General features: G+C 35.6%; 6 protein-coding genes and 1 long non-coding RNA gene across 7 annotated transcripts in view; 5 read left to right on the top strand and 2 right to left on the bottom strand.

Moving 5' to 3' along the window:
• LOC109727474 (benzyl alcohol O-benzoyltransferase-like) overlaps window positions 1-1098 on the top strand; it is a 2032-nt gene extending 934 nt beyond the window's left edge. The window contains exon 2 of the mRNA XM_020257610.1: window positions 77-1098. Coding sequence (XP_020113199.1) covers window positions 77-967 — 891 coding nt within the window. The 3' untranslated portion in view covers window positions 968-1098. The remainder of the gene's footprint in view (window positions 1-76) is intronic.
• On the top strand, window positions 10606-12470 carry LOC109727482 (benzyl alcohol O-benzoyltransferase-like). Its single transcript, XM_020257621.1, has 3 exons — window positions 10606-11106; window positions 11393-11888; window positions 11977-12470. Exons 1-3 carry the CDS (start codon window positions 10651-10653, stop codon window positions 12411-12413), a joined length of 1389 nt encoding a protein of 462 aa, XP_020113210.1. The 5' UTR covers window positions 10606-10650; the 3' UTR covers window positions 12414-12470.
• LOC109726945 (benzyl alcohol O-benzoyltransferase-like) lies at window positions 29483-31325 on the top strand. Its single transcript, XM_020256772.1, has 2 exons — window positions 29483-30084; window positions 30374-31325. Exons 1-2 carry the CDS (start codon window positions 29638-29640, stop codon window positions 31310-31312), a joined length of 1386 nt encoding a protein of 461 aa, XP_020112361.1. The 5' UTR covers window positions 29483-29637; the 3' UTR covers window positions 31313-31325.
• LOC109727296 lies at window positions 38889-40632 on the bottom strand. The gene is made up of 2 exons (XR_002220750.1): window positions 39730-40632; window positions 38889-39603 (listed from the first exon to the last, which is right to left on the bottom strand). It is a non-coding gene; the product is annotated as an uncharacterized LOC109727296 (long non-coding RNA).
• Window positions 47000-52929, bottom strand: LOC109727640 (syntaxin-22-like). The gene is made up of 7 exons (XM_020257800.1): window positions 52519-52929; window positions 50712-50805; window positions 49483-49622; window positions 48827-48901; window positions 47660-47817; window positions 47482-47582; window positions 47000-47380 (listed from the first exon to the last, which is right to left on the bottom strand). The coding sequence occupies exons 1-7, from the start codon at window positions 52695-52697 to the stop codon at window positions 47315-47317; spliced, it is 813 nt and encodes a 270-aa protein (XP_020113389.1). The 5' UTR covers window positions 52698-52929; the 3' UTR covers window positions 47000-47314.
• On the top strand, window positions 54521-58295 carry LOC109727213 (UPF0114 protein in repA1-repA2 intergenic region-like). Its single transcript, XM_020257216.1, has 5 exons — window positions 54521-55004; window positions 55132-55209; window positions 56185-56266; window positions 57392-57519; window positions 57613-58295. Exons 1-5 carry the CDS (start codon window positions 54648-54650, stop codon window positions 57814-57816), a joined length of 849 nt encoding a protein of 282 aa, XP_020112805.1. The 5' UTR covers window positions 54521-54647; the 3' UTR covers window positions 57817-58295.
• LOC109727638 (long-chain-alcohol oxidase FAO4A) overlaps window positions 70671-72089 on the top strand; it is a 4479-nt gene continuing 3060 nt past the window's right edge. The window contains exons 1-2 of the mRNA XM_020257797.1: window positions 70671-70986; window positions 71078-71347. Coding sequence (XP_020113386.1) covers window positions 70774-70986; window positions 71078-71347 — 483 coding nt within the window. The 5' untranslated portion in view covers window positions 70671-70773. The remainder of the gene's footprint in view (window positions 70987-71077; window positions 71348-72089) is intronic.

The raw sequence follows: 72089 nt of genomic DNA, 5'->3' as shown, positions 1-72089 counted from the left end.
CGTATATGTTCTTTTGACTGTAGTTTGTTTCTGGACGGTGTTTAAATATTTTTATATTGGACGGTATTGATCGCAGGTGACGCGGCTGCGGTGCGGGGGGTTCGTCTTCGCGCTGCAGATCTGCCACAACATGGCGGACGCCGCGGGGGTGATGCAGTTCGTGCAAGCGCTCGGCGAGCTCGCCCGCGGCACGCCCGGCGCCCCGACCGTGCCGCCCGTGTGGGCGCGGGAGCTGCTCCTCGCCCGCTCCCCGCCGCGCGTCACGCACGCCCACTTGGAGTACCGCTGCCCGGAGCAGCCGAGCGCCGCCGTGGTCCGCCCCGACGACGCTACTCTCGAGCGCCGCGCCTTCTTCTTCGGCCCCCGCGAGCTCTCCGCGCTGCGGATGCCGCAGGTGCGGTGCTCGCGTTTCGAGACGGTGGCGGCGTTCGTGTGGCGGTGCCGCGCGGCGGCGCTCGGGTGCGGCGGGGAGGCGGACGAGGCGCGCATACAGTTCGTGGTCAACTCGCGGGGGCTCCGCGACTCGCCGCTGCCGCGGGGGTTCTACGGGAACGCGTTCGCGTTCGCTGTGGCGGCGGCGACGGTGGGGGAGCTGAGAGATGGCGGGTTCGCGTTCGCGCTGCAGAAGGTGGCGGCGGCGAAGGCGGAGGTCACGATGGAATGCATCCGGTCCGTCGCGGACTTCAACATGGTATCAGAGCGGAGGCCGAATTTCGGCGCGTCGGCCGCGCGGTCGTATATGGTGTCGGACGTGACCCGCGCCGGGTTCGAGAACGTCGACTTCGGGTGGGGGGTGAACGTCTACGGCGGGCCGGCGACCGCCAACCTGGCGACCTTCCATCTGAAGGGCAGAAATCAGAGCGGGGAGGAAGGGATCATCGTGCCAATGTGCCTGCCGGCACAGGCCATGGAGCGGTTCGTCAAGGAGGTCGAAATCGGGCTAGGTTTCGATAATAATTATTATTGAAATAGCACCAGATAATCTTATCATCCACCACGGATCACTCTTGTAATAAAATCTCAGCTTTGTATGGCCCGTGAGTTAATTAGATGTATTATTTATTTATTTATTCACTTATTTGTTCTCTTTTTATCGTAGAAGCGTATATATATATATATATATTATATACGAGTTGGACTGAACTACTATTAATAGCAAAATTCCATTATTGCTATCAGTTTTTTAGCCTTTGGATTAACTTTTTTCGTTATTTCTAACCATTGGATTAAATACTATAACCCAGTGGGGACAATTCAACCCTAGGGGGACAACTCAACTCTAACCGACTAATATCATTTCGACCCTACAATTTTTCATCCAAGGGTTAAAAACTTAATAGCAAAAAGCGCGTTTTAATATTAATAGTATTCCAGCCTAATTTATTATAGAGAAAACTTCAAAAAACTCCCATATGGTTTCGTAGTTTCTCACTTTGCCCCCTTGTGGTTTAAAATGTCTCAATTTGCTCCCATGTGGTTTCTTTTTTCTCTTTTTCTTATCAATTTTATTATTATTTTTTTTCTTAAATCAGTGATAAAGTTAAAATTAAAGCGTACTAAAGTAAATATTTGATAAATCTAGATGGGCATCTGAAGTTTTTTATATATAATTTAATGAAATATTAACAAAAAAGCTACCGAAAAAATAAAAATGAAACCACAAGGGGGTAATTTGATACATTTTAAATCACAGGGGGGCAAAATGAGAAACTACGAAACCACATAGGGGTTTTTGAAGTTTTCCCTTTATTATATACATTATACATGCTCGATGTATACGTGCTTAACTAGTTTAAGGTAGATGTGGTTAATTAATTAATGCCTAATAAATGAATCCGTGTGATGGACGTGGACGTGTGTGGATTGTTTTCTGTTGAGGAATAATTATGGAAAGCAATCATTTAAAAAAAAAAATTTAAATTATTAAAAAATAAAATTTATTTAGTATTTTATATTTAATAATCTTTTATATTTGGATTTGAACATTTTTGAGATATTTAGAATGCTGACTTAAATTAAATGAGAAAAAAATAAATAACACTAAAATTATGGCGAAACTCGAATTTTCAGAATCTTTTATTTTTTGTCACGCTAAATTATATAAATTATTTAAATTATAAAAAAGTAATATTTTTAATATTTATATTCAACCGTTTCTATAGAAAAAGAAGAGTATAATACTAAATGGTGCAGAAAACAAGTGAACCAAATCAGGACAACGGTCCTCAAAAGTTGAGATTGTTTCATTCAGAGTTTCAACAATTTTGAGGTTCATGCTATTTACTTAATAGACAGTGTATGAAGCAGTTTTTCGTTAGAAATCACTTTATAACTGTTTGGTTCGAAGTAAAATTTTTTTTGCTAAAAACTACTTTTACATATACGGGAAAAACATCCATTTTCGTTTTCGTCGAGTGGTGGAGCCGCAATAACAGAAAAGGGCAGAGATAAAAAATAGCGTGCATAGTTTTGCCCTGTGATTAGTGCGGTCCGAGCGGACCTCGTGAGAGCGGAGGTCCACGTTTCAGGTGTATTATTTTATATATAAATTTTATTTAATAAATAGTCTATTTATTTATTATAGTATAATAAAGTTATTTTCTCTGCCCCTTTTATCTTCAGTTTTATATATATATATATATATTATATCTATATTATATAGTATATATATATAATATATATATATATACTATATATTAATTCGACTTTTTAGGCTTCTTGGATCAGAATTGTGCTGCTTTGGATGGATTATGGTTTCTTCCTAGGGTGAATTGAGTATATCCATAGACTGAGGTTAGTGAGTACAAAAATAATAGTATTATCAAAGATTAGAAATAATTCAAGGGTTGATTTAAGGCGCCAAAAAATCAAAGCACAATATCCCCTATGTATCCGAAAGCCTATAGTAGTCTACATTATATATATATATATAGTATATATAATATATATATATATATATTATATATATATTATATATTATATATATATATAATAGTGTTTTATTATATATTTATTTATTCTTATTTATAGGATTAATATTATTTAAATTATAATTTAAATATATAATATATAAAAGTAATATATTTATGAAATATAAAAATATTACAATATTTATAAATATAAATTTATATATAAATTTCTATATAAATAAATACCTTATCTATATATATAAATAAATATATATTTATAAATAAATTAATTATATATATATATTATATTAATATATATATATATATATATGAAATGCGTGGACCTCCCTCTCACACGGTCCGCCTCGTGGACCCCACTATCAAGCAGCCATGCGACACTATTTTTTTCTCCGCTTTTTTCGTTTTTCGCGGCTCTCATACGGAAAACGAAAAGGGATGTTTCTCCCGTATATGTAAAAGTAGTTTTGAGGAAAAAAAAAATTTTACTTCAAACCAAACAGTTGCAAAGTGATTTCTAACGAAAAACTGTTTCATATACTGTCTATTAAGTAAATAGCATGAACCTCAAAATTGTTGAAACTGTGAATGAAACAATCTCAACTTGAGGATCGTTGTCCTGGTTTGGTTTGCCTGTTTACTGCACCAACTGATATTATACCCGTCTTTTAGTATTGAAACAGTTGAATATAAATATTAAAAATATCGTTCTTTCATAATTTAAATAATTTGTATAATTTAACGTGACATAAAAATAAAAGATTGTGAAAAATAAAAAAATATATTGAATAAGTTTTTATTTTTTTTTCTTTTAACGAAATAATCATAATAAAAAACTTCTTTTTTTTTCCTTCTAACCAAACACTAAACGACGTAAAAAAAATTTTCCACCAAAAATTATTTTTTATTGAAATTTTTTTTTTCCACAGTTTTACGTGGAACCAAACATACCCTTAACTCATTAACCTTATGGATAAAGCGAGTTGGACACTATCTCATTCTCAAAAAAAAGAAAAAAAAAGAAAAAAAGAAAAAGAAATCAACAGGAAAAGTTACTCGAGGAGGTTGCCTTTTCCATCACTTATAATTACAACTTCTCACCTTTCAAATTTTGGCCTAATTATGTTTAGAATATATAATTATAATTCCACAAAGTTGAAAAATAACGATATGAACTTCCAATTTGTTTCAATCAGCCACTTAATTGGTACTCTATTTTTTTTTTGTGAAACATTTGTAAGTATTTAAAGTTCGTAATTATCATTTGACCCCTAACAATTCTTGTTCATCTGTTTTGCTTTTGAGATTACTTGAGTTTTATATAACTGCCAATTATTAAGAAAAAGTAACGAAATTTGAGATCGAGAAGTTGACTTGACCTAATTGTGGATCGGATGATCACTAGCTCTTCCAAGCCCAAAGCTTATTCCGCAAACTTAGGCTTGGCTTTTTAAGGGCTAGAGTGTGGCCGAGGTGTTTGTGTGTAGATGCTCGTTCGAAGTTCTATTTCCTTCGTGGAAGGTTTTGAGTTTGAATCTCACAACTTGGCAGCCTCTAAAGAGCTGCAGTTGTGCCTATCATGATCTTCAGTTTCCTAGTTCGAGTTCGGGGGTAATTAAAATGAATTATAAGTTCGCATAGTTTTCAAAAAAAATGCGGCATAGTTTTCAAATATTTAACCTCTTTTTCTTTTTCTTTTGTTTAAAATTTTCTTTTGCTTTTGCATTGTACAAACTCTTTATGAGTTTGTACTGGATTGTCATAGAACTTGGGCCTATAAAAAAAAAAAAAAACCCCATCTAAGCAAAGAGTCTCACACTCTCACTAGCATATGTAGCCTACTTAAGATTAGCAGGTCCAAATAGACCATTATTGGGCCTTGATCACTATTCGCAATAGGCCGAGAGCCCAAAGCAAAATACCTTATAATGAGCCCTTCGCCTCCTCTCTAGTCAGTCCTATAACGAGCATGTCTCAAATGAAGGGTGCACTAACAAATAAATATTGAAGTTCAACTCAACCATTTATCGATCCTCTTTTCATCTTGCATTTGGTTTTTTATTATGCTACGCTATTGATGGCATCATTTACTATTCCTTTTTACTTAAGGAGTGTGAATGGTTAAAATTGACCCTTCAATTAGATTTTCATTTTTGCGAGATCGAATCCAATGGTGCTTCCTTTTTGAGCTACACCAAATTGAATACGAGGGACCCAAGTTCGAGCCAATTTTGTATCGAATACGAGCTGGTTCGCAAACAACAAAGCTATGTAAACTGCCCTAATTGAATTGATCTAAGTTAGAGAGAGAGAGAGATAGTTTACTATTATTTTGATATGTAATATTGTTTGTAAGTTCTAGCTCTTTGTTAGCATAACTTTAAAAGGCTATCAACTAATTAATAATACTAAGACAAAAAAAACAAGCATCAACAATTACAAATTAACACCAATTTGTAATTGAGAATGAACACGAATCGACTTGAACTTTTTTTAAGCCGATCTCGTAGTGACCTTGATTTGCTCGTGTTCAGTTTGTTTATAAATTACAAAAGGATAAATTGAAGCTTGCGCCCCAGATCCACATCCTCTAAAGTTTGAAGGATAATTTTGTTGTTCTCACAATTAATTAAATTATTGGTCTAAGTAGTTGATTATTTTTAAAGGGTAGTTTAATTAGGGTGGTGTTACAAAAATGTATCCCCACTTTTTGTTTGTTAAGCTGTGTCAATTTCCAATCCACATTCTTTCTAGCAATGACTTTGACTACTTCAAATAGCTTTTTATCCTTTTTTTTTTTTTTTTAAACCTAGCTTAATGGAGTAGCTTTCATTATCCTTTTTAATTACCACATATTTCCTTTTAGTGGAGAAATATTAATTCAGTTAGAATAAACTATGATTTGATTGCACCATTGATTTCCAACTTTTATCTAGCTTTTCATTTGACTAATCAGATCAATTAAATCTCATCCATTAAGAATACTATTAACTTCAACCAAAATTGTCACCTGGTTAAAAAAAAAATGTGAGACTTAATTAAAGCAGGCTGAGAGTGGGATTATAAATAAACAAAAAATCACTTAAGAGCAACACATCAAATCACTAGTGATTTACTAAAAAAACTATCTCGGGAATATATATTAACACTCTCGTTCACGTGTATGATAGATATAAAAGACATATGAGATCGATAGGTAAGGTAAAAGATATAAATTTAATGTGTTAAATATTGAAGGTGAGAATTGAATCCGCAATAGTCCCACATCGGAAATAGTTCTATATCGGATGAGATACTGATTCTGATAAGTTTATATGAGGTCTACACGCTAGTAATAATAACTGGGCTTAAATATATTGGGCCGGTGGTTTGGGTCTAACGAGTTATTGTTGTTGGCGGGCTGGGTCGTTGCAATTGGTATCTGAGCCGAATACCAGCCGAAAGTGTGAGAGTTAGGTGCTATGCCGAACAAAGTGCTACACTAACGAATTTAGTGAGAGCCACCTCTTGAATCCGTAGAAGCCGCATCTTGAATCTCACATCTCCTGGCAATTTTGGTTCTAATCTATCTGCCTGTGGTCTGATTTGGACTGGTTTGGGCCCTATGAAGACATCAGGGGAGTTTGCAACGCTCCAAAAGTCCCACATCGGATGGGATACTGATTCCAATTAGCTTATATGATGTCTACACGCTAGTAATAATAACTGGACTTAAATATATTTGGTCAGTGATTTGGGCCTAACGAGTTATTGTTGCTGGCGAATCGGATCGTTGCAATCTCATAGAACGATATTAACAAAAATGGCCGCTAGCGAATTTTCAAGTGATTAATGATATTTATTACCTCCAATTTTAATTTAAAGGAAAGACACATATATATTTATATTTTATTCATCTAAAAACTTATGAGCATAAAACTATCTGTTTTGTGTTTTTTTTTTAAGAAACTTACTAATAAATATGGAATAATTAGACTTCGAACTTGAAATCTTGGGTACCAAATCATCAAGTCGTTAGCCAACTGCACTAAATACAGTCAGTCTTATTATTATTATTGTAACTAAAAGCCTGAAAGAGTTAGTGTGAACCCCCAATTGCAAAAGATTGAAGATTTATTTATATCTATAGAGTTAAGCTGGAATATTATTTATAGTATTTGGATCTTTTTGCTATCTAATTTTTAGATGTTAGATCTACTCCTTTGATACTAAACCCTAATAAAAGAATCTCGACTCAACTCTAAAGAATACTACTATCATCCCAACTCTATAATTTTCCATCCGAAGATTAAAAACTAGGTAGTAAAAAAATTTAAATATCATTAATATTATTTCGGCCCAACTCTATATCTATATACAGATGTATATATAAGATTTTTTATATATTGTTGATATTCAAGATCTCAAGTTGGATACGTATTTATTTTATATTTTTAATATAGTTCTCATACTGACACAACGCATCTTTGTTTAGTAACTAAACTAACTATTTTTTGTCTCATATGCATAGACCAGTGGATCATAATAAACTAACCATTTATGTGTCACATTCATGGACCAGTTGATTGTAATATTCATGGTCTCAAAAACACGCCGTTTGAATAAAGAAAATAATTCATGACCAAAGAAATCTTCCTCCACTAGTGAAAGCACCCGCCGTAATACGGCGAATCGATTCCGAAAAAATAAATAAATAAAATAAAATAAAATAAAAAAATAGTAAATAAAAAATGAAGAATTAAAAAAATAAAAAAAGCAACTGAAAAAGAAGTAAGTGCTATTGCAATAAAAATATAAGAAAGACTAAAAAATATACAAAATCATAAGAATATATAATACATTATATTTATAGTGCAGCAGTAAATGTTGAGAACTAAAATATTATATGCCTCGTATTTCAAGTCATAAATTATAATTAATTAAAATTTGAAGATAAAAATGTTACATGCCTCATAATTAAACCATAACACATTAAAGTTTAAGAACTAAATTATCACTCGTCTTATAGTTTTAAGGACGAATCTTTTATTTTTATTCCAGACGAAGGCAGAGTTGAGAATGAATCGGTTTATTTCAATTAATAATTTTATTTGAATTTTTTTTTGTTAAACTATATAATAAATTTATTTTATAATACCTAATTGTTAAAATTAAAAGCAAACAAATTATATTTTGGATATTAAGAAGATTTTAAATGTAAAGTTAACCGCCAATTAAACTATAAATATATTATTAAAGTGTGCAATTCTTGCAACCAAATTGATTAAAATAAATAATTAACTTAAACGTCATCAATCTTTTTTTTATTGTACAATTTATATCTAAGTGATTAATATTATGAAACCAAAATTTATATTTAATATGCATATAATCTAAATTATTAAAAAAATTATACATAAAATATTATATGTTTTTAAATTTTTATAATGAGAGAGAGCAAAAATAGATTGGCTTATAAAAGAGAATCAATTTTTTGTATCAAAATTAGTGAAGAGAGAAGAAAAAAAAAAACAAAGCAAAATAAAAAAATTAAAAAAAAAGCCCAACCCACCCCCAACGCAAGCCCCTCGCTCTTTCCCTTCCGCCACCTACGTACGAACTAGAAAATCACCGACCGTCCCTTGAGCAACTGGCAAAAGGTTTGATAGTTGATATCCGAGATCTCAAGTTTGAATCTTAATTGATTTATATTTTCAACTAAGTTTATTTTTAAATGAAATAAACGAAGCGAGTAGTGTACTATCTATTTTTTTCTAAAAAAAAAAAGAATTGGAAAATCATATATATAGATAGATATAGATAGATTATTTTATTTTTTTTCAATTCCCGCCTTGAATAAGTCATCCCAAAGCAAAAGGAATTAAAAAACATATATAGTTTAACTAAAATACGAAAAGAAATTAGTAATTTGATAAATGCGTATAAGGTATATGGATCGCTGCAACAAATTTTAATTCTCTAACATATTATACTACTGTATAAGAAGACTATTTTATTTTTATGAGTACGAATATTTTCGTATTTATAAGTCATTTTCGATGATAGAGTTTTGAATTGTCGATCCATAGTTAAGCATAATCTAAAATATTTAAAACTTCTGAAAAATAAATATTTTAATTTTTTTGAAATTGTAATAAAGTTCATTGGAATCGAACAGGCTCTTAGAAATAGAAAATCAAAAATTTCAAATATATATATATACATATTAGTAGGGCTACTATACTCTTATGAGTATTGGGCCCTTCGTACTCATAAGTTGTTTTCGATGATGGAGCTTTCGAATCGACGATCCACTTCGTTAAATATGATCTAGAGTATTTAAAACTTCTCGAGAATAAATTTCGTAGTTTTTTGAAATCATAATAAAATTCATCAAGCAGGCATAAAATAAACGGTCAAAATCAAACGACGTCCTAAAAATGGATGATCGGATCCTTTAATTTAAGATTGGAGTTATTGATCTTTATATAGGTAGTGAATAAAATTTTCTATCAAAAATTCAATCTATTCCGATTCTTTTCCACCGTTAAACTAGCAAGTATTCTATACCGGCCGTTAAAAATTATCAATTTTGTGAGCTTTTGATCGTAAGTAAATGATGTCGAAAAATTATAAAATTTAATTTTTAAAAATTTTAAATATTCTAGAAAATATTTAACGGTGTGGATCATCAATTCGAAAACTCTATTATCGAAAATAACTTATGAGTACAAAGACAATCGTACTCATAAGAGTATAGTAGCCGGACTCATATATATATATATATATATATATATATAGAGAGAGAGTTGGACTGGGCTACTATTAGTAACAAAATCTCATTATTGCTACCAGTTTTTTAGCCTTTGGATAAACTCTTTTTATTATTTCTAACCATTGGAGTAAATACTATAACCCAGTGGGGACCACTCAACCCTAGGGGGACCACTCAACTCTAACCGACTAATATCATCCCGACCCTACAATTTTTCATCCAAGGGTTAAAAACTTGATAGCAAAAAGAGTGTTTTACTATTAATAGTATTCCAGCCTAATTCTATATATATATATATAATTTACCTAATATACTATTAATAGTATATAAATAGTATTTACTATTAATTTTTTCACTCTCGTATTTATATAGATCTATATTAAGCCAGTATAGTCAGTCGTTAATCACATATAATAAATGAATCTTAATAGGCCATTCGTTACACTATAAAAAATTTTTATTCGAATCTTAATAACGTATTAAACAACAGATTTTAAAAAGACCTAATTATAAGCCAGAATTAATGAGGAGCTCTTTATTTTTATTATTGTTATTCTTTTTTCCCACAAATTAAGTAATGCTATGTACGTAGATGACATTCATTGAACAAATCAATCCCGTGATTTCGAATCCCTGCACATGTAATCTAATCTACTCCTCTCGAGTCAAAAAAATCGGACAAAAAAAAAGGGAAAAAAAAAAAAGAGAAGAAAAAAGTGATCTTTTGAGGTCACGCTTATTACTAAATAAATGGAATCGGGTCTCATAAGCAAACTCAGCGTATCCTTTGATCAATTTCTCCCCCGTCTATGCCTCAATTTCTCCTCCGTTTATGCCCCGGCGTTGCCCAAGTACTATCTATTAGCTCTATATATGTACCGCAATTTGAAACTGAAATATCGACAAAATAATATAAGAATAATAACGTACAATAAATTACAGTGTGTGTTATAGTGTTGGATCATTCTGATGGCTTCTGGATCTTTGGCTTTCGTGGCGCGGCGAAGCGAGCCGGAGCTCGTCGCGCCGTCGAAGCCGACGCCCCGCGAGCGGAAGCCGCTCTCCGACATCGACGACCAGGAGAGCCTCCGGTTCTACCGATCCGTCATATACTTCTTCCGCCGCGGTCCTGCCGGCGCCGATAGTAGTAGTTCTAAGGACCCCGTCGGCGTTTTGAAGCGTGCTCTCGCCGATGTGCTGGTGTTTTACTACCCGATCGCGGGCCGGATTCGCGAGGAGGCCGGGCGGAAGCTCGTGGTGGATTGCACCGGCGAGGGGGTCGTGTTCGTCGGGGCCGACGCCGACGTCCGGCTCGATGATTTCGGTTCCACATTGACCCCGCCTATCCCGTGCACCGGCGAGCTTCTTTGCCTGCCGGAGAGCTCCTCGGCCACCGTAGTTGACCGGCCGTTGCTCTATATTCAGGTGTCGTAATGATCGATAATTGTTTGTCTCCAAAAACTTTAGCTATCGCGACAAAATAATAAATATCGTAATATTTTATAAATGATCCATGACGAGTACAGTGAAATTCGAATTCAGAATCTCTAGTCCTTAAACCAAAAATCAACACAATGTCTAACTTTACCCACTAATATTGTAATTTGTACAACTAAGTTGTATCAATTTTCAAGACATTTAGTTTTTAAATTCAAAAATGTAAAGTTATAAGAGAACGGTATTTTAATATTTTATACTGAATATATATCAGGTGACGCGGCTGGCGTGCGGAGGATTCGTCTTCGGCCTCCAGATCTGCCACTGCCTGGCCGACGCGCCGGGCGTGGGGCAGTTCATGACGGCCGTCGGCGAGCTGGTGCGCGGCGCGGCCGCCCCTTCCGTGCGGCCCGTGTGGGCCAGGGAGCTCCTCGCCGCACGGTCCCCGCTGCGCCCCGCCTACGAGCACCCGGAGTACGAGGCGGTGGCCGACCCTGGCAAGGACCGCATATTCCCCGGCGACGTAATGCTGCACCGCCCCTTCTTCTTCTGCCCTGCGGCTATCGCCGCCTTGCGAAAGGCGGCCCCGCCGCAACTACGGAACAGATGCTCGCGCTTCGAGCTGGTTGCCGCGTTCGTGTGGCGGTGCCGCACCGCGGCACTGGTGTACGACCCCTCCGACGAGGTCCGGTTCCTGTGCGTTGTGAACGCACGCGGGAAGCTACGTCCCCCGCTCCCCGAGGGGTTCTACGGCAACGCACTAACTTTCGGTACCGTTAGATAATACGAAACAATCATTCATTTATTTTTAAATACTTAAGCTATCAGAGAATAATATTTACTTTTTATATGGAGCAGGCACTGCAGTGACCACAGCCGGGGAGCTTTGCGAGAGGCCGTACGGGCACGCGCTAGAGCTGGTTCGAAAGGCAAAGGAGAGGGTGATGACTGACGACTACCTGCAGTCTGCGGCGGACGTGCTGGTGGCGAAGGGCAGGCCGCGGTTCACGACCGCGCGGACGTACCTGGTGACCGACCTGACCAAGGCGCGGCTGCACGACATCGACCTCGGGTGGGGGACGGCGGTCTACGGCGCACCGGCCACCACGACACTGGCCACGTTTCACATGCCGACGACGAACGCCGAGGGCGAGGAAGGGATCACCGTGCCTATCTGCTTGCCGGTGCAAGCCATGGAGAGGTTCATTACAGAAATGGAGTGGCTCGAAAAGACTACTTTCAGTGGAGGAGTGTCGGAGCGGAGCTTGGGATTAGGGATAAGCTCAAGATTATAAAATTAACAACAACATAAATAAACTGGACACATTAATTAATTAATAATAAAGAATAAAGAGGGGAATTATTATGTATCTATTAGGCTGAGAAATTAACTATACTGAGAGTGAGAGAGGCTTATAATTTTTCTTATGTACTGTTGTAACACTTGTTGGGAACCGGATGGATCGTCCGTCATGTGCTACAAACAAAGATGCACGAAAAAATAGAGAAAATCGACCGAACGGTAAAAAAAATAAATGCAGAAAGAAAAAGACAAGATTTACGTGGTTCGGCAATTGCCTACGTCCACGGGAAGAGCGAGAGAGATGTATTCCACTATATGAAGGAATAGAAGTACAAGCTTACACCTTATGTCTTCTCCCGATAAAAAACCAAGAACCTTATGGTGAATCCCACCTTTCTTGTTCCAACGAAAACTCTAAGAAAATATCGAAAAAGCTTTTCGTAAAACCGAGAAGACCAAATTTGAGAAGTATAGAAACTCTAACCAAATTCCTTTATGCCGTTGCTTCGAAGAATACGAACCGCTCAGGCAATTGGTCGAGAACCGCCGCTCCGCCGCCAACGTCAATCCGTCGCATGCGTGCTACCGCGCATCTCCTTCTCTTGCTACCGTACCGCTATACATGAAGAGAACCGGCCACCTTAATTAATTAGCTTCGCCGCATGCTAATTAATTAAGCCTCCATGCACCCCAAAAACCGCATGGTCCATATGGCCGGGGTGCTAATTAATTAAGCCTCTGAACCCCCTCAAGAACCGTACGGTCACAAGGCCGGGTGCCTAATTAATTAAGCTTGGCCTCTCTTCCGTCCGTATGGCCACCGGAGGTGCCGTGCATTAATTAGCCGGACCGTAAATGCTAATTAATTTATCCACACGCCTCACCCAGCTATACATGCATATGCATGTATATATAGAGAGGGATTTGGCTCAATCCTACTCTAATTCAATTGAATATAGAGTCATATATGGAAAACCAATCCTAGTCTATCTAGAATTCCAATTTAAATTAGGATCCACCAAAAATAAATCCTTATGAGATCCTTTTTATTTTTTCATAAACCAATAAAAAAGAAGGCATATCTTTAACAACACATACTGTTACCTTATTAGTAATTAACTAATTGATTTGTTGCAAAATTGTGGCATTTTTTTTCATTGTTTTTTGATAATAAATCCTCCATTGTCGCAGTCCCCGTAGGCTGTTAGATATCCTGGCGACCAAACGCGAAAAAAAAAGTACCAACACAAAATATCGAAGCCAAAATGTTTTTGTTTGGCACCTACTGTATCTAGTATAGTTAGCTTAAGACTTGATGATTGATTTTCGAGGTGTTGGATCAAATAGGTCCAATGTTCTGCTCAGTAACGGAAGTTGGATTGATCTGAATAATTGTCGGGCCTGTGGTCACTGTGCATCTATACATTTTTAATGTGACGGATGCCCTTTTTTTTTCTTTTTTTTTTTTCTGTTAGGTCCCCCTTTCAAAATTGCTGTTTTATGCTTAGGTGGGTAAAATGGTACCTCTCTCCAAAAAAGAAAAAAAAATCCTTTGTTTGGCCAGCAAAATATCACGGACTTAAGCTAAATCGCTCGCTTAGCTTGTGCGGCGTCCGCTTTCCTCCGCGAAGTGAGCAAGTCTACCTTTCTATTTATTAAGTTAGAACCTACTCGTCCTAAACTAAGGATGAGAGAGAAAGAGAGAGAGAGAAGAAAACTCTTCTATTACTCTTGAAGTGGAGAGTTACAAATGAGAATTCTGCGTTGAGGGGTAGAGGCCACAACAATTTAAAGGCCACTCGCCGCTCATAGAGTAAACAGAAAGATGCCAAGTGGCATGAAACTACAAGCCAAAAGGGAAGGTTACGTGCTCTCAAGAGTCCTAATAAATATATCTTTTAGAAACATAAAAACTCTAAAAGACTTTTCGATTTTCGCTCTATCAGTCCTGAGATCCGCAAAGATGCTTCTAGAGGATCGAGGCAAAACCTCCGACAGATATCCGCTTTGGAGTTTGGGTGATTGCAAAGAGAAATCTTGAAGAAAATTTCTAAGCCCTGATAGAAGGCCCTCTTTTAATTTTTGATAAAAGTAACTAATTTTGTATAGAATGTTAATGGGCTCCTTGACTCTTGGGCTGATGGGATGGCCTGGGCCATTATTGGGCCAACAGCCAATTTGGGCCCCATATTTATAGGTGTTATAAATCCGAAAACATGACAGACCGAGAAGTCATAAGCAAGGCCCACTAAGCCCAGCAAATTTTCGGTCCGGATTGGTGTCCACTTCTGCACACCACTCTTGAAGCAGGGGTTCGAAGCCAATGACATGTTGTTTGGGAAAGAAGGTGCAGGCCAACCGGGCTATCAGTTGGTGGTAATTCTGGGCGAGACTTTTCTGGGATTCCCAGATGTTACATGATATGCATTTAACCTACGCACAAGTGCTTTTGAAACCAATGACTTGTAGTGTAGAACGAGAAAGAAGATTCAGACAGGCAAATCAGGCTACTAGTTAGTGGTAACTCTGGACGTCCGCATGACTAATGCCCAACAGGAATGCCCAAATCAGGCTGGACCTTCTTCTGGCTACTGTTTGGCCTCTGAAAACTCTTTTCGAGCTATGATTTGTTAGGCTTTTCCGACGATTGCAGAGAGATTGCATTATATGCAATAAAAAAAATTATGATAAAAATACTATTTTATTTATTCTCATATGTAATACTACCCTGAGCATATCATAATAAGTCGATTATAATATATCTTTTACGGTCTCGTCGAAAATGGAGAATTATATTTCTATATGCTTTCGTGCCTACTCCGTTTTATCTGATAAACCAACCATTAATCAATTAAAATTCTCGTACAGCAGCATATATATATAATATTATAATGAGTTAAACATTAGTTAATGACAACTACAATGTACTAACTACTAATCTTGATGATGCATGCTTAATTACTCTAACTGCTACACTTGTATAGTTTATAATGTGATGGATAATCGGCAAAGTGACAAACAGAATAATTGACCTAAGTCGTCGGGCTCGCTTTGGTCTGATCTACCGAACCACTTACTATTTGGATCGACCTTTTTAGATGACAATAAAATGATTAAACCATTTCTATCTCACCACAAATATGCAACAAATGAAGATTAAAAATAATTAATTTTCATTAATAAGGGTAAACTTCAAATACCACTACTGTGGTTTCGTGTTCTCTTACTTCAGTACCCTATGTTTTCATTTTTATCTTTCTGTAAGCAATTTTGTTAACTCTCTATTAAATTATATATAGAAAACTTCAGATACTCCACCTATGGTTTATCGCATATTCACTTTAGCACCCTATAGTTTACTAGGACCATGTGATTAATGAAAAAATTAACGGATCGGGGATAGCGAAAAAAAATAAAAATAAAATCACATGGTGCTAAACTGATAAATTTTCAATCACGAAATACTAAAATGAGAAAATGCGAAACCGGATATTTAAAGTTTTTTTTTAATAATTACACCCATGAACTAATAGGCTAAGTTGGCACACATCAAAGCATGATTCATGACAAGGTGGCAATTTGGTAGCATAGTTAGTTAATTCGCGAATTATTCGCGAATTATTCGCGAATTTTTGATATTCCGAATAAAACGTCCGTTTTCGAACTTTTGGGAAAAATTCGGAAAAAATCGCGTTTTATTGAGTAAAAGTAATTATTCGCGAATTAAACGGATTCGCGAATAATTCGGATCAAAAAAACGTCGCCGTTGCTGCGACTGCGATGCGGTCGCGGGCTTCGTGCATGGCCCAAAACAGAAAAGAGTTCGCCTCTCAAAAACAAAAAAAAAAAAAAAAAAAAAAACCTTCTCTGAAATCGCCCTCTCCCAATCTCCCAAACTCCCACCCCCACCCCCATCCCCACCCCTCCCAAAAAAGGGTTTGCCCTAAGTTCTCACCCCTGCGGCGGTGCGGCCCTGCCACCGACCCGTGCGGCGGTCGCGGTCCCTTCCCCTCCCCCTCTTCCCTTCCGGCTGCTCGCCGAACGCAATCGGAAGCCCCCTCTTCAGAAATCGAAGATCGAGTTCTTCACTCTTCAGAAATCGAAACCCTCCCCGTCGCCTCTTCCTCTTCCGCTTCCGCTATCCAACGTTATGTAGATCAGTAATAAGGTGGTTCTTTACAAACCAAGTACGATTTGAGTTTTCATTTTTTAAAGCAAAAGTTGGAAGCTTTTAGTCCATCTGATGGATACTTTTTTATACACAAATGGCTCGAGTGCTTAAATTGAATGTGTCCATTCTCTGTTGTGCACCTTAAATTGTTAAGAACTTAAGACCCAAACATAGAGCTAAATAATGTTAATTAACCTAGGGACCATGCCTACTTTAGACTTTAGAATTTATGAACTCTTGTATTTTACATTTAAATATGGACTATCTTGATCTCTTATTTGCTTAATTATTTATTCTTTTTTAGGCATAATATAGTTTATTATTTTTTTATTTAATTTTGTAGTTCTTTATTCTTATATTCTTAAAAAATATGAATATTTATGCTAATAGTATAAATTTTGAGAGGAAAAAATTTAATTTAATAGCCGAATTTTTGATCCCGAATTTTTAATTGGTGAACGTATAATATCCGTATAAATCACGTATCCGAATAATTAACTAATCCGTTTTTTAGCCGATTTTTTCAACGAATTTAAAAATTAGAAGACGAATTTTATCCGAATTATACCCGTACCGAACTTTTGCCGAATCCGAATTAACTAACTATGTTTGGTAGTAGCTTTTTGATTGGAAGTGATGAGTGGGTCCCATTAGTGGCCGACCAATGGTTTCTTGTTGTGCCAGCAGATATCGCAACCTAATCTTGGCTTTAGTGATGACCCATTCATGGATGGGAATATTTTTCAGCATATTAAAATACCGGCACGACCAAACCAACTTAGCTTAGATGAAAATACATCTAATCATAAAGTTATATGCTCATTTCTAGCAGAATTCATGAAAACAAGTTATGAAAATATAAAAATAATAGTTTGTGAACCTGTTTGACTTGGCGGTATAGCATGCTCGCACAGCTTTTGAGAAAACTCAAAAGTTGAAGCTTTTTTAAAAAGGCCGCTTTTTTGCGATTGCGTATTGCAAACATGTGCACGACCGTGCGTCCAAGCAGACGCAATATCTAATAGCTTAATAGAGCAAGGTTATACGTTAGAACAAAATTAATGGCATAGGTGGGCACATCAACTAGAATGCTTAATTGGAAAACCATGAATTGAGATTTAATTCGTTTAATCTCATTTGAAAAGAGGAGATTATAAGATATTTACATATGAAATCGTAGTGTGATAAAGAATAATCATTAAAAAAAGAAGGGGTTGATGACTACATGCTAACTAATTATTAATGAAAATTATGGCCTTAAACTTAATTAGTTATAGTTAAGATTCCTCCTTGCACTTTACTCCAAGCCTCAATTGTTAACCTGCATAAATTTTGCTTCAGTTGAACCTTGAATTAATTCACTACTATTTATTTTAAATAGATCCCAAAAACCGGGGAAAATTAATCGATTATCAAATTCGCATGCAAAACTACACAAATGCTCGTTCTATATTAATCGAACAATAGCGTGTTGGTGGATTCTTTGGGAGATCAAGAACGGAGCGATCTTCAAGACGACACAGCCTGATCCCTTCATTGGCATTGTTAAGATTAAACAACTAACGAGTCTGTGGAGAAGCTGCGCACTGTGGAGAGACTTTAATGTATTTCTAATTTCTAATTTTTGGTATTTTTATCTTTATTTTTATTTTTATTTCACCAATCGCGAGGCCTGAGTTGCCCCATTCATGTAGCTTAGTTTATATCTGATTGAATGAAGCGGGTACCGTGCTACCTTTTTCTCAAAAAAAAAAAAATAAATAATCGAACAATTACTTATATAATGTATCTTAACTTATGTGAAGAGATTTTCTTTTCAATTAAAGCTATCGAAATTGGCTATTTACGGAACAACTTATGATCAATTTATGCGACTATATTTTATTGAATACTATAATGATTATCTACCAACTAGTTTTTATTAAATTTCACACCCAATTTTATCGATCCTCAAAAATTTTTGGACCTATTTGATACAGTAATAAAATGTGGAGTTGAAATTAATAAAGTAAAATTTTCTACAAGAAGATAATTAAAATAGGAGATAAAATGTAAGAAAATTTTCGTAATTTAGTGTAAAACTTAACCATCGAATGTAGCCAATAGAAAAGTGTTATTTTGCGGCTTAATATTGCAATTAGCTTTCTCATGACCGGTTGAAATGGTAGGGAATAAACAAAATTAAATAGGAGAAAATATTATGCAACATAGAAATACAACCATTCCATTAAATTCTTTAATATTATGTGACAATGGAAGAATCAAAATAATATCTGACATTATTTGCACAATATTATATTTTTACTATTAAAAGAGGGTGATAAGAAAGATATATATATATATATATATATATATATATATATATATATATATATATAGAGAGAGAGAGAGAGAGAGAGAGAGAGAGAGAGAGAGAGAGAGAGAGAGCAGGACTGCTGTGCTCTTAAGAGCACGGAGGCCTCCGTGCTCCTGAGCCGTTTTCCATGATGGAATTTCCGAATCGATGATCGGCTCCATTAGACTTGATCTAGCGTATTTGAAGCTTCTAGAAAATAATTTTTGCGATTTTTCGATATCATTTTCCTAGCAATCGAAAGGATTCAAAATTAATAATTTTTAACGGCTGAAAATAAAAATTCTATAAAAATGGTGATATAACACTAAAATTTTCGATCAGAAATATTAATTTGTTATATATAGTATAAAAAATTTTGTATCAAAATTTTATCTGATTTGAATACTTTTACATCGTTAAACTTGAAAACGGCAGATATCAACCATTAAAAATTATTGATTTTGAATCCTTTCGATCACTAGGTAAATGATATTTAAAAATCACAAAAATTATTTTCTAGAAATTTCAAATACGCTAGATCAAGCCTAACGGAGCCGATCGTCGATTCGAAAATTCCATTATCGAAAACCGCTCAGGAGCACGGAGGCCTCCGTACTCCTGAGAGCGTATATATATATATATATATAGAACTAGGCTGGAATACTATTAATAGCACCAAGCTGTTGGTACTATTAGTTTTTTAGCTCTTCGATTGAAAAATATACGGTTAGGATGATGGGGGCCCCCTAGGGTTGAGTGGGTGGTTGGATGAATAGTATATAATCTAACGGGTAAAAATAATCAAAGGGTTAAATTTAACGGTGGAAAACTTGATACCACCAAATTTTTGGTGCTATCGATACTATCCCAGTCGGACTATATATATATATATATTATTTTTATACAATAAACAAATTAAGTACTATCAAGTGACTATCTAAATCAATCTATAAAATTACACCATTTGAGATCAGTTGCACGAAAAATTACAATATTATTTTTTTTTGAAAGATATGTAGCATGCTACTCGCTTCGTATATTTCATTTAGAAATAAACTTAGCTGAAAATGTGAATCAACTAGGATTCAAACTTAGGACCTCGCATACCAACCATCAAATCTTTTACCATTTGCGCTAGAGATGATGGGTAAAAAATTACAATATATTGTAATCTTAATTAGACCACACATCATCTCATCATTATATAACAAAAAGGTAAACTTCAAATTGCACCAGGGAGTTTATCTCATTTTTTGGGCCTTTTCATACAAAGTTGCATTCGGTTATTCCGTAATTTTATCGCTACAAAAATTTATTATTAAATAGGATAAAATATAAAAAATTTTGACTAAGCACACATCAGTTAAGTATAATTTTTTCAAGAATGACAAAATAAAAATTTTTTAAACTACTGAGGTGTCGCATTATTGGCGCTAATATATAATTAATTCCAAGACCTCGAGCTGATTAAAAAAATACAAATAAATTCACTTCGAATGTGACTCGATCCAACTTATCTTCCATCACAAAACAAAAAGTTGGTAATTTTAAGCCAACAACAAGGACAAAGTGAAAATACACTGTACTCATAGTTAATTAATTCGTAAATTATTCGCAAATTATTAAAAATTCGAATAAAACGGTCTGTATACGATTTATTTCCAAAAAATCAGAATAATATCCGAATTTTTAGATTAGATTTATTATTCGCAAATAATTCGCATATATCGAACTATTCGGCCAAGAAAACGTGCAATTTTTTTTGGATAAAATTTCTTTCCGCCTTCGCGAATTATTGAAAAACTTCATGAACTTTTGAAATATATGTATCATGAAAAAGATAAATTTGGAGACGACAATAAAATTTGCTATTATTTATTTTATTTAATTTACTTTATTTTATAGCTCTTTTTTTTTATATATTCTTAAGAATCTATAACTATGTATATATGCTAGTAATATAAATTTAGACAAAAAAACTTAGTTTAACAGCCGAATTTTTGATCTGGAATTATTAATTGGTGAACGCAAGGTTTTAAGTATCCGTCGGCACGGGCCGTATCCACCATACCGTACCGTGCCAACAGGATACCGGCACGATACAAATCCCGTGCCGATGGCACAGTTCAAAATTCTCTATTCTTTAAATTAGTAAGTAATTTACTCAATAAAGTTCAAAAGATGTGATAAAAAGACATAATAAATAGTTATAATATTCTGTTGCTAAAGAAATTAAATATTTCATACTATTATGTGTCGGTACACAAGAATTTTTTTGACATGCACGCATCGGCACGGCTCGACACACACCATGTTGTACCGTGTCGGTAAATTTCTGGCACGACCCCGCGCCATGGCGCTTAAATCCTTACGTGAACATATAATATCAATATAAATTGCGTGTCTGAATAATTGACATATCTATTTTTTACATTGTATTTTTTAACAAATTTAAAAATTAAGATATAAATTTTATTTGAATTATACTTGTGTCTTATATTTGTGGAATCTGAATTAACTAACTATGAGTATAACACAGCACGGGCAATTTGAAATTTATTTTATTAGTGATAAATTGATTTATATAAGATTAATTGGGTGCACACACGTGTAGTCAATGCGAGCGATGGATGGACTGGTGACAACTAATAAGTTTTTCCTTAAAAATAATAAAAATAATAATAATAAATTCCCGAGGCTCAGGATGGATGGGATTGGTGTGGTGGGGCCCGTGGGGGCGCTGGCGTGGCCAGGAGTTGCTGGACGGCATTTTAATTTGCGTGCCCGTCAACGGTCAGCAGCACTGATGCGTGCGGTCGTAATCTCCCCTCGGCCGGTTGGTGAACTCGCGAGTCGTGACTCGCTTGGATCAGTTTAGGCTTCGTTTGGCTTGCGAAAAAATTGCATTACGTGCAGTGAGAAAGTATAATGAAAAAATATCTTATTTATTTTTGTATTTGATATTGTGTTTCGTATATTGCGATTAGTCGGAATTCCATCCGAGAACGCAAAAAAAATTTTCCATATTTTTTTTTCTAACTCTATTTTATCTAACAATTTTAGATAGACAGTAGCTTATGCGTCCTATACACAAAAATTAAAATTAATTAATTATATATATATATATAATTGAGTTAGAATATTTTTAGAAGCATCAATCCTTTGGTGCTTCTAAGTTTCTAGCCCTTGAATCTACTCCTTAATTATTAATACCCCTTGGATCAAAAACTATTCCATCTACAATCACTTACCACCATACAATTAAATATGATAGAGCTTTCAGTGATAGAGCTTTCAAATTGTAAGTTGTTTTCAGTGATAGAGCTTTCAAATTGACGATCCATATAATTAAAAATGATCTAAAATATTTAAAATTTATAGAGAATAAATTTCATAATTTTTTGAAATCATAATAAAGTCCATTAAACGTGCATAAAATGAACGGTCAAAATCGAACAACGTCCTAAAAATGGCCGATGGGATATTTCAATCTAAATTTATTTTGACCTATCCAAAAGGAGACTTACGCCTGCAGATTGACCGCATCAGCCGTCAAAGGATTTGAAATTTTTTCCACGAATCAATTAATTCTTATTTAAATTTTTCAACAAAATGAGGTGGATGATTAATTTCGATATCACATGGAATTAATTAAATGGCTTGGTCTACAATCCAGTGTGGGGATTTGATTTTACATCAAAGTAATTAAGATGCATCCTATACGTAGGAAATGATCCACCTCATTTTTTTTTTTTTTTTTGATTTTCAACAAAGTTGGTGCACCAACCACAACATTATGAATGCAAATTAAGTACACATCAAAGAAGAAAAAGGGGCAAGTACTGTAAATTAATTTACCTAATTTTCAGGATGATTAAGTCATGCATTATTGTGTGCTGACCTACATTTTAGCATAGCAGGACCTCAGCAGCTCAACTAAACATTGTGTACAAACCTGCATAATATATATAAATAAATATTCCCCACTATGTTTAATATTTGTGTATGTCACTCATGTTGGATTCATCCAATAATTAATAAAGTCTGATAATAATAAAAAATAAAGTTTAAATTTACTTTGTCATTCAGTAATTTCAGATTTTAGTTGGATTTGAAATGACCCAAGCTGAAGCCGGAGTTGATTAAAAATAATCATTCAATCAACTGTTCAAAATGAACAAGATCAAATTGTATCAAATTGGATGCATGTGCCACAATAATATATGCTTTAGAGGATTTTTTGCAATTTTATCGGATTTGAGTCTTTTAACCGAATCAAGTTAATTAACCAATCTATTACATATTTACATGGGTTTGATTTGAACGAATTGGCCATTATTTTCAATAAAATATGTATTAATAAGATATTTGATATATGGTGTGAATTCAAAAAATATAATTTTAAAAAGTTTGAAATATGATATAAACGAGTTTTACAAACATGATATTAATTCATAAGCGTGTTACAAATGCGGTATTAACTCAAAAGCAATTTATAAATATGGTATGAAAAAAGAGTTTTACCAAAGTGGTATAATTTCAAATGAGCTTTTCGAATGTAGTATAATTTCAAATATGATTTGAAAATGTATGAATTCAAAAGAATTTTGGAATATGACATTAATTCAAATGCATTTTCAAGTACAGTTGAAATTCAAATGAAAAGCATTTGCTCTTATATCATGCTTATTTTCCAATTTTGAAATGATATGGCTCGTATAGAAAAATTTTCTAAGTGATAATTGTTTTTTTGTTCTTTAATTTTATAATTGTGAACTTTATTGAGAGATTGTAATAAAAATCTTCTTTAAATATGCTAGAGATTTTGAGTCGGTTAACCGAATCAAGTTGGCCAATCAATTATATAGGTTTGATTTGAATTGATTGTCATTATTTTAAATATATAATATAATATATAGTATGTGTATGGGTTGTTAACATATGATTACTACAATTTTGCCTAAAAAATAAAAGTGTATCTTCTATATGGTTGCATCCTATATAACTACTTTTTGTAAACACAATTAAAATATAAAAAGAATAATGGGGTACTCTCATTTTCTATTAAATCAAGAACTGCTTAATTAATTAATTAGTAACCAAAGGTCTCGGACTAAAACCACTTTCTAATTAACTACAATTTGGACAGCTTAGCTAGAAATATAAAACAAATAGGAATATAATTGGATCATAATTTTTTATTAATTATAAAGATAATAACGAAATGGAAAAGTGAAATGTATCATTTCGAGAGAGACCTTAGGAAGCAGTTCGACGCTTCGTTTTAATAATTCGGCATTGGTGTGAAAAAATTTATGAATAGAAATATAAGGATTGAGAGTTTTTATTAATAATAACTAAGTTTAAATATTTTAGACCGATAGTTTGAACCCAACAAATTATTAATTCTAATGGGCTGAATCGTTGGACTAGAAAACGAGACATGACGAAGACGCGTGTTAGAGTCTAAAAGGGAGAATCTGTAATACTGCAATAGTCCATATTGGAAACAAAATAAATGGACTCTAAACACCCCGTGAATCTTTGAGATGCTCAATAGTCCCACATAAAATTCCACATCGGATTAAAAATAAATTAATGAAAAATGAATTGTAAAAACTTGTGACAACCCAATAGTCGTAATAATAACTGAACATAAGCATTTACCAGTAATAATAACTGAGCTTAAGCATTGATGTTCTAAAATGTTGTTAGGGTCATGACCTAAAAGTAATAGTCCTATATTGGATATTTGTGTAAGCAAGCTGTATCATTACACACATAGATGGAAAATAAATTATAAATAACTAGCAATAATGACTAAACTAATTATTCACTAATAATAATAATAATAATAATAATAATAATAATTGGACTTAAAGCATTGACATTCTAAAAAGCTTAGGCTCTAAACATAGAAAGACGTCCTACGCTGAATGAAAAATAAGTTAGTTATACAAGTAGGCTAGATCGTTATATATAGCGATAAAAAATGAACATTAAATCACTATTAATAATAAATAAATTTAAGTACGTACGTACTATATATTAATAATAACTAAACTTAAATAGTAATCTTCCCAAAGGTCATGTAGAAAAATAAGGTAAAAAAACAGCTTTGAGTGAATCCTCTCTCTCTCTCTCTCTCTCTCTCTCTCTCTCTCTCTCTCTCTAACCTTCCAACATTTTTAAATTTCGTTATTGGGGATTTAGCACGCGTGGGTTCGACCAAAAATGGCGTAAACTACGCAGAAGTGGAAAAAGGTGGGCCCAAAGTTATTGAAGTGGATAAGATTGATCCATGAAGCACCTTGATAATATTCTCTCCAATTTCACCTGCTACATATGCTTAGTTTGAAACTATAATTAATGTTAAGCATATTTGTTTTGTATTTTGCCATATTCTAAAGATTTGTTATATATTACTAATATCTATTACAATTAGTTTATTACTAATGTTACATGGTGGTATCCTGTTCAAGAATAAATGGTTACAATAACACAAAAATAAGGACCAACTAATAGTTAAGTATAAATTTTTGAACCAAAGATAGCAAAGTAAAAATGCATTAACGCAGGGGGACAATTAAGTATAAATTATTGAACCACACCGTGGCAAAATAAAAACACGGCTAATCCATGGAGTACGTAAAGTATAACTTTCTGAAGCATGAGATGATAAAACAAAAATATGCAAAACCGCAATAGAATAAAAAATATTAATAAAAGTATTTTTTTTTCTCAAAAAAAAAAATAAAAGTGTATTTTTTCGATAACTTGAGTTCTTACAGATAAAAGGATCTGTTTGGCATTATTTAGTAGGACCTTAATTATTATGCTACAATTCCGAGGGTATTATTTGGTTCGGGAACTAAGAGAGGAATAAGAGGAATCAGGGCCTTATTCTACTCCTTATTTTCAACCCCCCCAAAAAAAAATTATTGAGGTTTTGGTGGAACTATAATTTCTCTATATACATATACTAATTTTATGATAAAATACAATTAATCAATATATTATATTTAATTTTTAAATTAACTAGATAATAATTTATTACTCTAATAAATTTTTAATTAAATATTTGAGTGATTAATTTATTATTTAAAACTAATTAGATAATTGAAAATTTAATTATTTAGAATGTTTATGCAATAACTAATATTCATATTAATTAACTAATTAATATTTTGACTAATATAATTATTTTTTAACTAATTAATGAACTATTAAATAATTAACTAATTAATTAATTAATTGATTAACATTTGTGATTATCTAGAAACATTTATGATTCCTTAGTTAATTAAATAAATTAAATTATTATTTAATTAATATTTTTATGTTAATTAATTAAATAAAATATTATTATTATAAAATTATAATTACTTTTATTCTCAGTATTCTAATCTAACTATAGAAATGCTACTTTTTTATTCTCAAAATAACCTAATTTTTTAAAATATAAAATTAATTTTATTTCTGCTGATTTTAAATATGGAATAATTATATATGCCTCCCTAAAAGGTGTCAAATAGCAAATATATAGCCCTATAAAACTTAAGTTATGCAATTTAACCCTCCATTAAAGTTCTTCCGTCTAAAAATATATTTTTCTGTTATCAAAATTTAGATAACCATGAGTTTTAAAAACTAACCACAATTAGTGAAAAAATAAACTAACCTTTTTACTCTCTCTCTCTCTCTCTCTCTCTCTCTCTATATATATATATATATATATATATAAGACAGAGAGTCTCTTAATAGAATTGAGACTTGATAATCGGCACAGTTAAAATTGATCTACACTATAAGAAATATTAAAAACCGAATTTTGTAATTTTAAAAAATCATTNAAATTGATCTACACTATAAGAAATATTAAAAACCGAATTTTGTAATTTTAAAAAATCATTATTAAGTCTATCGAAGAGTCGAAAAAATTAACGGTCATAAATGAATAACCTTCTTAAAATAGATGTTAGACTTTCTCAAATTGTGATCAAAGTTATCAAATATTATCTAAATTATATAAAAAAAAATTTTATAAAAAATTCAAACAGTTTAGATTGCTCTACACCGTTAAACAAGTAAACAGCTCATATAGGCCGTCAAAAATTGTCGATTTTACGATTCTTTGATCACCATGTAAATGATTTTTAAAATTTTTGAAATTTAGTTTCTAAATATTTCAAATACTCTAGATCAACTTTAATGGTTCCGATCATCGATTCGGCATCTCTATCATCAAGAACGACTTGATAGGACGATGGTCTCTATCCTATTAATAGGATAGTAGCTGAATTTTATATATATATATATATATAGAACCTGGCTAGAATACTATTAATAGCACCAATTACTTGGTGCTACTAAGTTTTCCACCATTGGATTAAAAGATGTGCAGTTAGAATGATATGGACCCACTAAGGTTGAATGGATGATTGGTTGAATAGTATAATCGAACGGGTAAAAATAATCAAAGGGATTAATCTAACGGCAGAAAACTTGAAGCACCAAGCGCTTGGTGCTATCGATAGCATAGCAGCCGGACTCTGTAGGCGTGTTTGGTTCGCTTCTTTTTCACCATGGAATCGGAATGGAAATGAATAAATCTGTTTGTGGGTGTTTAGTACGTGGAAGTCCCATTCCGATTCCGATTCCCGAATGGAATGAGAATCGCTCAATCACCCATTTTTTCAATCCGGCATAGAAGGTCAGATTGGAAGTTGAATCCATACGGAATCGATATTTATTCGGATTAAATTTATTTTTTCTACTTTTTTAATTAAAATATGAGTTAAAATTTAAAAATTAAATATATAATTTTAAATTTTAATTTGAACTTAAATTAAAAATTAAAATTTAATCAAATATTTTGAATCTAACTTATCAATTTGAATTTAAATTAAATTTTAATTTACATAAAGTTTATTCAAATTTTATTTCAAACTTAACTTAAATTTATGAATTCAAATTAAAATTAAAATTATAATTTTAAGTTTGAATTTGAATAAATTAAAATTTAGTCTCATATTTTGAATTATCCACTCAACTTCAAAGTTTAATTTTTTAAAAAAAAATAGATTTAAAATTTTGATATTATTTCAAAATTTTGATGTAAATTTTTAATATTTAATTTGTATTTAAATTAATATATTATAAAGATTAATGTTAAGTATATTAATTTGATTACGTTTTTATATCCATCTGAACCAAACACGACATGGTGAATGATTTATTCTGATTCGATTCAGGTGATGAACCAAACAAATTAGGTAATGAGTCATTCCGATTCCGATTCCAGCTATATTTTGAATTCGATTCGATTCCGATCTCGACTTCGAACCAAACACGCCCTTATATATATATGAGAGAGAGTAGGGTTACTGTGATTATTAGGTAGCACAGCAGCCCGTGTGCTCCTAATTTTAACCACCATCAAGTTTGATGGGTGTTAGAATAAAAAGGAAAGAGATATTGAGAGAAATTTAAGATAAGAGAATTAAGACACCAATTTTCTCAACATCTCTTTTTCCCTTTTATTTTTAACCACCATCAAATTGATGGTGGTTAGAAAGTTAGAAACACAGGGCTGCTGTAATCCTAATAGCATAGTGGCCCTATCTCTCTCTTCTCTCCCTCTCTCTCTCTCTCTCTTATATATATAGATTATATATATATATAATATATTATATATAATTGAGCTCCTATTCTTTTAAAAGTACAATTATTGGTGTTGTAATTTTTAGTCTCTTGGATTAAAAGATGTGCAGTTAAGATGATGTGGCCCCATAGGCTTGAGTAGGTGGTTGGTTGAATAGTATAATCTAACGGGTGAAAATTATCAAAGGTATAGATCTACGGTTAAAAAATTTACAAGCACCAAATACTTCGTACTTTTACAAGCACCATAAGCGAATCTAATAATATATATATTATATATATATATTATATATTATATATATATATTATATATATTATATATATAAAGTCCCTCATTTTTCTCACCATCTCAAATTATCTAGAACGACTATGAATCCTACGGCAATGGCGTAAAAATGAAGTACGCTACACATGTCGCGGTGAAGGCGAGGAGAGAGAAAAAAAGATAACTTTTTTTACAATAATAAATTTATAAGAGCAAAATAGTTATATTACTTACCGATAAAAAATTAATAGAACGGTAAGAACGTATATGAATGAACCAAAATTTTTAGACTGATATATTTAGAAATCAGAGAATATTTGAAAAAAAAAAAAAGTGTAAAAAGAACTGTATGAAATAAATCTTTAAATATTATAACTATATATTAGAAATAATCAACAACAGTTTCGTAATTCCCAAGCCGTACCATATACCCTGCAGCATGTAAGTGGTAGGTGGGGTTGCTCCTACGTGCGCTCTTCACACGTAGTTTGAAAAGGCCAAGGAGGACTACATGCCAAAGCCTCCCACCAACCCACCTACTCCATTTTGACTCTCTCTCCACCCCGTCCCTCCCACTCTTGATGATCGATGCCCATTTATATATAAAGCTCCCTTTTGGGTGAGAAACTAATTAACCAAACAAGTTAAACAATCTTTCTATCTATCTATCTATCTATCTATCTATCTATCTACGCTAGCTCAATTAATCCACCTTCAATCTCTGAGCTCTGAGATATATAGATAATATAATTATTAAGTAGTGTTCAGTTCAGTTACATTAAATGGCGCCGCCGTTGACGACCGTCGCAGTGCGCCGCGGCAAGCCGGTGCTGGTGGGGCCGGCGAAGCCGACGCCGCGCGAGGTGAAGACGCTGTCGGACCTCGACGACCAGGAGGGCATGCGGTTCTACAGCGCCGGCATCCACCTCTACCGCGGCGATCCGGCCAAGGCCGGGCAGGACCCCGCGAAGGTCATCCGCGCCGCCATCGCCGAGGCCCTCGTCTACTACTACCCGCTCGCCGGCCGCCTCCGCGAGGAGGCCGGGCGGAAGCTCGTCGTCGACTGCAACGGCCAGGGCCTCATGTTCGTCGAGGCCGACGCGGACGTCACCGTCGACGACTTTGGCGACGTCCAGGGCCCCCCGTTCCCCTGCTTCGAGCAGTTCGTCTTCGATCTCGCCCCGGGCGAGGACGAGCGCGTCATCGACCGCCCGTTGCTCTACCTTCAGGTACCAGCACCGCTACCGCTACCCTACTTGCAAAATTATATACCGTTTGTTTCTAAAAACTTACGCTGTTAAAAAAGAAAAAAAAACATTAAGAAAAATTTGGAGGTGAGAGAGAATTAGTTAACTTAATATTAAGGCTCTCTTTTCGAGAAAGATTTTATACTGTATTTCGAGGGAGGAAGAGAGAAAAGAAAAAGAACGATGTTTTAATCATTTATTTATTTATTTATTTATTTATTTATTTCTTTCTTTCTTTCTGCTGAATATATATATATATATATATATATAGGTGACGCGGCTGGCGTGCGGAGGATTCGTATTCGGGCAGTGGTTCTCTCACTGCGTAACGGACGCGCCGGGGGGGATGCAGTTCGAGAAGGCGATAGGGGAGATGGCGCGGGGGGCGGCGGCGCCGTCGGTGGCGCCGGTGTGGGCGCGGGAGTTCTTCAGCGCGCGCAGCCCGCCGCGGCCGACGCACGTGCACCTGGAGTACGAGCCGTCGGCGGGGGGGCCGGACAGGCTGATGGCGGTGCCGCGGAGCGAGATGGTGCGCGAGCGCTTCTTCTTCGGGCCCAAGGAGATCGCGGCGCTCCGCAAGCGGGCGCCGCCGCACCTGCGCGCCTCCTCCAGCCGCTTCGAGCTCATCACGTCCTGCATCTGGCGCAGCCGCACGGCGGCGCTCGGGTACGGCCCCGACGAGGAGGTGCGCGTGTCGTTCATCGTCAACGCGCGCGGCCGGAGCAGCATCCCGGTGCCGCCGGGCTACTACGGCAACGCCTACGCCTTCTCGGTGGCATCGTCCACCGCCGAGAAGCTCACGGGCAGCCCCATCGGGTACGCGCTGGAGCTGGTGAAGAAGGCGAAGGCCAACGTCACCTACGAATACCTGCAGTCGGTGGCCGACCTCATGGTTCTCCGCGGCCGGCCGCTGTTCACCGTCGCGCGGACGTACATCGTGTCCGACATCAGCCACGCCGGCTTCAAGGACGTCGACTTCGGCTGGGGGGAGGCTGTCTACGGGGGCCCCGCCAAGGGCGGGGAGGGCCCCATCCTCGGCGTCGCCAACTACTACTCGCGCTACAAGAACGACAAGGGCGAGGAGGGCACCGCCGTGCCCGTCTGCCTGCCGCTCGCCGCCATGGAGAGGTTCCGCTCCGAGGTCCAAAACCTCACCAAGGAGCCCGCGTTCGACCCCTACGAGCAACACGTCGCCAATTTTAATACATAATATAGGATTCACCAACTTAGAAGTAATGTACAGTGGAGCCAGCAACGAAGCCTATATATAATATATATACTATATATATATATAATATACACACACGTCGCATGCACACCTAGTTATATATATCAAGCACTAGTCATAAGATCGGAGCTTTATAAATACCTAGTACAAGCACTAGCCATAGAGAGCTCTATCGGGTGTTATGTATTGAATTATCTAGCTTAGTAGTGAAAATTAGATTAATATGGTTGATAAATAAGTAAATACTACATTTGAGTTTCACTACGTACTAATTAAAGAGTATATATATATATATATATATATATATATATATATATATGAGTAATTTCCGTGACAGCGCATGCAAAGACCATGTGATACATCTTCGATTTTTTTTAAGTACATTCCCCTTTTACTCTCGTACAATCTATGAGAGAGAATCTAAACGTATAAGAAATTTCTTCCTTCTTCTCTCTCTTTATTTTTTATTTTATGGAATTTTCACCTGCGTACATTTTCGGGAAGTTTGAAATGTGAATATAGAACAGGACTCCGGTAGCTCTCTTCGATTTGTATCTGTCATATCTAACGCATTTGATGCATGACTTAAGGCGTAGACGTGGGAGAATACGAGATATATGCAAGATCCAGAAGCATCGCGACAAGGTTGATCTAAGCAGGCTAATAAAATAAACAACATGATCCAATTTCGATTTCTGAATAGATTGACTATCCATTTTGTAAATTTTCACTGTCCTCTAATTTTAATATTTTTCAAAATAGATATCTTGGTCAAACTACATACCTAACACGTGGGATGAGAGAATGGTTCAAACTGTTGCTACGTTGCGGTGGAAAAATTATTGGTGGAAATGGTGAAGTTGTTGGACAGCTGTGAGCATATATAGGTAGTGGAGTAGATTTAGATTTAGATTTAGATTTAGATTTAGATTTAGCTAGTGTCGTGTTTATTAAGAAAATTAGTAAGCGATTATCTAATCTATTCGTCTATTTCGTACTAGATTAATTAGACCATCTTGCTGTGGGGGTGATCGTAGATACTGGGGTCAGTAAAAAGCTTAAGACAAACTGATGAATCAGCAGTTACATAAAGTTTCTTAAATATTCTGCAGTGTTTGAAACTTATCACATGCCGATTATGTATATACTAGACCGTTTTAACTAAAACCACAAAGTTTCACATGCCCATTATGTAACATTAGGCTGTTTTAATTAACTAAAACAACAAAGTTTTCCACAATATTCCTGCGTTATATATAACGATAATTAAATTAAGACATTAATGTCAATGCATTAATGTCAACACTTCGCTTACTTGGCTCCTGTAAATACAGAGTCCAAATATATACTACAATTAAAGCAGGTGTCCTAAATGCGTACATGCAAAGACGAAAACTACATTTTGAAACAAACAGTACTTAATTACCTACTTAATTTCATGTAAACTTACTTTAATTGGCTACATATAAAGTAGAAAGCATGTACATGCTAGCACATGGCATCTATATATGTTGCCGCTCTTTAATTTCATTGGCATGTAAAATATTTTCTTAAGCTCTTAATTAATACTCTAGCTCCACGTGTAACCACAATCGAATTAAGACAATAGAAAAATAAGCACCTTAATTAATTTGCGCGCATGTCTCCTTCCATAAGATCTAAAGTATATGCTAAAGCTCATAAAAATAGTTAATTAATTCCTGCCCATAATTAATTACCAAGTTGAAAACATTCTGGAGTCGCCGTTTAGTTGGATGTAATTAGAAATATAGTGTAGTTGAAGATTCATACAGTTCAAAATACAATAGTTATTATAATTATATATTTTTTATTTTGTTAGGTGTAGTACAAAGTGTTGTAATTTTAGATAATTTGTTTAGCTGCATACTATTGAAAAATATTTTTTCAATATATATATATTTATATATTGGTGTGAGATTACCTTCAACATAGAAAAGAAAAAGTAATTGCTGTTTAAAAGGTGATTAGGGAGGTAATAAGCTAATCTTTTATTTAAAGTTTCTTTCCAATTACTGTAGTTAGAGCTGGAGTTAATTTTGGCATACCTCCGACTGCTGTAATTAGACCCCATTATACAAGTACAACTACAGTAATTGAGTTCAAATATATAAAACCAAATACTTGATTTAAATCTACATGTAATTATTATAATTGCAGTACAGTTGCAACTACATGCAGCGAACAGGATCAAATCCAAAAACTGGCTTCAAATAAGAAACCTGCTAAGAATACCCAAACAAAATGGCTGTTGCATGAAATGCTTAAAATTTTAATCCCTTATTTAAAATTTAGTTAGGTCGAACATGGATTCGGTCAAGCCGGCGTTAAGGATTTTTTTTTTTTTTTTTAATGAATGATTCTGGGGAATCTAGTTACTGGATGGGCATATATATTCCACATATAGATTCCAATCAACGCGATTTTTGGTTCCACACATGCAGATTGACAAGAATTTGTCGGTGGCCGACTGTTCCTAGAGCAAGTGGCAAAGGATTTACTGGTTGGTACCCGAAATCCAAGCTCGAATCCTAATTGATTCACATTTCCAGCTAAATTTATTTCTAAATGAAATAAACGAAACAGATAGTGTACTACTATCTCTCAAAAAACAAAAAAAAAAAAAAGAATTTGTCGGTGTCCGGCAACCGATCGAGCCTAGTACAGACTGTAGGGCACTTCGAGATCATTTAGTCCTCCAAATTTACGGTCAAAATTTGACTTCACATTTGTCAAAAATGAAGAGCTTATATTATAATCGTTATATTTTATTACTGTGATTGGACCGATTTTCTATAGAAAAGAAAAAAAAATAAACTTCAAATATTATTTCTGTAATTTCGCGGTTTTCTATTTTAATATCATATAGTTTCGTACTTTCTCGCTTTAGTATACTGTGATTTTATTTTATTTTATTTTTTCGTCAGTTTCTCTGTTAACTTTTTGTTAAGTTATATGCAAAAAACTTCAGATACCATATCTATAATTTATCAAATATTCATTTTAGTGTCCTTTAATTTTAACCACTGATTTAATAAAAAAAATTAGTAAAACGGATAATAAAAAGAAAAAAAATAAAATCATAGTGTACGAAAGTAATATACTTTAAACCATAGGACACTAAAGTGAGAAAATACAAAATTATACGAATGGCATTTGAAATTTTTCTAAAAAAAAATAGGGCTCTGAAAAACTGAAAAATAGGAGCAGGATTTAATTATGTGAACCTTATAAATGAAACTCAGCTCCTGATAAAGCTGGTGCGACATTTATTTGGTCAATACTGATTTTCTGTTTTCCTACTCTAATCTTTCACGTTCGAGCATTGGAGATTACATACTATTATAGACCATAATAGACCTAAATAAGCAATTAGTAGGTAAAGAAAGAGAAAATTCTCAACCCAGAAACATCATTAATTAATATTTCTTCTGTGGACGCTTTTCTCCGGATTGAAATATTGGTTTTTCTGATGTCGACTTTAACAAATATGCCAATGCACATATTGTATGCATGTTTGTCCCCTTATTTAGTGTGTTTTCACTGTGACAACGAGTGATTAATGATTTTCTAATTGGTTTTTTTGATGAAGTGCTTGTTCCTGTCGCCAACTAGAGTTGCTTGCTTTTAAGCAACTGTTAATAAGTGGTGGTTATAAACTTACTATTGTAAACATAACAACAGGAAGCTTTGGCCGAGTCAAAAAGCTTAATTATCTTCTAGTAGGTGTTTGTCGGATGTGGCATTTATTCAAAATGATACGGTCGGCCAATTCAAGTCAATTTATAAAGATACGGTAAATCTAACGGTTAGGATGTATCTAAACACGTTTTTTATGGACGGACATGAGATTTAACATATTTATATCGAATTATATATAAATATGTAATATACGGAAGTTCTGATCTAATCTTAATCCTATTTCCTATGACAGCTTCATATCTGGAAATAAGAGAATCAGACTCGAAACGTCGTGCGCCTTTGTACATCGTAGACGATGACGAATCAAGAGCAAGGATCATCGTCTACAATTCGAATATAGACATCGAAATCATGACAGAAGGTACGATCTTAATTTTTATAAAGTTTAACATATCGTCTAGCAGGTGTTTGCTAAAATTAGTTGTTTTATATCATCTAATTACCCACACATACACCCTACCTTGTTGGAAATGTCACCTGAATTGATTCCTCCTCGTATTATTGTTTTTTTGTTAATTAATAAAAATTCAATTATCGATTTCATAATGTTTTTGATGTTTTGCTGTTCCAATTGCTTGCACGTTTAGAAATTCTTATTTTTGGGCAATCGACATAAGTGTGACAAAAACCTGAGGTGTTAATAAAAACAAATTGCATGTGTCCATCACTCGATGTATCCAACGATCGACAAGTAATTACATGATTAGTGAATATATATATATAATATATAATGTCACAGTTAATGCAAATGGTAAGAAATGACAAGCATGGTAATTACTTGTTGAGCTGGTTCAGCTTACTGAGTCGTCTCAAAAACAATTATTATTCAATTTTTAGATCATCTCAAATCAAAATTTAGCAGCTAAAAAAACGCCCCGATTCCTATCTAAGAAATCAATGATGTAATGTCTATAAAATTTATCAATAATCAATTGACCTTTAAGAACTGATGCGACAATTGTACGCCTTCCTTAGAAAGAGCAATTCTACATATACACCTTAAAATACGTGTAAATTAAATGTCATCAAAGTAGAATACTACGAGCGTTCCAACGAACGTTGCGGCATATATATAATTCACTAGTACTCTTATAAAAGCATTAGAAGTATCAGAATGTCACGCCCCGAGACTCACCACTTTGATTACTTCATTCTCGTCACGCAATCATAATTCGGTCTAATATGTTCACCGGTGTCCCTCACACACACTTGACCCAATTCATTCTTGATCCAATCGAAACTTCTCACAAGACCAAGTCCAACTCACAAGAAAATCATGATCGATCCCACACAAGCAAATTCCTCTTTCAATCTAGAGTTTTTCACAGAAACACCGAAAGGCATCACCAGCCACTCATACAAGCAAGTCTTGAAAGTGATCTTCCACTCATCACCTGATCTAAGTGGAAGCAAATGGCAGCGACCATTCGAGTCAATTTTTGAAAACACCCTCGCACCAGCCAAGTAACCTAGGACATCGTCCGACCAAGGAATAGAGAAGCGATACTTTTAATCACAATACAAGTATCAAAATATAGTTATATAACTGCTCGACTGTTGGTGAACTATCGCGGTGATCGATCCTTCTTCGGGGTCAGTAAAGCAGCAACTTCACGAGAGCTGAGGCCGCGAGCGTCTCCTTATCTAAAAACCTACTGAACCTGCCGTTCCAATTCTTCGTACTTCTTCAGATCAACAATCCAGGAAGAAGATCAGCTGGGAAGAAGAAGATGTCACGAGATTCATCATCAACGTCGAGCCAACTGAAGTTTCTTTAACATCGTTATGCTTTGTTATAGTTAAAACGATTCCGAACTCCTTAGCTTGCTCAACAAAACTGTTTCAGTGACAGCAAATTAAAGCAATTTGCAGATTGTCTTCCCAGAAACAGGTTGCTGACATTGGCTTTATCGGATTTAACGCTAATTTTACGGCCCATACTAATTTTACGGCCCACATTTTGATGCAATCTGGGCTTGGGTTCTGTTAAACGGCCGTAACTATACGCTTTGGTGTTCGTTTTGGTCACGCAGCCCTAATTCAGAAACAACATTTCGAACCGAATGCCCTAGTGTCTTGTGTTTTTTTTTACTTCAGCATCATTTCGGAGCCCAAATTTCATCTTTTAGCTCCAAATTGCAGTTTTACTTATTCTTTTGCCATTGTCAAAAAATTTTATTTTTTTTTTTATTTTTTGTTTTTGAATCCGAATTGGGTCGTCCTGCTTAGATGAAGATCACAATATACTAGGATTCTAGTTTTTTCACTACTTTTGGAAAGTTTAATGCGATGGATCTATATAGGAACCTACGGTTTATTTGAACACAGATTATGGATTTTAATAATATTCATTTGCTCCGATCCCCCTCCCTCTGCTTGTGCTTCCTCAAACCAACCTTTACAGAGGCATTATGGTGTTCACTTCAGCCTAAATTAAACTCCCCTGTAACTCCACTTTCTCAAAATGTCGTCATTATTAACTTCGTCCTGAAGTGTGTTGAAGTAAAGAGAAAGAGAGAGAAAAATAATAAAAATTTAATTAGTGTAACTTTTTTTTATTATTTCATATACTAGTATGAACTTTTTCCAGTAAATTAAATTAAAGAAATAAAAATAACTAAAGTTTCAAAATTATTGACTTTCTATCAAATAAATAGCAAAGGGAAAAAAAAATTACTTGAACTTCAATTAAATAGAAGGACATACATCTTACATCCATTGTCCAAGAATTTGAAAACCCCTACTAGGGATGCAAATGGATCCAGGTTGGTGGAGCTCCGCCCCGATCCGCCCCGAATGGGGTGGTAAGTGGGAACAAAAATATAAAAAAATATAACCCGCCCCGAATCCGCCCCGATCCGCCAAGTAAATGGAGCGGGAGGTGGGAGACTCTTTTCTTCTTTCAATCCGCCCCGATCCGTCAAAAATCCGGCTCCCGCCCCGATCCGCCCCGAATGGAGCGGTAAGTGGGAGCCAAAAATAAAATGAAAAGCAACCCGTCCCGAATCCGCCCCGCCCCGATAAGAAATGGAGCAGAAGGTGGGGGAACTCTCCCGCCCCCAGATCCGCCCCGTTTGCATCCCTAACCCCTACTGAGTTTTTGGTATTTCAAAATATAAAAAAAAAAAAAAAACCGTTGATAAAACAAGCTCATGTACATTAACCTTTGGACGGTAGGGCATAAATCTTTATTACTGTTGATGCATGGCATGTTTCTTAACTAAGTGCAGTTTTAGAAGTTAGAAAAATAGTATGTTAATATCAGTACAGTACTTCAAGGCTGCTATTCCGCTTAGTTGGTTTGAACTGGGATCAGATTTTCATGTACACTCCACCTGAAACCTGCTACAGTTTCAGGTGTGGGTTTCGAGCTGAATTTACATCAATGATCCAATCTGGACGCAATCAAAAAAATCTAATTGAACTACAGAAAACATTATTATAGAACCTGAAATAGCAATCTCAAAACACCCATACAATAGAAACAATAGTTAATTTCATACACATCCTTACAAACATAATAAATTACAAATATCTCCCTACAAAGTTCAACTTTCATATATTATCCCTATAATAGTCTTGATATTTTCAAATATATCCTTACTGTTAGAATCCGTTAGAAAAAATTACTTAATTATAGATAAAATAATTAACCATAGTTAGTTAATAAGATGAATTAACCTTTTTATCACTCTTCAATTAACCATTGAAACTTTTGAAAGGATATATTTGTGATGACAAAAATATTATTTCACTTATAAAATAAACTGTATTTTAACGAAAACAAGCCAAAGGAACATATTTAAAAATATTAGGACTTTTGCTGGAATAAAACATGAAATTTGAACTTTATAAAGATATATTTATAATTCACTATATTTGTAGGAACATGTATGAAATTAACCCCTACAAATAAAATGACAACATTGGCTGCAAAATGTGCTACATCTCTGATAGGTTTAGAATCAACAGTATCCTTTTCTACAAATGTCCTACTTTATAGAGATATATTTACAATTCACTATATTTATAGGAACTTGTATGAAATTAAACTCTACGAATAAAATGACAACATTGCTGCAAAATGTGCTACATCTCTGATAGGTTTAGAATCAACAGTAGCTTTTCTGGTCGTGGCTCATGCACTGAGTCCCACTGAATGAATTTCGACGAAATCCAAAGATCAACACAAGAGCAATTAAGTTGAAAGGACTGTGACAATAAATGCACCATTTTCAAGAACAATAATGCAGCCCTCCGAGAGGGGCATGTCCAGATACCCTGGTAACCACACATAATAGAAATATGATACACCGCAAATCTGAATAAGATCCCCAGTGTCAAAATAAGTACCGTGATTAAAGCTGGATCAACAAAATGATTAGGAGGCAAAGCCTTCAAAACAGAAATCTCCTTCACAACAGGAAAATGATTTCAGATTTGATTTCACGCCAGAGTAGTGATTTCAGATTCGATATCTCCCATGAAAGAAAGGAATAAAAGCCTTCAGGCTATCAGGACATTCTTTACTGTGCTGGTGATGATCGAGAACACTGGTAATTAGCCAAAACAAATAGGTAGAATAATGCAGGATCATGCTAAAAGACAAGAAAAGCAAAAACATCCTGTAGCAGGGCAGAGAAACAAAAAACATCCTATAGCTCAATGAAATACTCAACCTCCATATGAAGACTGCAGTGATTGCTTCATTAATTCCACCCAGCTCCATTAAAAGGTCACTGTACGATGCTTACATGCTGCAAACTTGGTGTAATTAAGCCTTTTACTTTTCTTTCCCTTGCTTCAACTTCATTTTGCCGGTCATCGCAGTCTACAAAAGGCTATAGTCTAGGAAAATGCACAAGGCACTGCTGTATGCTGCCCCAGAAATAAGTATAGGTTGGCGACAAGAAGAATGTATTAAAGTAAGAAATACATGCTGCACAATAGCTTTGTGATATCAACAAAATGAGCACTGCATTTCGCAATATGACCTTATTAGTATAATAGTCATGGCTTTAACACTTCATGCCAAATTTTGGCATCGCTTGCAAACACAGAAAGAGCAATGCTAATAACAGGACAGACGCGTCACTTGTCTGGCTTTATCCAGAAAAAAAAAAAAAAACCTTTGCCAGATTTCCTAATTTGGTCAATAAAGTCATGATTAATTCCTTTCAGCAAAAGCCAGAGAGGACAGTTGCTGAAAATATGTTGACCAGTATCAGGAAAGATAAAAAATATTTAAGTTCCAGCCTCAATTTCTAATGCCCGCCACCAACTATACTGGCTACCCTATTGTGTGTAATAACTGCTCATAATAGTACTGACAAATTCCAATAATTCTTAAACCATCGGAAAACAAACATTCAATATTAAATTTGCACAAAGCTCTAAAGAAGTTTAAGAGGATGTATATGGTACCGTGAAACACTAAAAAAGGATTTGGAACAAGGTGAAGAAATTGTCTTTTGATTTAGACACAATGCAGTCACAGTGAAAGATTCAACCAGCATTCAGATTTTGGAATCTAACCTGCATCCGGACCGGTTTTTTTCTGATCCTTTGATAAAAAGATTCATTCTCTTCATAAAAAAGAGGAGGTAGAACCAATAAAGATTTCTTTTTCGATTCATCTATGGTGTATCATAGGGGATTTGCCTTATTTCTTTTTCGATTCATCTCTGGAGTTGAATACCTCATATTCAAATGAATTAAACATTTTGATCTCAAATTGAATTAAAAATTCTTTTATCGACATTTTCTTTAAGAACTTTTAATGTACATTCAATTTGAGATCCAAAATGTTTAATTCATTTGAATCAGAAGATCTAGATCCCATTCCTTTTTTCAAAACACCTTGGGAATCTATCTTCAAAATCAATTTATTTTTCTACTTCTCTAATATTCCTTAAAGGTTATGATGGTTCTAATGCTGATTGCTTTGTTATTATAATTGCATCCGTTTCAAGACCCTATCCAACTAGTCTATGGGTTATGTTCTCTTGGACTGGATTGACACCTGAATATAGAGGAAGCTGACTAGAATATTCTCTATCGCTATTACCAAGTTGGCTGAACCTGTTTGACTGGTATTGAACTAGGTATAACTCAACCAGAGAGCAAATATTAAAAATTACATTTCTCAATATAGTAGATTTCAACGTATTTCATAAACAAGACAACTGAACATTTTCACAGGAACAATTCTCAGACTGGAAGGAGAGAGGTGGAGAGAACAAGAGGACTAATAAGAAATAAAATTAAATCACAAGTAATACAAAGTGCATTTGATCTATATGAACCAGGAATTGCAGGATATCATTAGATTGTATTCAGAATGGCAATTGTCTATAACCTTAATTTTGAGGTGCCGATTACATAGACATTAACCTGAAAACTAAACAAAAGGAGATTACATGCCAAATTAAATTAACTATGGAGAGAGGCTTGAGCAAACAAACAAGAACAATAATGTTCCTGGTCAGGCACATTATTGTTATGGTGGCTCAACAAAGACTGAGAGCATTAACAAAGATTGAGAGCATTTCAACAATCTGAAATGATCAGTCAAAAGTGAAAAACAATTAAACACAAGAAAAATGATGCCTTGTGCAACTTAAGAGGATATCTTAAGCTATACCTAACCCGGCAGAGGATGTAGAGTATGTGATAGCTCTAGTGATATAAATAAGCACAATTCAAGAAGCAGTACAAAACTTAAGATTGAGACGCACTAAAGAAAGAATACTGATATATGCTCTGCAGTCTCAAGACATTATCATAAGCAGAAAAACAAGCTTGGACATTCCAAATTAGGAGTATAGCAGATGCGGAACAAAATGAAAATAAAACCTTTACACCCTGTTTTGGATGTCAAAATAAGATATCCAATAATAACTTATTCGGTATGACGATTTTTTTGTATGATTGACAAGCACGCAGTTTGATTTTTGCTCCCTGAAAGACCTCTACATCCGTAATATGGTAGGATAGCATATTTCACCGGCAAGGAGATTTATCTTATACTAAAAATAATTTGAATGCCAAATATGGTATTCTATTTTAGACATTCGATTCGATCACACTCCTCCTCTACAAACTACTACCAAGTTGTTTGAGTAAATCAACGAGATATGCTAGAAAAGATGTTCATGCATCCAAAAAGGATGATCAATCCGCAATCCTGTTACCTGCACAATTTCGAGAGCTTAGGACAAACAACAAAAATACACATAAAAAAGAACCAAACAAATTTTCAATCAAAACGAGATCTTTTGCAGCATATAAGTAGTAAGCAGTTATGGTATCGCATCATCTAGTCGAGATCTGATGGTTTGGAACAGCAATCCGTGTAGATCAATCGAAAACACAAACTAATCAGGTCAGATCTCGAGAACCAATTACACAAAAAAGCAACAAAAATAATAATCCGAATCAAGGGTTAGGAAGAAGAAGCAGTAGAAGAAGGACCTCCCTTGAGAAGCGGTGGACGATTAAAAAGAAGAAGAAATCGACATGGGATCGCTTCGCCGCCTCCGATTCAGTTGGTGCAAGGCGGGATTCGCTTTTGATCGCAGTAACTTCAAAAAAAAAAAAAAAAAAAAAAAAAAAAAAAAAAAAAAAAAAAAAAAAAAAAAAAAAAAAAAAAAAAAAAAAAAAAAAAAAAAAAAAAAAAAAAAAAAAAAAAAAAAAAAAAAAAAAAAAAAAAAAAAAAAAAAAAAAAAAAAAAAAAAAAAAAAAAAAAAAAAAAAAAAAAAAAAAAAAAAAAAAAAAAAAAAAAAAAAAAAAAAAAAAAAAAAAAAAAAAAAAAAAAAAAAAAAAAAAAAAAAAAAAAAAAAAAAAAAAAAAAAAAAAAAAAAAAAAAAAAAAAAAAAAAAAAAAAAAAAAAAAAAAAAAAAAAAAAAAAAAAAAAAAAAAAAAAAATCAGATCGAAGCGTTCCCGACCTGCACCAAGCGAGTCAGAGGCGGCCGCGACCAAAAACCCTAATAGCCCACCGCCATTAACGCCATCACCACCCACTTCTCACTTCCACACAGGAGGAGGGAGAGAGAGAGAGAGAGAGAGAGAGAGAGAGAGAGAGAGAGAGAGAGAGAGGAAGAAGAGGAATTAGGGTGCGGGGAAGGGAGCGGCTGAGGAGGAGGGCATTTATTGATGCTGCGAAAGAAACGGGAAGAGTAGATGGCGACACGTGGCGGAAGAATCTAGATGCAAAAGCTACGTCTCGAATTGGATCGGATCCGATCAGATCCCACCAGATCAGACCCGGATAATACTCCACTACTCTACTACAACTTTACAAATCATTCATTCTTAGCTCTCATAAAAAATTAATCTCAATTCACACCTCAGTTCCCTAAATTATACCATTTGAATCATTAGGAATTAGAGATATCAAAGTGTTTGAGTCACGGTATGAGTATCTTATTCAGTATATTTTTATAATTTATTTAAAAGCATGATCAAATATTCAAATTGGATATTATATACGATATTTAAGTTATTTTTTCGGATAAGATAAAACATCTATATCCTATCAAATGTTCAAACCGCGTAAGTTAGCTTTTACAACTTAGCAAATAGGGTCTAAAGAGCTTGTCCATACATTTTCCGCTTGTTTGTACAAATGATACTGACCTTTTCTTCTTCGAGGAGTACAATAGAAGAATCATTGCTATTTATTTCGGTCTGCTAGGTGAGCACCGACATTAAAATAAATAGAATTACACAGATATCTCAAAATTCAAAGATAGTGTTGGTCCGAGCGGAGTCCATAATATATATGCCAACCAAGACTAAGCTGCACCACAGAGTTCTATTAATCATGATCCGGTGGTCAAAAGTAGGAGAAGCAGCTGCATCAAAGTGAAGGGGCAAGGAAGAAGATTTGGAGTGGGGACTCCTTTTGCAAAGCTGCCGCATTGCTTGACAATGTACCACTCTTGCCTTTTGACTTTACAAGTAGATACATTTATTCATAGAAAGAAAAGAAGATGGCCTAAACCACCTTCTATCCCCAAAACTAGAAAACTGGAATGCAAATGCAATGATAGGATTAGGTAATCGAAAAGAGTAACCTTTTGTATTAAGGAAACTGTCTCAAAATATGTGTGAATCATCCAAATCTTGCTCTGTAATGATTGATTCATATGATTCTGATCACACCTCCAAAAGTGTTCATGTGCATGGAACGGAGAGTTAAACAGATCGTACAAGTTGTGTCATGCTCCAAAATTTTGTTCTGTTCCGAACTTCCATCGTTAAATTTTTTGCTTGGAATGCGCGTCCAATTAGTTTTATCGCATCAAACCATCTGAAATCCAGCACAAATACAACTGTAACCCAAATTTTTAATGGTAGGTCGATTTAAAAATGCAACATGTGATCTATAAGAGATGAGGTCCCCCTTAGTTTGACTTGTCCATATATGCCGATGTGATTCAATTCCTAGCTAGCTGCATATATTTCTTTAATCCTGGTTCCTAACACCTTGATGGAGCATTTGAGCTGTAATGCTAATAGGGTGAAAACTAAAATGTAAAAATGAACATTGTATTAAAAAAAGGTGAGTTTGAAAAAGTAAAACAATGTAACAAAAGGGCTTCAGCACAAACTTTGTGAAAGCGCAACCTCTAGGAATGATCATGATAGAACCCAGCCTAAAGCACACACCAACAATATAACATATGGATACAAAATATTCAATTCTTTTATTAGTGCTTTGCATGTGCAATTTGAAGAAAAAGGAGTATTGTCCAAGGAGGCACTGACACAAATTGACAACTAAAGCAAATAATTAATTGGATGAAGAAAGGAAGATATCCTCAAATCCATCCATCCATGGTGGGAATCAGAACAAGAATCAGAATGAGCATAAGAGAGTCAACACTTGGTTGCCTTAAATGGCATTCTCTGGCCTCTCTCTCTCTCTCTCTCTCTCTCTCTCTCTCTCTCTCTCTCTCTCTCTCTTTCTCACCCTTCTTTAATCTTTAAGAAGGCTTATTAAACAAGCAAGAACAGATATTCCAAGCTTACTCTTGAAGTAAGAAAGGAGCAGCCAAAAGTGGACCATCTGCCTCCAAAACATGCTAGGCTTGCCAAATGTAGACTACCTTTTTTTAGTACTTTGAAGCATCTCAGAAGCCAGAAAAGAGAGCATAAAAGAATACCATCTTAGGCTTTCTTAAAAGAAACCCTGCAGTAACTCCCAATTTTGGTCCATTCTAGCTAGCACATTACATCCAAATTAAGGTTGGTTCTTCCAGGAAAATAAGAACTAAGATTTGAGCAGCATCAGCATGCATTCACATGCAGCACCTCACAAACATTCTTAAAGCCTGCAGGCTACCTCCCATAGCTCTGATTTCAAGGGTACAGTCGGGCTTGAACCCAAGACCTATTGATTTCCAGCAATGGGTATCAATCAGCAACCCCAGCACCTCCCAAAGAAATAATTAGAAAAATAAAAGCGTAGTATTTAATCATTTTCCTTCAAAAGATGCTTCCACATAATGATTTCTAGAAGAGAATACTAAGTGGAGATGTGAGAACCCAGATAATCCTCCATATAAGATATAATAAAACTAAAACTCTTAGCTGTAGCTAGGGCCAAGAGCTTAAGAGAGTTAAGTATATTAGGACTAGAGTAGTCCTAAAATGGATAACCTCCTGAAAAGTGAGGCATCACAGTTGGTATCAGAGCCAGTTACCAGCCGGAATTGTGAGATAAGTTTCTGTTGAGCCAAAATTATACAGCGGGGAGAGCGAGACGAGGACGTTAGGGCTTAAAGGGGGCAAAATGTGAGAGTTCAAGTAGTCCTATATATAAGATATAATAGGACCAAAACTCTTAATCCAATTATAGCATTTTGAGCGGTGGCTAGGGCCAACAGATTAAGTGCATGGGAGGCTTCAATACATACACAAGCACAACTTCTTGGAGCTCACTTGCAAGTTGCAACACCATAAATTTCATGGCATCAGGAAGATTCCCAGGATTCTCGGTTTGCTGCTCTGAAGGTGGGGGTGATCTTCATTATAGTGCTTTATTACCTTTACTGCGAGCGCTTAAAAAATACATCTTTTGTCGCAACGGAACAGCTAATGCAGCAATAAACAATAAATTCCATCGTATATAACACCACTGTCATGAACTATAATGTTGTGCTCAATGATTCTTCCTATAGTTAGTGCTTGTTGCGCTGTTTCACCGAAAGAGAGTGACCTGGATCCAATGCGCAATTGATGTGATTTGCCTAAAAAATCAGCCTAACTATTCTGGCTTCAGCCTAGCTTAATTCTCCATACTACATAGTTGATTAGGCTTTTAATCATCTTACGACTCAATTGGATTGGATGATTGATACAAATCCTACGCCACAAATTAATTCTTGAGGATGTGCAAAAATATCCCTAGATTTCATGATGCAAACTGGAAGAACATCAAAATTGTTTTTCAAAAAACTTTAAAAGAGGAGCTGCTAGTAACTGTGTGCAAAATTGCAGAAATGTGTTACTTGCAGCAGATCAAAAACAGCCCAACCATCTATTTGTAGGTTAAATGTTTTTGCCAGTGCAGGAAGAGGAACAACTAAGTTCGAATAGTGTTCGATTGCAAAAATTTGTACATGTATTGAGCTAAATAACACTTTTCTTAATAGAAAGACTATTCTGAAACTAAATGAACACATAACAGAGTAGCACTGGAAAACCCCTGAAGCTGCAATACCAGAACAAATCAAGATGTCGTAAATATAAATTTTATATATATATATATATATACGTATAGTTTTATTATATATATATTATATATATATATCACTTTTTTCTGAAAGGGAGCTTTATAATAATATATGTTACAACAGGTATTCCCATTTTCTTCCTGTGATCCGGTTTGTCATCTTCAACTTTGCCTAAAAGTGTAAATTATATGACAACAGCGTAATTCATCTACAACTAACACGCCTGCCACTCAAAAATATAAGAATCTTAATTACAACGATCATCGTCGATACAGTGCAATGCTTGCCCCCGCGGGCATGCATTGCCTAAATATTAAAACATAGAGAATGTAAGCATAAACCACAGAACAAAGCAAATAAAACAGTTTTATGCAAATAATATATTCTTGTATACCAACACCAAGTCACAAACAAGACACGGCCTCCACTACAGAGGGTATGATACTTGGGAAGTGCAAACACTTTCTTACGCATTACTTCATTAAACTTGAGAATGAGAATAGCAATCACTATCCACATATACTATGCAGCGAGGACTATAATTACGATGAGCAATACAACCCCAAAAATCACCAGCAGCAAACACACCTGTAACAGTAAATAAATTTAAAAAACAAACAGTTTATCAAACAATAATAGCATTGACGGAAACAGATACACGCAGAAAAGGAAATGCCCAGCTAACATACCAGAGATGAATTTGACTTTTGAGTTTTGGCTGCCTTTGATAGCTGGGTTTTCGCCTGCGCGGTTGCTGCAACAGAGCTCTCGATATGGGAGTCAATGTCATCTACAAGGAAAATACTTCACATATTAGACAAAGACAACAGATGCACAGCAAAAGAAGTGGAACTGGCTATGAATTACCAATCATAGCTCCTTGATCATGGACAAGGACTGCAAGGTCCTTAAAGATTTCATTGACCTCGCCGATCTGCTGCTGAATCTCTTGTATGCCCTGCTCTCTCTCCTCAATGATGGCCTCATTGAAGACAATCTCATTATCCAAAAAAAGCACCTCTTGTCTGTACCAGTAAAGTAAACACAGAAAAAAAAGAATTTGGCGTAAGTTACGTAAGCAAGATGCATGCCCAAAAAATGCCTAATGATGGATCTTAATGTACTTGACTGCAGAAGTATACGTCATTAGGGGTGAGCACTATTTGGTTCAAACTGAATTACCAAACTGAGCCGCCCCAATTTTTTGGTTGGTTCGGTTCAATTATGTAAGCATTTCGGTTTGGTTTGGTTATGAAAATTGAAAACCGGGAAAAACTGAAACAAACCGATTTAACTGAATATTTGACAATTTCATACATATTAGTCTTAATTTTTTAAAAAATATACATTGGCCTTCGAAAATAAACAAATAATTAGAGACTTTAAACACTATTATCTTCAAATTAAAGATTGTAATATAGAACTAATCATGCTTAAAGCCTATTTTTAGTACTTCAACAAGTTTTTAACCCAAATAAAAATATTCTATTGAAACCGAGTTAACCGATCTGAACCAACCGAATTATTTTGGTTCAGTATAGTTTGGTCGTGTTAGTGATTCGGTGCAATTCATTTTTGATAAAAACAGCAAAAACCGAACCGAACCGACCGATGCTCACCCCTAAACGTCATCCACATAATAGAACAGAAGCTTTCCCCAAAATAAATATCTCTTTAATGGACATCAAATTTCAAGAAGGGTGCAAAAGTTTTAATTATATGATTCAAAGGAAATCAAGCACCAGCTTATCATTTGCAAAGAAGTCAGACAGACAGTGCACTAAAAACTGCTAAGGCTTTAAGGCATGACAGATAAATAAGCACTTCCGGAAAAAAAAACGAAATTAAGCTTTGTAGCCTTGAACGTCAAAGTAAAATCTGACTGTTGCATAAGGACTTGCGAGGTTCCCAAGAAGAATATATAGAAAACAAAAGCATGAGAAAGCTAAGAAAAACAATCAGACCTTTTAACTAACTCACTATAAGTAACTGCATAATTTACAGCAAAAAATAAAAGACAGGCATCTGACTCACCTTCTAGATTCTAGAAGCATTGCTTGTTGCTCACTGGACTTGTCTGATGTCTTGCCTGACTCGCTTGGATTATAGCTGCACGAAAATAACAACTCAAAGCGTTATGTTTCAGCTATTAACTTTCATATACTCATACATGCAACCATAGATGTACAATTAGTAGAAGGTATGCAATTTTAAGCATTAGCAGCAACAAACATGCACAATACTGAAAAATCTCCACTAAAACTGTAATAAGCATTAGTCACCCATTTGTCCAACCATTTTTAGGAAAAAGAAGAGTTATGCCATTTATCTTTAGTACAGATGAACATGTAAAGAGGCAAGAATGTCGCAGGATGCAAACACAAGAATGAAGAAGGTGAAGACAGTGCATTGCAGAACTTGTTGGGGAAAGCATAAGCCATAAAGTTCAAGAAGAATTTTTTTTTTTTTAAACGAAGATTGAATCCCCTCTATTTGCACAATGATCATGAAATCCAGGGAACAAGCCATGAAAGAGAGTACTTCCACTTATGTCAGAGAGATAGAAATAGATTTAATTAGATGCCAGCATAGACTAGAATAAACATGTGAACAGCTAATTCCAACTAAATCTAAGAGATAAGCTGGCTTCATAAGAACACTGGAATTAACAGTGCAAATCAATAAATCACCTTGGAGGAAGAGCTGCTTGAGAAACAAAAGGGGCATATGCGGTTTCTCTCTCTACAGCAAGCCTCTGAGCTTTCTGGAACTCTTTCATAACTGATTGGAAATCCTTCGCAAGCTTTGCATCAGCTATCTTTTTGCTTGCCTGCAATTACAAACTCACCTTAAGGCACAAGGAAAGGATAAGTACTCAACGAGATTAACAAAGTCCCTAATGTATATCAATAGATCAGTTGAATGTAATAAGTGGGATTTATATGTTGATCAGTTGACTATCCCAGTCTACAGCCTTCAGGATGTTCAACTGAATTCCAGCTTTTACATCTCAAAGCAGTCACTATACCATCCTACTATCCAAATTCATTAAACCTAAACCCTACTGTTATCATTCAAAAAGAAAGAAATCCACCAAAATCAACAAACTCATCAATGTCCAGAACAACCATCACAACTGTACAGAACTACATCAAGAACCAATTTTAATTGGGGAGATTTTGATCTGTGAAAGGAAAATTTTGAGCATAAATCTTTAATGATTTTTAAGGACAACGAAAAATTTCTTACAAGGTTCTTATAGAAATGTTATCGGTCGAATTAATTTTTGTCAGACAATCTTATTGAATCTTGAATATGCACGACTTTATCAGTTTAATTATGATTTCACCATACACAAAAAAAAAAGAAAAAGAAAAAGAAAACTATTATTGTTCTTGACTAGCAGCTAAAGTTCTCAAAATTCATGCTCAAATATTATGTGAACAACAAATTTCCACAACCCTGATCATTACATATTATGATCCTATATTCTTTACAAAAGTCTTATTAGAAAAACCCTGTAAATTGTCCTTCATCACTATTTTAGTCGCTTAAGTACCTTCTATTTAATCCTTAATGATGCATACACTTATTTCAGTCTCAATCACTTCTAGCATCATAAGTCCCCTATATAATATTTAGTGTTATCGGTGACCTTATACACTTTCCCTGGAAAAATATAGGAAAAACGAGCAATTAATTCTCATTCCAACACCAGAGATTGCTAACTTGATTCCAAACATCGATTGCTCAGGCATCAACAAAATGTTCTCACCGATAAACAAAATGTATTGGAAACTGAATTATTTATAACAAGAACCATAACATAAGGAAAATAGTTCATAACACACATGTACTTGTAGTTCAAGTCATTGTCATTAAAACAAGTAGCTTAAAGTAAATTGGGAGCAGCACTTACACTGACTTCAGATCGGTGATCTGCTTCACTAGCTTGTCTAAGTTTATCTGAAGTATCTTTTATCAGTTGTGTGATATGTGCCCTTGTCTTGTGCCTGCCCACAAAATAAGTTGAAGCTATAGATCAACAAATCCACACTATAAGCAACGTGGTAAAATCTACAATAAATTACACTTGAGGTTCACAAACTTGATATAAAATTCACATAGATAAAATGCAGCGTTTGGTATCAACATAATTGGACGGCACAATATTTAGCTAGATGGCATAAGCACAATAATAAAAGAAAAAAAAGTTCCTAGAATCTTCAAGAAACCAATGTTTAGTATGACTGTCCAATATGTTTGTGGTTTTTCTAGCAAGCAGATAAGTACATAAGTGAATTAACAGCATCACAGAGAAAAGGGTAGAACACGTAGGTCCTTCATAACTTGGAAAAACAAACCACATTGGAAAGTGAATAGTTAAATTCGGCATGCCTACAAAGAAGCTTGGACAAGAGTCTTACAGTTATAAATAAGATACCACCATATTCAATTGTACAAAAATTCAAGAAGCTAATCGTAAGGAAAAACGGATATAAAACAAAGTTGAACACTCTAGGACAAGTAATTCTAAAGCTCTTAAGGCAGTACAAGGGTGTGAAGGTTGTTTTCCTGCAAGAGTACATAGTATAGCAAGAAACTGCAAAAGAACCGCTTCATGAATCGCATGTCCATAGTTTGATCAATATTTTAGCTATGAGCATAGTTCGCGAATTGCATGTCCGTAGGACTGTTAAAAGTGACGACCAAAGTTTAAACAATATTTTAGCCATGAACATCAAATGCACACTCAGATACTTGAACAATTAAGTTATGTGCTTCAAAATTGTGAACTAAAAAAAGTTCCTATTTGGCCTAAGTTCTGATTTTCTTCCAGCTGCAGCCACCTCTAATAGGCGTTCGGCCGGTGAACAAAAGACTGGAGCGTCAGCCAATGCAGGAAGCTAAAGATGAGATCCTAGCAGAAGCTGCTTCTACAGCAAAGAGATATTAGAGCAAAGAGATGATAGGGGGCACTTCGACGAAAAAGCGGCCGACACTTATACTGATCGCATTCATCAAACAGCACGACACCGTACAGTAGTGCCAAAAGGCCGTATAACCTTCCTCGCGAGAAAGGAGAATGAAGGAAAAGGATGCGCTCAAATGCTATTGAAAGCGCCGGCTTTTCACTAGTGGCAACTTTACAAATCCCTTCCCCCTGTTACATGCACTCTGAGATTCTTGTGAATCCCGACTCCCCCAAAACAGACCTCGAGGCATACTAAATGCTCGAAAACTCAAAAAGTACGCACCCACCCTATCTCACCTGTCTTTCGCACCGGCTCATAAATAAGTACAATTCAATCCGACAGCAAACATCAGCCGATCCACAAATCGTCAAATAATATATCTAATCGGCACAAAAGTACGGTTGGAACTACTTGACAAGGCAACACCTTGCCATGGCCCAGGAGAGGCGCATTCGCCAAGCACAATGAGCCAGGGGATTCTAGGGCTTGTGAGCCTAAGAATTCAGAATCTGGTTTCACAGGATTAGGCAAAACCTAAGTGTTCGGATTCATTATGTTCGTCTGCAGGACGAAAGGGCAGAAGACCTAGATTACTCTTTCGGCAAAGAAGCTATTGTTCTTGCTTAAATTTTCCTTCATTGTAATTTATGTTTAGGTGGCAATTCCGAAAGATCGATTAAGCGAAGCGATTGCTGGGGCGAGAGGAGGACGAGAAGAAGAAGAAGAAGAAGAAGAAAAGGAAGGACTTACAGCCTGTCGCGGAGATCGGGGGTGTCCTTGGGGGTGCCGAGGGTGTTGACGAGGCGCTGGAAGGTGGCGACGGCGGTGTTGATCTGGAAGACCCCCGACGCCACCGCCTGCGAGGATTCCTTGCCCTTCCTCCCGTCGATTCGCACCGCCCGCCCCGCCTCCAGATCCTCGAAACTCATCCTTACTTACCCTCTTCCTTTTCTCCCTCTCCCTCTCCCTCTCCCTCTCTCTCACCCCACAAGAACAAGACGAAGACGAAGACGAAGACGAAGAAGCGGCGAGAGAGAGACAGAGGGTAGGGGAGAGGGAGAATAGATCCCTTGTTCGATCGATCGGTCGATTTTGATTCCGGTAATTACGGGGGGAATGTGTTTTTCTTTTTTTTTTTGTTTCCCCCTTTTGAGAGAGGAATGGAACCGGCAACAAATTTGGATTTGGAGGAAGGAAGACGGGAGGGGGGAACAGAAAGGACGGACGGGGTCCGGGTTGGAGCCCTTCCCGAAGTAATCGGCGGAACCTTCCGCTGTTCCGCACCAGCACCCGCGCATTCTCACGGTCCACAAAGCGTGGCGTGCTGAATAGGACACACGGAGCCTCTCTCTCCTCCTCCTCCTCCTCCTCCTCCTATGAGCTGCGGTGGACCCCACGTCCCGGCCCCGTCCAATAATTTTAATCTATTTTTTATTTAATCTTATAATAATAATATAATCGAATTAAATTTCGCCGAGCCACCGAGGGAGGACGCTGTGCCACCTCGCTGCTTGCCTGGAATCTTCGTTTTAGACCTGGCCGACCAATCAACGAAAAAAACAAAAGGAGTGTATCAAATACGAGGAAATTGCTCTACGGGTACACCTATGTGTAGATGTCAATTTTTTATAAAAAAATTTTGTTTTTATATAATATATATATATATTTTTTTTTTGAAATATGGTATAAATCTTTCACTTTCCCTTACAATATTTACAAATATTCAAAAAAATTATAGTATAAATAAATAAAAAAAAGCTAATGCAATAAATAAAGAAGTGATGGTCATTGGATGAAAAGACATCTGGTACTTTAATATTACATTTCTCATATTTTCTCTCCAACTCCAAAATGTATTAAATCTTAGCAAAATATATACTCCATTAACTCCAAAATAAATTAAATATTAGCGGAATATGTACTTCATTTTGAGGTGTATCAATAGTATTGGCCAACTTTTATCTTATTAATTACTTATCACAAATATATAATTTTTTAAAATTTACTAGCCCAATCATCCAAAAAAATGATCCAATAGAACTACATTTAACGACACCTAGTGCATATATATCCTCGTATTTTTGCTCAATGAATAATTTTGCTAGTAACGTATAAAATTTATCTGAACAATTGGTCATTCTGATTCTAATTAAGCTATTCAATATTTCAAAATTTTAATTTTAATATATAATTTTTTAATTTGCTTAATTCAAGTGATTTAATGGCTCTTTATATGTAAAGTTTAAATTTACCGCATATTTTAATAAATTTATAGTTACATAAATTATATGAAAGATACTAACCGAACTTGTAATGTAAAAATAAATAAAGCATTCAAATTTTAAAATTAAAGAGTCGCTTATTAGCTCAAATTAAATTAAATATTCAAAAAAGTCAGTAAGTAAAATTAAAATTTTTAAATGGTAGACAGTTAACTTCCGATAGATGATAGTGGAGATAAATTTTAAAATTTTTATCGATATTTTTTTTTGGAAAGGAATTAGAATAAAATTTGACTTAGGAGACTTTGATGGGAGAGCGACATATATATATATATATATTATATCAATGATTAACCCATTCGTTTTGGCAGAGACGGAGCCATGTGGTGGGGTTGTTCTCCACAAATTCCGATATTATTCGCCCTGCGATTCAATGATGCGGATCCACTTGGCCCACTCTCGTGCGGCGTCCAGTTTCAGTGCATCGTCTGCTTGCTCCGCTCCTCCTCCTATTAATTCTGCTCCATTTCATTTCCCACGCACAGCATCAATCACCATTCCTCACCCCTCGGAGATTCCTCCCCCCCGCCTCGGAACTCTCCGAGTGTGCCCACAGCCCAACCCAACCAAAAAATAAAAAAAGAAAGAAAAGATTCCATGAAGCCTCTGCGCCTGCTCCTTCCCGAAGCAGCTGCAGCTGCGCCAGCAGCGGCGGGAAGAGGATGGGGATGGATACGATCCGTGGGCAGGGAAAGGATCGCTGCTGCTGCTGCTGCTTCATCTTCTTCATCTTCATCTCCTTCGATGATGATGAGGGGGAGGAGGAAGACGACGACGACGACGACGACGCCGCGGCTCCCGTTTCTCCGGCCGATCAACTGCTCCTCAGTCTCCTCCTCCACGCGCGCTCCTCCGTCGATGGCCGAGCCCTCAAAGCTCCGGCCGGAGTTCGTCGCCAGGCCTCCCGTCGATGCGAGAAGCGACGCGAGAAGCCTCGAGGAGAGAGTCGAAAAGGCAGATGATCGACAAAGCCTTCGCCTCTTTCTTTCTTTCTCTTCTTCCCCCCGCCTCCTCTCTCTCTCTCTCTCTCTCTCTCTCTCTCTCTCTCTTCGTTTCTGAGGATTGAAAGGTGCATGCGCAGGTGATCTACGCAGGCCGCTTCATGACGTTCCTCGGTGTATTCGGCTCTCTCATGGGATCCATACTCTGCTTCCTCAAGGTTCGTACGACCTCTGCTCTTCAAAACATTCTTCTCCGTCTTTCTTCGCGTCGATTATAAATACTTAAAACTACAGCCCATCATGGTAATAGTAATGGATAAGCAAGCTCTTTTGATAATTCTACTATTGTTTTTTTTTTATTATTATTAAACAGGGTTAAACCCTATTTTAAAAGAAGGTACACGGGCTTAAGATAGAGCCCCCCAAAAAAAAATCGAACCAACCACAAGTTTCTTCAAGGAAGAACCACGCTACAAGAGGGTAGTGCGCTACCTCTTTCTCAAAAAAAAGGGAAGAACCACGCTCCCAAAATACATAGTAACCCAACATGAACATGAATGAATAGACACAGTTAGCTAGCTAGTGCCAGCTCCCATTGGTTAGCAGTCCAGCGAATTCTTCGTCCCAGCTTGTCGCTTTCTTCAAATCGATTGTCAAATATTCTCCTTTTTCTCTCCTTCCACAACTCCCAACACCCCGCCGCAAAGCAGAGATCGAAAAGTTTTTTCCTTGCCCCTGTCAACAACCCTCTCCATTGACACCATCTAGCCGGTAACGAAGGGTGCAGAGTTTGATGAGGTACCGCAGCTGCAGAACCTGGGACGAAGAGTGTGCTCCGACATGATCTCCAATTTTCTGAAATGGCTTATTTTAAGTGATGATCTATGAATGCCTTCGCTGATTCTGCTAGTACTTACTGTTATGTAAAGCTTAACAGAGAGATAGGAATGTGAGGATTTAATGGCATGTTATAGATGCGAGCGTTGTCTGAGTCTCAGTATGCCTTACCGCTTGTTGCTCGATATATCCCGCCTGAGTTGGTTCTAATTGCCTGTTCTTTCTTGTTATTTGCTTCTTCTTCTTCTTCTTCTTCTTCTTCTTCTTCTTCTTTTTGAATCCTAGCAATTGGTGTCTTCAGTAATCAAGATATGCAGCCGCTTGGCAATACATCTGACACCTAGCAATTGGTGCAGGGTTGTGGATATGTGATCAACTCCTTCACAGAGGACTTCATGAGTAGTGGAAAACTGATTTTGATGCTAGTGGAAGCCGTTGGTAAGACCAATCAAATGCGACAAACTATTATGTTACATGAATAGAAGTGTACTTGGCCGTGGTAATCGTAAGATACTATCTATGATTAAAAGAATCTTTTATTGCCGAATCAGTTAAACTGTTAAACTGCTTAAAGCATTTCGTGCATAGCAAAGGGAATAAGGCGACATATATTAATGGGATTGATATTCATTTAGCAAGCTTGATCAGCTGGCCCCGAGAGACAAGGAATAATAGCTAAATTGGAAATAGATATAGTTCTTTGTTCACTAGGCTATTCCCATGTCCAGAGGACCTTCTATGGGAGTTGATCCTAGGTTGCACGAGTCTAAATTGCAACACTTGCCTAACATTTGGCATTATAGCTCAGATCTAAGTCTCCTTATTGTCTAGTAATGTTTTCCCTCGGGAAGATGAAAAAAATTAATTACTTGTTTTTGCTAAAATTAAATACTTATTTTTGCTTCCTTCTCATCATCCAGTTTTTTTTTCTACGTATTATACTTAGGGAAGAAGGCTTCCATGATGCGAGATGGAGACATGCATGGAATATAATAGATTTCTTATTTCTTGAATGGATCTAGTATTCTAGTTTCTTCCGAGTCACAAAATGATATTATTTGGTTGATTTAGGGAATACGAGCCGCTTTTATCTCTTGCTGGTTTCACATCCGGATAGGGAGATATTATTGTTTCCATTATCGAGTAATGATGACTTGTCAGGCAGGGAGTGGGTTGGCATAAAAATAGCGGTTTTCTATTATGTTTGTACAAATTTTAAAGGTAGAGAAGGAAAGTTCGGCAAATCTGAAAAAGTAATAGTTGCCCCTAGAAATCCTATTAGATTGTCGTGATTCTCGTGATCTGCATGTGTATGGCACAAATTCGTTCCTCTTTTATTTACCCTCTCAGCTAGGGGTAAATCAACATTCTTACAACGACATGATACATTCATTTAACGACATGGTTGAAGGTATATATCATCTTTTATATTCAGAATGTATAGTCTGTATACAACATAAATGTTTGAAGTTTGAACCGTAAGAATGTTTACAAATTCTTCAAAGAAATGCAGTTATTTCTGCATGAGTGACAAAGCTAATCATCATTTTGTTTCACTTGCAGACATTTATCTCATAGGAACTGTAATGCTTGTCTTTGGTATGGGTCTCTATGAGCTCTTCATCAGCAACCTCGACGTAGCAAAAACATCTGTTCAGAGGTCAAACCTCCTTGGCTTGTTCCGGCTTCGGGTATGTTCCTACTTTGTCATCAAACATCTTATATACAAACACTAATCATATTTGATTTGCATTAAATCTGTGCACTTGCTTTTATGCTGGTAGGAACGACCAAATTGGTTAAAAATAGAGTCCGTGAACGAGTTGAAGACAAAGGTGGGTCATGTCATAGTCACGGTTTTATTGGTCGGCCTCTTTGAGAAGAGCAAGAAGGTGACAATCTCTACGCCTCTCGACCTCTTCTGCTTTGCTGCTTCTATTCTCCTGTCATCTGGTTGCCTTTATCTTCTGTCGAGGCTTCACACCTAGAAAGGAGGAAAAGATAGCTGAAATAGCTATTTAGTATAGATAGTAATTTAGTATAGATCCCTGCTACTAAATTATGTAAACTAATGTAAATTTGCATGGCAAAACCAACAAAACAGTGAAGCTATTTAGAATCCTGCAGCTGTAAAAACTGTCGGATATATGTCTTTTCCAATGTGCTGTAGAGAAGCGAAAAGAGCACCAACCTAGGGTTTCTACTGAAATATGTATACAAGATACAAAGAGTCGTGTGCTAGTTGTGTGATGACTAGACACCAATATATGTTAAACCCCAATATATGATATACTGATATATAATACATATAGTACGCTAACATGCCCCTGTAATCTGAGCATCTTTGGATGGATGTGAATATTGGTATGTAGGATGGTAAAACGAGAAACAGACGAGGACCTAGTAAAGATGTCGGCGAGTTGCTTGCCAAAAGAAATATGAAAGAAGCACATACTTGTAGACGGAACCTTCTCTCGCAAAAAATGATGATCAAGCTCAATATTTTTCGTGGGCACATGTGAAACAGTATTCGCAGCAAGATAAATAGTGCTGAGTTATTACAATAATGTAGATCGGTTGCCATAAAGAAACACAAAGATCACGAAGAAGCCGACTAATCCAAATAGTCTCACCGAGGATGAAGGCAACAGAACGATATTCCACTTTAGAGTCGGCTCTAGAGTTGGTGGGCTATTTCTTTGCTCACCAGGGGATAAGATTAGGCCAAAAAAAGATACAAAATCCAAATGTAGAACATCGTGTATTTGGACAACCTGCCCAATTTGCACTAGGATAAGCCACAAGGGAAGGAGTGGGGCAGCAAGCGAAATGAAGACCAGAAGATAATGTTCCTCAAACTTAGCAAAGAATGCGTTTTGCTGCTGGCATATGTGGCTCTCTAGGGGCATGCAAATACTGAGCAGCCAAATTAACAGCACAGGACATATTTGGTCTAGTAAAGGTAAAATGTTGCATTGTACCGTCCAGCTAACGATAAATATAAGGATCTGCAGGTAACCGGCCTTCATGAGAAGAGGAGCTGAATGGTGGGTGAGAGAGAAGTGGGAACAGGTTTGCTGAAAAAGAGGCTATGACACTTTAGTAATTATTGTGCATACTGCTGCTGGGTCAAATGATTAGTCTTATTTGTCTTGGAAAACAATAAGAGAAGGAATGCGATTAATTAAAAACACAACACTTTTAATTGCGCCAACCCAGAAAGGAACAAATATGCATGATTCTCTTCTTCAGGTTTGTGAGGACAAGAAATTCTTTGAATCTAATGGCGATAGGAAGTAGAGCACCCATCTAGGGTTTCTATTGAAATATATACATATGATACAAAGAGTCGCGCTAGTCGTGTGATGACTAGACGCATATTTGGTACAACCTACTAATATGTGATATACTACTATATAATACATATAATACGCTAACAGTGCAGATGGAAAGATTGTGAATGGTGTTTCTAGGATTGGCTTCTTGCATTTGAATACTCTAAATTGTTAGCTTTTGATCACGGATAAATTAAACAAATTAATGAGATGCATGTTAGCGTACTAGTATATAAGATTACAGTAACCTGCTTTCCAGCGGATATGCAGTATGCTAGTTCAGCGTTAATTACATTATCCGATATTTATGTAGTGGACAATGTGATATGATCAGTATTATTTTGGAAATTTTGGAAAAGGTCGGGGCTTAATTTTCTTGTTGGGCTGTTTGCTTGAACTGTTGTATACTTAGCGCCAATGTCTTACTTCTCGTATATTTCTTGAAAGCAAGACACTCACCTATTCTAAAGGATGTTCTTTGAAACATCTTCAGGTTCGAAAAGGAAACAATATTTTCACTTCCAATCCTTAATAATTCTCTGACTAAACCATAGTGCTCAGGAGTTTTAATCTTGTCATCTTGTCATCTTCTTGTATGGACTTCAACCCTTGTACCTAATCATGTGTTAAAAACCAGCTAAAGAGAATTAAAGTTATGTTTAGCCTGGTGATGTTCTTTTCTTATTCAATATAGGAGAGGAAAGGGAAGAAGAGCTGAGCATGTGGGGCCATAACTAATTGATGCGAAGGACTCCTAAACCAAACAGAGATTAGTGACTTAAAAAGGATTTCAGTCCTCTTTAACCTTTAGAATAAAGATTTTTCTAGCTTTAACCTCTCGAGTGCCCCACATGTGGAACACTAACAATACGAGAAAACTAAAGATTGTGGGCGAATTTTCTAATAGTGCTAATCAGTACCATATTTAGGTCTAAGATCATGTTTTTCGTACCTTTTTGATCTCATACACTTCAGCATGGCCCAAGGAACAATGGCCAACCAATTCTTCGTATTGGAACTCAGAACCATGCAAGCCAATGGGCTCGAAAGTCGAATATCATCCGAATATAAACTCGTACTTATCTAATTAAATTATTGCCCACTTACATGCTTGCTAACACTAGAAACTGACATTTAGAGTTCCACAAGCAGAACAACAGCAAGTGGCTTAAGCCATCATTAAGACAATTCTAAGAGGCTTCGCAAGTTGTATTAGTTAGCTAAAGAAATATTGTTGCATTTGGGCATATGGAATGAGCAACCCAAAACGCGATCCTCTTTTTTCTATTGAGAGAAAGTGATCCTTTTTCAAGACAGAGATGAACTCGAGTGCGTGGTGAATTGATTATCGGCGTATTAAAAATCGAAAGTTGCTACCTTGGGATCATGGTAGATTTATGCTTTTTAGGCTTGAAGGAAATTAAGTTAGAGCCATTTGATAAGTATATTTAGTTGAATAGCTGGGCACAGGATGAGCATCTCCAGCTAGATGTAACAGAACTAGGGGATCTCCAGGCGCAACGAGGTAATGTTGACTGGAAGGTAGAGGGAAAAAAGAAGGTAATATTATACAACATTAAATTTCACAAAAAAAAAGAGGCTGCTTTCGAATAATACCAGTATCTGGCAATAAATCAATGTAGAGAGATATCGTCCTTAGAGTATGCAATCAAACGGCAGTTCTTGCTTGGAGAACAAGTTGATTCTTTTCACATCTGCACTAACATCTCTTTTTTGAGTGTATTTTGATGATGGAATTAACTTCGGCGCATGAAAGCTATCAAGAAGCTTCATCTTTTAGGATATTAAATCAGTCGGGGATTAGTGAAGAAGGAAGTAAACCATAGAATGAGCAGCCAAGCGAACCCGCATCCTTCGATTGAGAAAATTAACAGAGAGAAATGGTGGTCAGAAGCTTGGATATCTCGGAAAATGGAGGATATGCAGTCAACCAAAACTTCATGTCTTAGCTTAGCACGTTTTCATTAGCTTGTGCAATATGTTAGTCTAGGGAAGTAGGAATATGAGCTCCTTTCTTTTCCATGAAATTTTCTGTGTTGATCGGTGCGAGTCAAAGTTCGTAGTGAGGAAAGCGATATCTTAGCATATCAGTTGATTTTGCTGCTGTTCAGTGATATTCTTTCAGACCTTGTCAAAACAAGCACAGGAAGAATTTAGTTTGCTGTAATTTATAACACGGAAGGCAGAGTGCGAATAGTGAAACCTTGGTGAGTGCAAGCACGCAGAAAAGAGGGGTGTTATGTGGTTGTAGTGCAGTATAATTAAAGGTCATATTCTCTTTGGCTTTTCGTTGAAGGGCTAATAAAACATGTCGGAGTCAGTTCTGGTAATCCAACCTCAAAGATGACCAAGATTGGAAAAGATGCTAGCTTTTGCTGTTGTTATTTTATTGCAAATTGAAGACACCCAAAAAGCCTTAAAAGGATCGAAGCTGGCTTTTGTTGTTGTTATTTTATTGCAAATGGAAGACATCCAAAGACTAAATAAGATCTTGCTTTCTCTTGTTGGGCAAATCAATGTCTGGGGACTCAGAATCGGTGGGTCCCTGATCTATCTGTAGCTCTAACTCTTTAGTTTTTGAACAGGACTAAAATAGCGGCTAAACTAGCATATTTAAGGAGGAGAACTTGGGGCTTGCTTATTACCTAACTTTGAGTTCTCAACTTCCCTCCTTTCTCATACACAACATTTCTCTTTTTCTCCACTTATTCTTCATCCTCATCATCATATGGCCAAGAACACTTTCCGAAGTGCATCTATAGTTCTGCTTATTATCTTCATGCTTCTTTTCTACTTGTCTCAAGCTAGGAACAAGATAGGATTGCAGGTATCTATAGCCCCCAACAACTCGATCTCACGCCTCAAAGAGAGCGGCAGTAAGGTAGTACCCCATGGCGAGCGTACAACGGAGAATTATCCGCCCACCAAACCTGGTGATAGCCCTGGTATCGGCCACAGCAGGCCTGGTCAGAGTTGATAATATATATATATATTATATCTCTGAATTCGAGACTAGTATGGCATGACGAACTACTATGCAACCAGTAAACGGTTTTTGGCCTATCGAAATTTAGAGTGCTTTCTATTAATTTCCGCTCAATAAGGATGATTGCAACATGGTGAGATATTGCTGTACTATGGTTTCTGCCCTAAAGTTTGATCAATTGAGTTTGATCGGTCGAGAAGACACTACACTGCTTGCTAGTGTCGGCTTTTCTTTTTGATTTCGTCTGTAAAACTTAATGGAACCCTGTTTTCTATCTTCATGAGTATCTTTACCTCATTGTAGTGCAGTTTTTCCTGGGTAAAAGTCTTTCTCTCCAAACACACTACCTCGTGGCTTTTTCGAGTCTACTCTTCTGATGCCATTGATGAGCTAATTACGTAATGGCGGTAGGAGCCGTTCCCATATATATAATTAGCATTATAACATCTCTTCTCTTTGCTGTTTGTTCGTTGCGATCAAATTTTAAAGCAATGTAACGTAACGAGATGCTTCACGAGCAAGCTACTGAAACAAAGATATTCCCCTGGGAACACTTATTAAAAGAGTCCTAGGTTGCATCTGGTGCAATGATAGCGCATCCATTTTGTTGTGCAGTGCATTTCCAAATATTGACCGCGTACATCGGTGACTAGCAAAAGATCTTTCTAGTTTGCGCCATGTGATAGTTTTGGCATGGTTCTTTATACGTGTGCTCCTATTTTTAAATTATGTTCTTACAGATAAGTGACTATTATATAAACCAAAAGAAACACCACTAGCCTGCTGTCTATTACAATAAGATGCAACTTTACTTTTATCCACGAAAGTTGTTAGCATGCTATGTTTTGTTCTTAAATAGGGTTTTTCGCATCCTTTCAATATCCTGGTATATAGCATCAGGTGCTGTCTTATCAACTATGTTTATATTTAGCCTACAACGAGAGCTACCTCGGAATAAAGATACTGTAACACCTCCAATAGTTTCCCATCGGATGGGATACTGATTTCGATCAGTTTATATGAGGTCTACACGCTAATAATAATAACTAAGCTTATGTATTTTGGGTCGGTTGTTTAGGCCCAACGAGTTATTATTGCTAGCGGGTCGGGTCGTTACATTTTAGTATCAGAGTCGAATATGAGCTGAAAATGTGAAAGCTAAATGCTATGCGGGGCAAAGTGCTACACCAACGGGTTTAGTGGGAGCCACCTCTAGAATCTCACATCGTCTGATAATTCTCGTCCTGATCTGTAGGTCTAAATAGGAAAAGTTTGTAACGCTCCCAATAGTCTCACATCGAATAGGATACTGATTCCGATCAGGATGTTAGGGTCTAAATAGGAAGATCGGACGTTAGGGTCTAAATAGGAAAAGTTTGATAGTCCCACATCAGTTTATATGAAGTCTACACGTTAATAATAATAACTGGACTTAAGTATTTTGGGTCGGTTATTTGGGCCCAACGAGTTATTATTGCTAGCGGATCGGGTCGTTACATATACATACTTTTATGTTAGTAATCAGGGCAGTTTCTTTTGTGTAGTTGCTTGTGTTTCCAATTGCGGCTAATTTGTGCCTGTGATTGGCAAGTAGTTCGGGAAATCTCAGGCAATGAACATCCTGTTGTACATACCTATCTAAATGGCTGAAAGATTTTCTGACAGTTTTAGGGTTAACTTACATGCTGTGCCATAACATTGTCGTCAACTCGAACATCGCATTTACGTTAAATTTCAAATCTTTAGATTGAAGCCCTCTGTGGCACTGGCATTTTAATTGCCTGGGAATTAGCACTCCCTAAATTTTGATTGTTTTTTCTTGAGACACAGATTGAATTTTTTTTTTGAGAAAGAGCTAGCAAGCTACTTGCTTCATTCATTAAGCGAAATGAACTTGGCGTACATTGTGAAGTCAGCTAGGGCCTCCTAAAAGATCCACAAAAAAACGAAGAAAAACCAAAAAATAAACCACACTGCACCTATCGTTAAGAAAAAGTAAACGATGAAAGCAAGCTAGATTATATAAACGACGAAGGGAGAGACGAGAAGAAATGTACGGTCACGGGTCAAAGAACTTCGGTCCAGGCTTTCATCAAAGAATCGACCCGTTCAAGGGCCCGGGTAGCGTCGGGAATCGCCTTGCGGAATACAATGTTGTTGCGCTCCGTCCAGACGACCCACTAAATTGCTGCTAACCTGGTGAGACTTTTCGTTCTCGCCTTGGCATTGAGGCAGTTATCTGTCTCTGTCCATAAGCACCAGATAAGCTGAAGTTTTTTCTCTTGAGAATTGGGAAGTGGGAATTTTACTTTCAGCAGATAAAATAGATGAAATATGGTCAAAATTAATTAGTGAACAGAAACTAGATTTAGGAGCTTTGCCGGTTCACTATCGCTAGTAAACGGTTCGATTTATTATCGATTTATTTTCAATGATTGAGACTCCAAATTTACGATCGGTACCGTTAAATATGATCTAGATTATTTTAACTATTTAAAAATCAAATTTTATACTTTTCTGACTAACTAACCGAACGATCAAGAAATTATAATTTTTATAATATAATTTTAATGGTCGATACCATTGGCTATTTATTATTGGGCTAAAATGGGTCCTACTTCATGCACTGTGATAATAGGCGCAGGAGACTAATAAGTTGGAGTTGGGTGAGCCTAATAAGTTGAGTAAAAATATGGTCCACAAGAGACCTAACGGCAAGAGGTCCAACAATAGACCCAACGTCCAAATAGGTTTTGTTAGATCGAAGCCCGCGAGTGCTGTGACTGAGCCCTTAAGTACAATGGGTACGCCCTTACTATCAGCACGCATTTTTGGGATAATTAATTAGCGCCTACGATCCACAAATACGATACGTTTACTCATTTACTGGTATAGAAGAGTCTAAATCAGTTGAATTTTAAGATTCGGATTCTAGACATTAAATACAAAAATCGTATCATTACTTTTGAAAAATATTTATTTTAACGCGCTCTTACTTGATACACAAGAGAACAATATCGAAAAATATAAAATTTAATTTCTATATAGTTTAAATAATTTAAATTATATTCAATAATACCGATTATCCAATTACAAGTTCTATTATTAAAAATAAATTGAGTTTTTTTAGTACGAATAGTAATCCAGCAAAGCGCCCAAATTTAATGCATTGCCGCTGTCGATAATAATTTCCTTTCTATTTCGACGACGTTTTATAGGTTGGGATTTCAATTAAAGTTAGGCCAGGGGCTGCGAAACGACACATGTAAGTTAGTAAAGGGTCGCCCGTCCCTTCATTCAGTTATAAGCAAATGGATTTGGATCGGTGGAGATCGTACGGGGATTTGTCTCGAATGGACCGGTAGGTGGGAGCCAATAATTTGCTTCGAAAACTATTCTGATCCGTTAACGACACGTTTATTTCACCGAAATTAGACTTTGGGTTGAAGTGAAATTTGAGTTAAAGTAGAATTCGGTAAAAATTATTTTTTTTTCGCTGTTTGTTTTGTAGTTATGGAAGTAAGTTTCATTACTTCTACTGTTTATTTTGGTAGGAAGTGTATGATATAAAACTATAGTTTATATATAAATAATAAATAATTTAATAAATAAAAATAATATAATTATATTTTTATATAATTAAAATTTAATTTATAGCAACTAAATTAATTTTTTATACATAAATTATAGTAATACAACAATAAAATTATAAAGCAAAAAAATATTAATATTTAATAAATTAATTTTTATTATATTTTAATTATACAAACTAAATAAAAAAAATTAAAATTTAACTAATCATTTTTTATGATATTTTAAATATGTCAAATGAATAAAAAAATAATTAATTTCATAATTAAATATATTTAAATATAACTATCTTTAACTAGTATATTATTTTATTATTTTTTCTTCACCACCCTTCACCGTAATTGACTTCGGCCCATGAAGGTCCGAAGTCAATTACGTCATTTTAGGTTAACTGGATTTTTTACGGCGAACCAAACAATGGAAGTAGACAGTTTTCACCGAAAATCACTTACTCCATCCCACTTCCACCCCACTTTCTTGCAAACAAACAGATCCTAAGAAATTGAACAAAAGGTGGAAGATCATAATGAACCAAGAAATTTTCAAATCCTACTATTAATAACATTCAACCTTTCTGGCATCACCGACCGTCCCTAAAGCAAATAGTAAAGGATTTGGTGGTTGGTACCCGAGATCCAAGTTCGAATCCTAGTTGATTCACATTTCTAGCTAAATTTATTTCTAAATAAAATAAACGAAACAAATAGCATGCTACCTATCTCTAAAAAAAAGAAAAAAAAAAAAAGACCCTTTCTGGCATCCATCTGTTTCAATCTGCATTGAAGCCTGAAGACTAAAGAAATCGTTGAAAGTAAGAATAAATAGGGATAAAAATAGAATAAAATTTAATCTGTTCTGAATCCACCCTAAGGCCTAAGCTGCCAAAAAGTGGGGCTAGAATAGAGGCCCCTTCCGCCTTCCAGGTCAGCTTCGTTTGCATCTGGCTCCCTCGTGTATTTGCCTTCTGCTGCTCCAACAAACATGACACACTTATTAGTGCTTCTTGGGACCCCTGAAACTTCGTGTGAAAATGCTGTTTGCTTGGTCCTTTACATATATGTGTTGAGCTTCGCAAGAAAGTCGAAACTAGGCACGTGCTTGTGTATCCTACTCAAACTGCTTCCGGCAGTGGACCAAATTGAACCGACCATTCCGAATACAAATAGCAAAAAATTTGGTGGTTGGTATCCGAGATTTCGAGTTCAAAACCTAGTCGACTCATATTGTCAGCTAACTTCGTTTCTAAATGAAATAAACAAAGTGGTATCATGCTACTTATATCTCTCTCTCTCTCTCTCTCTAAAAGAAAAAAAACAAAAAAAACAAAGATAGTGGACCAAATTGAAATACATCTTTTGTTGTTTTAGATGCAAAAATAAAAGGGTAAACTTCAAATACCACCCTTATAGTTTTGCACTTTCTTACTTTAGTATTCTGTGGTTTAAAGTGTATAGATTTAGTACAGTGTAATTTTATTTTTCTCTTTTCGTCAGCCCCTTTATTAATTTTTCATTAAATCATACACAAAAGCTTCAGATACCCATTATAGTTTATCAAATATTCACTTTAGTATTCCTTAGTTTTAACTTTATCACTTATTTAACAAAAAAAATTAGTGAACGGAATAACAAAAAAAAAAAAAAACCATATAGTACGAAAGTGATACACTTTAAACTATAGGATATTAAAATAAGAAAGTATAAAACCACATGAGTGGTATTTAAAGTTTTTCCAATATAAAATCATGAGTCATAAAAGTATGAGCTATAATTTGAAGCCTATAAATAATGAGTCTAGTTTCACTATTGATTGTATCTAATGTTAAGATTCTGTGATCAATGAAGCAAAAATTGTTCTCAAAAGTCAAAACTAGGCATCGATTACATGAACAAGATCTACATACATACGTACGTACACTTTCATTTTTTCTTTAAATGATAACAGGTAAATTGAAGCTTATTGGGGTTTTTTTTTTTTTTTTTTTTTTGTCGCACTCTTAGATTTACAAGTCATAATACTTACTGTCACAGCTCTTTTATACGGATCACTTAAACTTCGTTTGGGATTAAAAAGAGATTACATTATGTGCGATGAGAAAATACGATAAAAATATTCTATTTGTTTCCGTACGTAATGTTACGTTCCGCATATCGCGCTGTGGTTTCACAAGAGAACACAGAAGCATATATCTATATATTTTTTTTTCAACTCTATTTTATCTAATAACGTCAGATAAGTCTTAATATCAAACTAAGTCTTAGAAATAATTTGATTGTTGTGGTACAGCTCAACTTATTATTATTTTTTGATCGACAATCTTGCACTTTGTTTTTTTGGAATTGAATGATTTTAATCAGTCCTATAAATTAAAAAGTTGACCGAATTGATTAACAGCTAGCGACTGCATCAAATTTAATAACTCAAATTACTTTATAACACACAAAACTAAAAATTTATAATTAAATTTTGCGAAGTTTTTAACTTACTTAACTAAAGTTGGTTAAATAAAATGGTAAAGAGATCGTTGATTAAAAAAAAAAAACGATCAACGAGAAACTTTAATCCGTAGATCAAAGTAATTCCCTCAGCGCATGCATGTAAGTAATTCCCTCTCTAATTAACGAGAAACTTTATATGTGGTTAAGCTAAACTATTAGTACACTAATTATAAAACATCTGAGTGGGACGAAAAAATTAAGAGATCGTCGAGAAAAGTACGTTGAACATGCATAAAAGGAAAAGAAGTAAGGCTAAAATATAAAAAATTTTGTACTTTAATCCGTAGATCAAATAATTTTGTCTGTTAAAATTCAAACAGTATTAGTCCTGTACTTTTTTACTTTTTTCGGCTATTTGGTTTTTAAGAAAAGTATGTACAAATATTATGGAAAAAAAAATTTGTTTTTCGGTGGTTTGATTTTAAGAAAAATTAATTTTTTTAAAAAAATATATATTTTATAAAATCCTTTTGTTTTCTAAAAAAAAGAAAAATAAAATTAATAGTTTTTTTTATAAAATNATGTGCACCCCACATCCCTTGTCCGTACCACAACAACAACACAAAAAAAAAAAAAAAAAAAATCTAAACATTTTTCCATACTTTTCTTTGGAACCAAAGGGCACGCATTTTAATATTAAATAAAAATTTTGGCCACATCACCATCCTCGATACTTTCTCATATTTAATGAAATTCTTAAATTATTAGATTTGTTGGACACAAAATTAAATACAGAATTAATATTTATTTAAATTTTGTATGCAAAAATATTGGTAGAGAGAGAGAGGCTTTATAATTCTAAGCCAAGAAAGAAAGATATGAAAAGAAAGAAAGAAAGGGAGTAAAAGGATGAATGTCAACAGGTTAGTTTCGGGGCGAATTTTTTAAAATTCGAATCTGAACCCGAAATTCAAATTCAAACATGAATCTGACGGATTTTAAAAATCCATATCCAAACTCGAATCTAATAAAAAATTCAAAGTCCTAACGCGAAAATCTAAACTAGAGCAATTATTTCTCTCTTCAATATTTCAAATTTTTAATATACAAATTCAAATATAACATTAAATTTTTATATACATATTATATATAATGTAAAATGAATTTAGGTTCTGGTCGGGTACGAACCAGATACATACAAAATTTACATCCGAATTCATTTTCGTCAGATTTTTAGTTTTAATATTTATATTCAAAATCATATTCGTTTAGTATCAGATAAATTCATTCCGTTCGAATTCGAATTCGCATTAAATTTTAGGTATCAGTATCTATTGAGATCCCTGTGGAGGGGGCCGCGTGGTTAATTTGCCATAAACGTGAGAGATGGGGGGATCCTCCCAGAAAACGGAGCAAATTGAATGCAAGTGGGTGAGATACAGTTGAGGAGTTGCTTTGCAATAAATAACGGGCGTCAATCAACACTCTTTCTATGAAAGATTAAGCCCGAACGGTACTCGCAAGTCGGACAAAAAAGTCTAAAAAAAATATGACAGTCACGTGGAAGGACGTAAAGTTTTTAATCAATCAAATTATTTGTGTGAGACTCAATCATTCCATTATAATTTTTTTTAAAATATTTTTATTCTATATTTTTAAAAAAAAAAACAAATTATGATTGGCCGGACAAAACTGATGTGTTATAGCTAGTGATCTACTATATTATTATCACACTTACACTATTATATCATTTACATCCTGCATGAAAAATTAATTCATTTTTTAAAAATAAAAGTATAATTAATTTTTTATTTTTTAAAAAAAAGATAAATAAATTTTATAAATATTACTTGAGCTGAGACATAAATAAATAAATAAATGATACGGTACAGTTGTAATATTTTAAAACGTTGCCGGTGGAAGTGGGAGGCACGTCCCAGTCCTAATGTTTTAATACGGGCTAATGTGTCCCCATACTAGTACTTGTGGATCGGAAAATTTTCTGTATCATACTTGCACGGTATTAATAATAATAAGTTATTCATATTTTTTAAAAAAATATACAATAAAAATATTTTTTTTATAATTATGATATAACAATTAATTTAAAAAAAAATTATTTGATTGGCTGGAAATGCTATATATCTGGTACATTCTAAAATTTTCCGTGGACATGACAGAAGGCTCTGCTATATATACACACACAATTAATTACATACGGTGATGATGATGCAAAGCTAGTGATCGAAGCTCTCCGTGGGTAGCACCGACTTGTTGGAAGCGATTCCTCATTAATATTTTAAAAAAAATAAAATATTTAATTTTGTATTTAAAATTAATAACTTTGTTTTTTTGAAAAAAAAAAAAAGTAAATTTTAATTACAGTAGTATAATGTACATTATTAATTTGTAAGGTACATAGCGGCAGCTAGTAGTTGCGCGGTCGGTGTTGTCTGTCGCATAAGCCATGCACAGTTACGCAGATCGCCATGTATAAGTAAAGAGAGGCTAATAGCCCCAGTTTGAAAAGCAAGGTGGAGCGAGCGAGCGAGCGAGCGAGCTGGAGATCGATCGATGGCTACCGGGAGAAGAAGTGCTGCGGCGGCGCTCGCCGGGGGCAGACGGTCGACGACGCTGCCGAATTTGTTGTCGGAGAGGGAGATGGACTCCCTGACGGCCATCTGCGACACCCTCCTCCCTTCCGTCGACGTCTCCCACGCCACCGACGACGAGGACCTCATCGCATTCTACCGCACCTCCGCGTCCATGGGCGGCACCCCTCACCACGTATGCGTCGCGCATGTTAATTATTTGTGGCGCATGCTGAGAACTTATTATCTGATCGATCGATAGGCGACGCGCGTGCGTGTACGTGCAGGTGGCGTGCTTGCTGTCCGGGGGAGTGCGGCACCCGGCGATATGGCTGCTTCGGGTGGTGCTGTGGCTGCTGTCGACCTGGTACGGCGCATTGCTGATGTGCGGCCGAGCCGGGCTGTCGGAGCGCTTCCCCTACGTGCAGAAGTTCTCCAGGGTGGACGGCAAGAAGCGGGAGCAGATCCTGCTGTCGTGGTCGTGCAGCCGAGTACCCTACCTGCAAAATCTCTTCAAGTCCCTCAAATACCTCGCCACCCGATCCTACTTCGCCCAGGTATATATATATATATATATATATATATATATCTATATATCTATATATATCGTCTAGATACACACCTTGAGATTCCTTTTTTTTTTTTTCTTTCTTTCTTTTCCTTCTTTTTTTGTGTGTGTGGCCTGCATATATGCTGAATTTTATTACTTAAAAGTGCCGCCGTGAGAGTGTGCTTTATGATGCGATTCAATTAATGGACCGGCAAGTAGAGAAAATGGACATCATTGCAGAAGCATTAGGTGAAAGAGAGGAGTAAAATATAACCTCTTTTATTTCTAGTTGGTACCCGAGGTCTCAAGTTCTCGAATCTTAGTTGATTTATATTTTCAGCTAAGTTTATTTCTAAATGGAATAAACGAAACGGGTAGCGTGCTACCTATCTCTCAAAAAAAAAAAAATTTCCGTTCTAGAAAGAATAAGTATCAGCAAGTCCAAAAAAACTCTCTTTAACATAAGGTCTTAAAGCCTATTTATAATAAAATTAAGAACTCTAAATTAAATTCCAAAATTTTAGAAAATTTTCTGACATAAGAATGTCTAAACTAATTTACAAATTCTAAAATTATTTACTAATTTTTAAGCACTTATTCCTTATATAAAAAAAAAGCTAAAACGGACTTTTTAAAAAAATCAAAAAAAAACTTGCTGAAATAAAAATTCTTAAATTTTTTTTAGAAAAGAAAATATTAGTTCTATAAATTTTTTGACTGCATCACAGCTATATACAGAATTTCCCTAT

Source organism: Ananas comosus, linkage group 22, assembly GCF_001540865.1.
Source record: "Ananas comosus cultivar F153 linkage group 22, ASM154086v1, whole genome shotgun sequence".
Lineage (NCBI taxonomy): Eukaryota > Viridiplantae > Streptophyta > Magnoliopsida > Poales > Bromeliaceae > Ananas > Ananas comosus.
This window is presented reverse-complemented; position numbering and strand designations above follow the sequence as displayed.

Bases quoted from the DNA above. Each gene is read 5' to 3' on its own strand.
- LOC109727213 (XM_020257216.1), top strand. From the start codon at position 54,648: ATGAAGCCTCTGCGCCTGCTCCTTCCCGAAGCAGCTGCAGCTGCGCCA. The intron at 56,267-57,391 runs GTAAGACCAATC...TTTCACTTGCAG, and splicing joins GATGCTAGTGGAAGCCGTTG to ACATTTATCTCATAGGAACT. The intron at 57,520-57,612 runs GTATGTTCCTAC...TTATGCTGGTAG, and splicing joins TTGGCTTGTTCCGGCTTCGG to GAACGACCAAATTGGTTAAA.
- LOC109727640 (XM_020257800.1), bottom strand. From the start codon at position 52,697: ATGAGTTTCGAGGATCTGGAGGCGGGGCGGGCGGTGCGAATCGACGGG. The intron at 49,623-50,711 runs GTAAGTGCTGCT...TTGTAATTGCAG, and splicing joins ATCACCGATCTGAAGTCAGT to GCAAGCAAAAAGATAGCTGA. The intron at 47,381-47,481 runs GTATGTTAGCTG...TTACTGTTACAG, and splicing joins AAAAGTCAAATTCATCTCTG to GTGTGTTTGCTGCTGGTGAT.
- LOC109726945 (XM_020256772.1), top strand. From the start codon at position 29,638: ATGGCGCCGCCGTTGACGACCGTCGCAGTGCGCCGCGGCAAGCCGGTG. The intron at 30,085-30,373 runs GTACCAGCACCG...ATATATATATAG, and splicing joins GCCCGTTGCTCTACCTTCAG to GTGACGCGGCTGGCGTGCGG.
- LOC109727482 (XM_020257621.1), top strand. From the start codon at position 10,651: ATGGCTTCTGGATCTTTGGCTTTCGTGGCGCGGCGAAGCGAGCCGGAG. The intron at 11,107-11,392 runs GTGTCGTAATGA...AATATATATCAG, and splicing joins GGCCGTTGCTCTATATTCAG to GTGACGCGGCTGGCGTGCGG. The intron at 11,889-11,976 runs GTACCGTTAGAT...TATATGGAGCAG, and splicing joins CGGCAACGCACTAACTTTCG to GCACTGCAGTGACCACAGCC.